General features: G+C 39.0%; 3 protein-coding genes, 1 non-coding gene and 1 pseudogene across 4 annotated transcripts; 2 read left to right on the forward strand and 3 right to left on the reverse strand.

Annotated features, from left to right (window-relative positions):
* The first annotated feature begins 1,803 nt into the window (after positions 1 to 1,803).
* LOC143628457 (kinesin-like protein KIN-14E) lies at positions 1,804 to 6,057 on the forward strand. Its single transcript, XM_077098053.1, has 15 exons — positions 1,804 to 1,907; positions 1,979 to 2,051; positions 2,141 to 2,200; positions 2,338 to 2,576; positions 2,643 to 3,052; positions 3,139 to 3,299; positions 3,386 to 3,501; positions 3,584 to 3,686; positions 3,769 to 3,921; positions 4,035 to 4,202; positions 5,025 to 5,129; positions 5,240 to 5,449; positions 5,569 to 5,657; positions 5,809 to 5,923; positions 5,992 to 6,057. The coding sequence occupies exons 1-15, from the start codon at positions 1,804 to 1,806 to the stop codon at positions 6,055 to 6,057; spliced, it is 2,172 nt and encodes a 723-aa protein (XP_076954168.1).
* Positions 6,058 to 20,230: 14,173 nt separating this feature from the next.
* On the reverse strand, positions 20,231 to 21,062 carry LOC143628419 (uncharacterized). The gene has a single exon (XM_077098025.1). It carries the CDS (start codon positions 21,057 to 21,059, stop codon positions 20,355 to 20,357), a length of 705 nt encoding a protein of 234 aa, XP_076954140.1. The 5' UTR covers positions 21,060 to 21,062; the 3' UTR covers positions 20,231 to 20,354.
* Positions 21,063 to 28,511: 7,449 nt separating this feature from the next.
* LOC143628463 (small nucleolar RNA U3) lies at positions 28,512 to 28,705 on the reverse strand (annotated as a pseudogene).
* Positions 28,706 to 34,220: 5,515 nt separating this feature from the next.
* LOC143628465 (small nucleolar RNA U3) lies at positions 34,221 to 34,433 on the reverse strand. The gene has a single exon (XR_013152751.1). It is a non-coding gene; the product is annotated as a small nucleolar RNA U3 (small nucleolar RNA).
* A 6,637-nt stretch (positions 34,434 to 41,070) lies between these two features.
* On the forward strand, positions 41,071 to 43,240 carry LOC143628420 (2-oxoglutarate-dependent dioxygenase DAO-like). The gene is made up of 3 exons (XM_077098027.1): positions 41,071 to 41,498; positions 42,513 to 42,834; positions 42,932 to 43,240. The coding sequence occupies exons 1-3, from the start codon at positions 41,161 to 41,163 to the stop codon at positions 43,208 to 43,210; spliced, it is 939 nt and encodes a 312-aa protein (XP_076954142.1). The 5' UTR covers positions 41,071 to 41,160; the 3' UTR covers positions 43,211 to 43,240.
* The last annotated feature ends 28,849 nt before the right edge of the window (positions 43,241 to 72,089 follow it).

Genomic DNA, 72,089 nt, shown 5'->3' on the forward strand with positions numbered 1-72,089 from the left:
ACTTGGAGAATACGTGACTGAACAGCTAATAAATAAAGGACACCTGGCCAGTTTGTTATAACCGTGCACATGGCCAGGGTGCAATCCATCCTATCATCGGGCGACGCATGTCCAGGTTGTTATGCCCATGCACATGGGACGTATAGCTCAACCTATCACAAGAGGACACGCGTCCAGGCAGTTATCAAAGATCTTCTGGAAGAGGACAGCTGACCCAATCATCTTCCTACATCATTCGGCTATAAATACCTTGTTAAACGGTATGAGGTATTCATTCACTCACTTGCATTCCGACTACACTTAGTCTGCTTACTTTAGTACTTTCTTCATTTACGAAGGTTACTGATTCTCACGCCGGAGGGTGGTTACAGGAAGACCCCCCCTCTTGTCCTTCCTGTAACGAGACTCACGGTGTCTGTTTTGCAGGTTCCGGTCATTGGACTTTGGGAAGCTTTACTCATATCTTAGTTGTAATTATCGTATTTTACCCCGTAGACTCATTGGATCCGGGACCCATACCCGGGGATTGGATCCGTGTTTCTTCACCGACATCTCGTAAAATCTCATATTTTGGTCAAATTTTATCAAAGTAAATCTTAACAACAGTTATATATGAATATAAATTCTGATAACCAATGGCAAAAGACGACCCCATACACTCGTGATCATAGACAATAATGGATAGTCTAAGCTCACCATCTACTGTTTCAAGAAAACTCGCCACCCGAAGTTGAGACCTTAGGCTATGTGTAGTGAATGGGTTACAAAATGGGGCGTTTTGCGCCATGTGGCACCCAGTCAGCAAATGGTGGGTTTTTGTTTTTGTGGTGTAATGGTGTTGTAACCCAATATATATATCACCCACACACCATACTAATATAATAATAATATAACCAAAGTGAAGAAATGCGACAATTAGTCCTCGCCCCCCCCCCCCCCCCCACAATTCGCCCAGGGGCGGTGCTGTCGCCCCCCATCGCCCCTTTCGCCCCTTTTTGTTGCCCACTACAGGTAGTCTTACTGTGTTGAGACCATGCAGTTGAGTTAAAGCTCGTTAGTTGTTCTGATTCATCACAAACCCAATAAAGCATGTGCATAAAAGATCAAATTAATATAAGAAAAAAGGAAAAAAGTTAATTTAAGTAACATAAAATTAATTTGATAGAATAAAAAACTTATAGGAAATAAACTACCTCCCGCGTAATTCTCGAACCCAGTAAGGTCAGTGGTTCCGCCAATATTGACTTTTAAACCGAACATAACACACCCAGCAAGAATCATCCACTGGTACATATATATATACCTTCCTTTCATATATTTCTGGATATTGTTGATCTTTTTTTAATACATCAATTTAGTGTTTTGGAATTTAGATTACATTACATGTTTTTATTTTTATTTTAATTTTAATTTTTGTGTTGATTAGATTAATAGTTCTAAATCATAAAAGTTGTAGGAAATCATGAGTTATTATCAGCCGCCACAAAGGTCCAGACACACCAGATCTTCCTCGAGTTCAGGCGACGAATACTATTCTGCCGTTACAGACGGAGGTGATTATGACAATGACCGTTCACCGCCGTAAGTGTTTCTGCCCTTTTTCTATAATCCAGGATCGTATTTGGAGAGTTCGGTTGTGTTGAGAGTGTGAAATGCATGCTTTAATAGATCATATGTTCGTTTGTTACCCATGACCTAATGGTCTAGTGGTATGGTATGATTTGCGGTTTAGATGTAAATATATAAAATGTTGGATTGTTGACTTAATTAATAATGTTGTCTTGCTTCAATAGATCGGTTACAATGTCGGGTCAAAGTGCGAGAACTAGCAATGGATATGGAACCGAAACTTACTATTCTGCTATTACCAATGGAGATGATTACGACAGTGGCGCTTCCAGTTTTAAGTGTTTCTTCCCTCATCTACGAGTCATTTGTTCGATTGTTGTCTTGATAGTGTTAGCTTGGTTTCTTGCAGTTTTCCAATGACTTTATCAAATTCAATTCCGGCTGAGCTTGCTGGTGCAATACCATTGATTGATAAATTTCAGGTGGGATTAGGTTTATGTTCAATAATAATGTAAACTTTATCTATAGTTAGATCAAGATTCTTACTTGGTTTTTATTTATCTTTATTTAGGTAGAAGGGTTTTTAAGGGCAATGCAAATTCAGATAAATTCAGCAGGGAAACACGGTTTTGTCTCAAAATGATCCGTTGGACCACAAGGTTGCGAGGAGTTCACATTTGAAGACATGCTATGTTTTCAGAAGGTAATTACTTTCTCTTTTTAAAAACCTATCTATTATTATTTTGTTTGATATTGTTTTTGTTACAGGAACCTATACCAACATCCCTGCTGAAAATAAATGGTGATTTTGTGAGTCGGGCGGTAAAGTTATTTAAAACCATTTTGAAATACATGGGAATTGATTCATCCGAAAAAGGGAATCAAGTTGGCTTAGAAGAACGGATTCAACTCGTTAGCAAGTTATACAAACAGGCTTTGAAACGTTCTGAGCTCCGAGACGAAATTTTTGCACAAATTTCGAAGCAAACCAGGAATTGTCCTGATAGGTATGTTCAATATATATTTGTATCACATGTTTCAAATTTCCAATTGATTTATGTTGTTTTATACAGGCAGTATTTAATAAGAGCATGGGAACTCATGTATATGTGTGCATCATGCATGCCGCCTAGTGAGGATATTGGTGGATATATATCAGAGTACATCCATGATGTTGTGCATAATCATAATACAGATTCTGATGTGCAAGTTCTTGCAATGAACACTCTGAATGCACTTAAATGCTCTTTGAAGACGGGCCCACGCCATACGATTCCTTGTCGTGAAGAGATTGAAGCTCTTTTGGTTGGTAAAAAGCTTACAACTACCGTGTTTTTTTTTGATGAAACGTTTGAAGAAATATCCTATGACATGGCGACAACCGTTTCTAACGCTGTTGAGGAACTTGCTGGAATAATCAAATTGTCAGCATATTCAAGCCTTAGTTTATTCAAGTATCGTAAATTACTTGAACCTGAAAATGGTATCCATTTAAATTTGTTTTTTCATTCTTAGACAAGCATTTATGTTTTGAGTTAGTAATGTAATAACATGAATTTCTGCCATCAGAGGAGTATATTGAATTAAATGGCAACACGTACATTGGAGATGTCTTAGCAGAATCCAAGTCAGCAAAGGATCAATGCAAGTTGATTTTTAGAAAGAAGTTCTTTCGTGAGTCGGATGAAGCTATTGCAGACCCAGTGTTTGTTCAATTATCATATGTTCAGGTGTGCACTTGTTTTATCTTCTGTATTCTAACAAATGGTTCTTAACTTTTATATAGAAACCTGATGTTAGTATTCTTATTTTGCAGTTGCAACATCATTATATTTTGGGGAACTATCCTGTTGCAAAGGATGATGCTGCACAGTTATCCGCATTGCAAATTTTGGTTGAAATAGGATACGTTGTTAAACCTGAAACACGCACGTTAGTTATCTATCTATTCTTCAAATTTTAATATGTATATTATTTTACGTAATTATAGTTACCAATCTTTTTTTATTTGTAGTGACTGGACTTTACTTCTTGAGCGATTTCTGCCTAGACAGATTGCTATAACTCGCGCCAAGAGAGACTGGGAGTTGGATATACTTAAACGTTATCGTTCTATTGTAATCTCACTCTTTTCTTTTATCTTATTCACTAGTAAGAGTTAATTGTTATACTGAAATATATTTGCAATGCTGACTATAGGAAAATCTAACAAAAGAAGATGCAAGGCAGCAATTTTTGAGAGTTTTAAGGATGCTTCCATACGGATATTCTGTGTTCTTTAGTGTCCGCAAGATTGATGATCCTTTTGGACTTCTACCTGAAAGTATCATATTGAGTATTAACAAGCGCGGGGTGAGTCTGAATTGTTATTTTAGTAAAGATACGATTGCCATGTATATTTATATGCATAGTTGAAATTTGATTTATGCATTTCTAATTGTTTGTCTTTGTGACTTTGTCCATAGGTTCACTTTTTCCGTCCGGTCCCCAAAGAGTATTTGCACTCGGCTGAGTTAAGAGATATAATGCAATTTGGTAGCAGCCATACTTCAATGTTTTTTAAGATGAGATTTGCGGGTGTCTTGCAAATATTTCAGTTTGAAACTAAGAGCATGTACAACGGTGTCAATGTGGCAATGTTTGAATCCAGCTGGAACTAAGCAAACTACAGAATATTAAACTTTACCGATGTAGTATATGTTTTTGATTGAAAGTTGAAACAAAGTTTGCAGTTACAAACATGAAACAAACTCCACGTGGTCACTTAATGCATGACAGCTTTCCTGACTTCTTACTATATCCACAAATTTAAGGCACCAACCAACAAATATTGTATTTAAATATTATATTAGTAAAAAACAATTTATGTATAAATTGGATGTCCCTCAATGGTCGAGTACTCACTTTACTAGTGAGAGGTAGAGGGTTCAAACCTCACTATCACCAATTTATATGGAAGATATGAGGGATGACATTGGTTTGCCAGGGTTCGAGTCCTGATCTCACCTGGTTTTACCGGCTCCTCGCTGTCGTGCCGTTTGGCGGGCGTGGGGGTCGGGTTTTATCCGGTGAATCCCTCAACAGGTGGACCGCTAGGGGCTCCGTCCGTCCGGACTAGTGGCCGGCTCGGTCTACCTTTAGCCAATGAGGGCCGCGTACGAAGTACCCGGCGTTACTTAGTTGGCCGTTCAAAAAACAGAAAACAATTTATGTAAATATAACCATTTCTATAATGCTTGTCTCCATTTATTTTATTACAAAAATCATTTGTTTATATACAAAGTACATAATTTTAGAAAAATACAAAGTAGTAACGGAAAGTTTAAAAAACTGTCTGGGTTATTCATTAAAAATATAAGAATATTATTTGTTTTATAATTCCATTCGATACATACGAAATATTTAAAAAAATATTATAAAGTAATTTGATTTATGTTAAATAATTATGAAAGTAGGTGATGATGTGGATAGTTAGGTGGAGGTTTGTTGTTGTGAAGAAGGTGTGGGTTTTTGTGAAAAATTTGGAATCTGATGTGGTGTTGATGTGGCAGTTTGTAAAAGTTTGTTATTGTGGATGCTCTAAGCAGGTTGAAAGTTATATTTTTCTTCGATTTTATTCTCTATATGTTGTTTGTGCATATTGTCCCTAGAGTTTATTTTTAAAATACAGGGTGAGGAAATATGTGTTGTCCTTCAAACACATATAAATGACGTCATGTCGTGTCGATACTCTAAACCGCGTTCTGCTGCTAATTCAGGTCCTATTAATGGTGATATTTCTAGTACTAGTAATTCAAGACCTCCCAATGTGGATGCTGGTAAGATACGAGAACATTATTTGTTAAATGCTCTTAAAGAATCTCAAGAAACTGCAAAGCAAGTAAGTAATTCTGTTTGTTTTCTTTACCTGTTCGACCAGTTAGAGATAGAGTATAGAACATAACACAATCGACCCGCTTATTATGAAAAATGGTCTTATTTTTCACTATGCTGATGCAGTTATCAGAAGAATTATATGAGAAAGAGAGAAAAGATATTATTATGCAAAAAGAAGTGAAGACATTGAAAGACACGTTAAATTCAGAAAGGCAAAACTCGGAAGAATTATCATCCAAAATTAATGAACTTACAACTTTATGTGAAGAGAAAGAATCTGCTCTTTAGGTAGCAAATTTTTACATTAAAACTAGCATTTTAACGAGATTTATTACTGTTATTTATTAATTACTTGTCTTTTAGGTTGCACTGGTCGATAAACAGGACACGGAAGGACACGGAAGCTAGACTTTCACAGCTTAGTATAGTAAAAATGGAGAACAATACCAAAAAAGAATTAATTGAAACAACTAATCAGGTCTGTAAATGATATTTATAAAGTTGATGCTATTTATTTCTTATGTTTTTAAATTAATTTGTTAATAGGTTTTACAAAACATCCAAGATCAACTTAGAACCCTTAGCTCAGAGTTGCATGCAGGAGGGCAATAGAGGGGATGACGAAGGCTGCAGTACAATACAATGGTAATGCTGTGTGGTGAATATCGTCGTTATGAAATCAGTCTTTTATTCATGAATGCAACATGTATAGAAAACTATGGCAAGAGATATTTCAGTATTTTTATTAATTGATATTTTCTGGTTCATGGAACCGATTACATATATAGAGAAAGATAAACAAGGCTATGATCCTATAATTAAAGATAGGATCATCACAAAGGAAGAAAGAGATAATTAACAAAAATAAAAGATATATTCTATATCCCCCCTCAAGATGAAGCATGTAAATTGATCATGCTAATCTTGCCAAGTAGAAAATCGAGTTGTTGTCTTGAAAGGCCCTTGGTCAACAGGTCGGCAATTTGCATCTTACTGCTTATATTCATCGGGATAATCTCCTTTGACTCTACGCGTTCACGAACAAAAAAACAGTCCATTTCAACGTGTTTCGTTCTCTCGTGATAAACATGATTGTTGGCTATATGACGAGTCGCTTGATTATCACATAACAAGGGGGTAGGCGAGGTAGTATGAACCCGTAATTCATTGAGCAACCAACGTACCCAAATAACCTCGCTCACAGTAGTAGCCATAGCACGGTATTCTGCTTCGGCTGAAGAACGAGAGACAACGGATTGCTTCTTAGTTCTCCATGAGATAGGCGTACCTCCAAGTAAGAGGAAGTACCCGGTCCATGATCTTCTTGTATATGGGCACCCTAACCAATCAAAGTCGCAATAAGCAGATAACGTTGGATCTTCCGTACGCGAAAGAAGAATACCTTGCCCCTGGGTGGCCTTCAAATAACCGAGAACACGATTAACTGCTTCCAAATGATTACTTCTCGGGTCCGTGACAAACTGACTCAGAATGTTAACAGAGTACGTGATGTCTGGTCGAGTTGCTTGTAAATATAAAAGTCGCCCTATCAGACGACGGTACTGGCTAGCATCAACCCGATCATTTTCTTCTCCTTTGTCCACCTTTAACCCTTGTTCAATCGGAGTCGAACTGGGTTTGCACCCCAACTTTCCACTATCCTCTAAAATGTCCAACGTGTATTTCCGTTGACTAAGGACTAAGCCTTCTTTGGTTCTAGCAACTTCTATCCCGAGAAAATATTTTAGAACCCCGAGATCCTTAATGCTGAAATTCTTATCAAGCTTCTTCTTAACTTCTTCAATCTTGGCTAGACAATTTCCCGTTATGATAACGTCATCCACATAGATTAGAATGACTATCATGACATCCTTGGCCTCGAAAATGAACAATGAGTGGTCTGCTTTGGATTGTTTGAAGCTCAAACTCAAAAGAAAAGTGGTGAACTTTTGATACCAATTCCTTGAAGCTTGTTTCAACCCATATAATGACTTTCTCAGACGTCAAACACGCGTCTCATTTCATTGGTGAATGTCACACCCTCAAAATCCACTAACGGAGTTTTACCATCAGAGGGTGTGAACTAACAGGATCGGAATCATTAGTTATAATCAAACACCATAAGTAAAGTTTTCAAACCACGAAACATTTAAGTGTAAATAAGTGCGGAAGCGTAAATTCATAAACCAAGTGTTGCGTCACGCAGGACGACTTAAAACCCAATTAATAACAGTTTAAAAACAAGTTTGCAAAAACGATAGAGTTCAATGTAATGCATGTTCCTATACCACGCGCCCGCCTCGGCTACCTGAGAATAACATACTAAAAGTGTCAACACGGGGTTGGTGAGTTCACAAGTTTATATAAATAAAGCGTTTGCGTTTACTTTTTACGTTTGCGTTACCAGATAATGTTAAATTAATTATATATCATAGGTAGCTAACCTATAAAACAAGTATTACTAAGTGTTCGACACCGAAGCTGACTGTTTATCAATTGCCTTGCCACCATGTCTACCACGACCATGGAAAATGTGTTAGCCAAGATTACACCCACTCGACCTCCAGTCGAGTTTAGAGTTGGGTGGGGTTTGTCAAACCCAGTAGTACTACTCAACAATGACTCGCTATTATACAAATACTGATGTTATGAAGGACTTTAGTTGGTTCGTTTGCCACTTAGCCTTTACAAGTGATATATAACTAATAACAAAATCTACAGCGTTTTGGAGTATGTTATCTCCCCCAAGTAAAAAGCATTTAAAAGAGTAAAAGGGGAACGTGAAACTCACTGGTTGCGAAGAATTCAAAAACAAGTCAACCAAGAGATGCGCGTCACAGAAAATCCTCACTAGCGTTCTAAAACAAGAATGAGATTTTCTAAGTGTTGGAACTATTATTGAGTCTCTAGACTCGGCACATAATACCTATGCATGAGATACGTTTCGTGTTTCGTTTGTGAATTGTGTGTGACTCAACAAACACATTGGTGATACGTTACATGTGTGAACAACTACTTACGTGTCAAGTATTAATATTGTACATTACTAGCAATTATTCCCCACAAGGGCAATTTAGTCAAAATCACGGCAATTATCTAACAACAAGTACGTTTCATGTAATTTCGTATAGTTCAGCAGCTAGTTTTATCAAGACAGATTTCTACTTGAAAGATTACTCTATTCAGCAGATCACAACATATCAATTAATTCACCAAAAATCGTCACAAAAGCACACATGAGTTAGGTTTCCAGAAATATTTTTATTATATTTTTATTCCATATAGTTTTCTCACAAAGACCAAAACATTACAGTAAACTCACAGCAGTCAAAATCATGCGCAACAGAATGATATTTGTTATTCTCGTTAAATGGTAATTTCAATTAATGCAAGAACAATTGGGTTAGGTTCTTAACTCAACATGTTAACTTCCAGAAGTGGAACCAACCCATTTGGTCTTGTAGTTTATGAGATATGATAATTTCAAAAAAGCCTAACAGCAGACCTCACAATTCAGACTTGCACTTCAGTTTTGTAAAATAATAAAAGTTAACTTTTACACTTCCAAAAATTACAAACTTGGACTTTATAGAAACTAGACTCAACCTAGTACACTGTAGTGTTAATAATTTCGACCAATTACCACATTAACATTCAATTACAGTCGTCTAAACATAAACTTAACAATCTGTCTAGTACCAGTTTACATCAAAACTCAACATAACAACAATCTATGAACCACCATGCATATAACACTCTAGACACAATATTTACCAACCATGCATATCAATCTCACATTACACACATAGTAGGGTTTTTCTTGAAAGTTTAAAATCAAAGAACAATGATTAACAAACAACAATAACACAACAAGTTATCAATTTCATTAGCAAATCATCATCAAGCATATAATCAAACCCTAACTCATCTAAATCATCAATTTCGTGAATTAGGGTTTTGATTAACCCATTCAATATCAAAATTAAACATATGGAATGCATAGAGTAGTTGTTAATACCTTCCTAGCACCTTAATTCTTCAACCAAAAGCTTGAAAATCCTTGTGTGTATGTGTGTGTAGTGTGACGGCAGCCAAGAAGAGAGGGAGGGGGGGGGGGGGGGGGCGATCGGGTTTGGGAGGGAGAGAGGATGTTAGGGTTTTTGTTATTAATTAATAATAATTATATTACACAATGGCCCCTCAACTTTTAGTTATTACTTTTCTAGCATAAAATAGCTTTTTGCATCTTGAGTTAATGTTCTACTCAATATTATCAAATAACACATAAGCCTAACATATAATTATCAATTACTTATTGTTTTGATGTTTGTCGTTTGTTCACTAATGGTTTGAGTCAACTCGTTTGCGTTTCGGTGCAATCCCGAAAGACTACATGTGTAGTGATTGTCAAGCGTCATTTAAAACCCTAGTTTAAATGAAATGAGATGTGCGTTATAGTTCTAGTGATCTTAAGTTTGAATTGACGGAGTTTGGATTAACGGAGTTAACCTGAAATTGACGAGTGTCACATCATTCCCATGTTGAAAGAATTTTCTTCCCGAAAATTTGAGTCAAGTCGCGATGGGTGTCTGAAAAGGCAAGAAAATTTTTCACTTTGTCATATCATCCCCTAGTAGAAAGAAATTTCGTCCCGAAATTTAATTCATACATCTGGTGATTTCTGACGGTTTGACGGCTTTCGCGGTTTTTGATGTTTGATCAACCCTTCAAAAAGGTGAGGATACTTTTTCATCATTTGGTCCTCGCGTTCCCACGTGAACTCCGGTCCACGTCTCGAGTTCCAACGAACCTTAACGATTGGAATTTTGCTGTGCTTGAGTGTTTTGGTTTCCCAATCCAAACTTCGACTGGTTCTTCGATGAAGCGTAGCTGTTCATCAACTTGCAACTCGTCCAAAGGGACTGCTTGGGTTTCATCGGAAAGGCATTTCTTCAAATTGGATACATGGAATACATTGTGTACGCTACAGAGTTCCGTTGGTAGATCCAGTCGGTACGCCACCGGACTAATGCGCTCAGTTATCCGGTAGGGGCCAACGTATCGTGGATTGAGTTTGTTTCGCTTTCCGAAGAGAACCACACCTTTCCAAGGTGAGAATTTGAGTAATACTTGGTCGTTCACTTGAAATTCAAGAGGCTTTCGGCGCTTGTCGGCGTAACTCTTTTGGCGATCTCGTGCTGCTGCCATACGGTTGCGGATTTGAACAATCTTTTCAGAGGTTTCAAGTACTAATTCTGGGCTAGTGATTTGGCTATCACCCACCTCTGCCCAGCAGAGAGGTGATCGACACTTCCATCCGTACAACGCTTCAAACGGCGCTGCTTTAATGCTTGCGTGGTAGCTGGTATTATACAAAAACTCTACCAAAGGCAAGTGAGGTTCCCAACTTTTTCCGAAATCCAACACGCATGCACGCAACATGTCCTTCAAGGTCTGAATGGTGCGCTCACTTTGCCCATCCGTCTGAGGATGGTATGCTGTGCTCATATCAAGGCGGGTGCCTAGTGCACTCTGTAGTGACTTCCAAAAGTGCGAAGTGAAACGGGAATCTCGATCAGATATGATTGAGACAGGCACTCCGTGTTTAGACACTACTTCTTTCATATAGATGCGAGTCAGTCTTTCCATTTTGTCCGATTCCTTGATTGCTAAGAAGTGTGCAGACTTAGTCAACCGGTCAACGATCACCCAGATGGTATCGCATCCCGTCGGTGTTTTGGGTAATCCCGTGATGAAATCCATGGAAATGTGCTCCCATTTCCACGTTAGAAGTTCCGGTTGCTGTAGCAGACCAGATGGTTTCTGATATTCTATTTTGACTCTTGCACAAGTCAAGCATTTGCTCACGTAGGTGGCAATGTCGGCTTTCATGTTTGGCCACCAGTAAAGTGCTTTCTGATCATGGTACATTTTATCTGAGCCAGGGTGAATGGAATATCGGGACTTGTGTGCTTCGTCCATCACTAGAGTTCTCAACTCTCCGTATCGAGGGACCCAAATCCGGTTTTCGAAATATCGGACCCCATCCGATTTGGTTTTAAGTTGCTTGTTCATGCCTCGCATGAATTCTGATGGGAGATTATCGTCTTTCAAGGCTTCGAGTTGCGCATCGCGAATCTGATCGGGTAAGTTGGCGTGGATCGTGAGTTGTAATGCTCACACTTGTCTAGGTTTATCGGTTTCTTTTCTGCTGAGAGCATCGGCCACTACATTGGCTTTGCCAGGGTGGTACTTGATGGCACAATCATAATCATTAAGCAGCTCGACCCAATGACGTTGTCGCATGTTCAGCTCCTTCTGATTGTAGATATGTTGGAGACTCTTGTGGTCGGTGTAAATGGTAAACTTGGTACCGTACAAGTAATGCCTCCATATCTTAAGAGCAAACACCACAGCTCCGAGTTCCAAGTCATGGGTCGTGTAGTTCTTCTCGTGAATCCGTAGTTGTCGAGAGGCATAGGCTATAACTTTCTCGAGTTGCATCAGCACGCAACCGAGACCTTGTATCGATGCGTCACAATGTACCTCAAAATTTCCTGTTCCCTCGGGAAGGGCTAGGATAGGGGCGCTACAGAGTTTGGTTTTCAACAGTTGGAAAGCGGATTCTTGCGCGTCACCCCAATTGTACTTAGTACCCTTGTGAGTCGAAGCGGTGAGGGGTTGAGCAATCTTTGAAAATCCCTCGATGAAACGTCGGTAGTAGCCAGCCAGTCCTAGGAATTGTCGCACCTCAGTCGGAGTCTTAGGTGCTTCCCAGTTTTTGATGGCCTCTACTTTTCCGGGATCGACGTGGATACCATTCTCATTGATCACATGTCCTAAGAAGTGAACCTCGCGAAGCCTAAATTCGCATTTCGAGAGTTTAGCGTACAGTTGTTCCTTCTTCAGCATTTCCAGGATTAACCTCAAGTGTTCTTTGTTGTCAGTCTTGTCCTTGGAGTAGACGAGGATATCATCAATGAAAACAATCACAAACTTGTCGAGGTACGCCTTGCATACTCGGTTCATGAGATCCATAAATACGGCTGGTGCGTTGGTTAAGCCAAAAGGCATAACCGAAAACTCGTAGTGACCGTACCAAGTTCTGAAGGCCGTCTTTGAAATATCCTCTTCGCGCACTCTTAATTGATGGTAACCAGATCTCAGATCGATCTTCGAGTAGTAACTCGATCCTTGAAGCTGGTCGAACAGATCATCAATTCGGGGTAAGGGATAATGGTTCTTGATCGTCACCTTGTTCAGCTCTCGGTAGTCGATGCACATGCGAAAAGTCCCATCCTTCTTTCGGACAAAGAAGACAGGGGCTCCCTATGGTGATGAGCTAGGTCGGATAAAACCTTTATCCAACAAATCTTGCAATTGAGTGGACAACTCCTGAAGCTCTGCCGGTGCGAGCCGATACGGGGCTCGTGCTATGGGTGCAGCACCGGGGGTCAATTCGATTTGGAACTCGACTTGTCGAATAGGAGGGAGTCCAGGCAAATCCTCCGGGAAGACTTCCGGAAAATCTCGCACAATCGGTATGTCTTCGATTCGCTTCTCCTCCGCTGGTTTCTCGACAATATGGGCTAAAATTGCTGGATGACCCTTTCGTAGATATTTCTGCGCCTTCATGAGGGTGATGACGCTGGTGGTCATGCCGCTCTTCTCGCCCTGGATCAAATGATCTCGCCGGAAGGGGTAGTGATGTGGACTATCTTGTCGTGACATATAATCTCCGCTCGGTTCTCGGATAGCCAGTCCTTGCCGACAACGACATCGAAACTACCAAGTGTAAAAGGTATGAGGTCGATATCAAAAGTATGACCCGACAGTTTCAACTTACATCCCGCAAGTACATGAGTTGTTTCTATAGACTTACCTTCAGCTAATTCAACAGGAAACTTAGCATCTAACGGGGTTGGAGTTAAGTCTAAGGGTTTACTAAAGGCTTTCGATACAAAACTCCTATCAGCTCCAGTGTCAAACAAAACAGAAGAAAAACAGTCGTTCACAGAAAACTTACTGGTAACCACATTCGGATCGCTGCGGGCCTGGCCCGACCCAATGACGAAAGCTCTACATTTACCAATACTTCCGCCACTGTTGCTGCCTCCATTGTTCTCATTCTGCTTCAGTTTGGGGCAATCCTTCTTGAAATGAGCCTCTTGACCACACTCGAAACACCCTTTAGTCGCCGTAGGCTGTTTAGGAGCACCCTTTACCGCTAGGTCTCCCCTACATTCCTTGGCCTGATGACCCATTTTTCCGCATCTCAGACACTTGATACGGTCGCATGAGCCAGCATGGTGATAGTTGCACTTGTTGCATTTCGGGTATTTCCCAGCATAGCCACTCGAAACCTGCCCGCCACCGTTGTTGTTATTGTTGGAACCCTGATTATTGAAGCTCCAAGTGAGTTCGGGCTTACGGTAGTGTTGTTGCTGTGAGGGGTTCGATGATGAGGACCTGGTGTTGTCAAATTTTCTCTTTCCATTACTCGGGTTGTTGTTGTTGTTGTCAGTGCTCAAGTTGTCACGGGTTTTAGAGGTTGAACCTCTAGGTGGTAACGCACCTTGTGTCACTGCCTGGTCCGTCAGTTTGTGAGCTAACTAGATCGCTTGTTGAATTGTAGCCGGTTTGGAAGACGTCACCATACCCTGAATTTGTGGTACCAGCCCATCGATATACATCTCGATTCTCTTACTCGGCGGGTCTACCATCCGTGGACACATTACTGCTAGCTCGTGGGAACGGGTGGTGTAGGCTTTAATCTCGGAACCCACCATTTTCAACGACTAAAACTCAGATTCCAACTTCGCGATTTCCTCTCTAGGACAATACTCTTCCCGCATCATAGTCTTGAACTCTTCCCAGTTCATAGCGTTCGCCAATTCCAACCCAAGAATTTGCACATTTGAGTTCCACCAAGTGAGAGCAGAATTTTCCAGTGTTCCAGCATCCTTAAAATCATAGAAAATAATAGTCTGGATGGAGACAACCCCTCCATCTAGGTGTTATCATCCTTAGATGTCATCGTCTGAGGACACCTCTGAGTGTGCCTCCGGCTCAGCCGGTTCTTCATCCGGCTCCTCTTCGGGTTCCTCCTCGGGATCTTCCTCAGGTTCTGCTGCATTCTGAGCAATTTACGTCTGTAAGATATCGCATCGCTCTAGAGCTATCTCTGTCCGGGATCTCGCCACAAGAAGTTGCTCTTGCAAATCTATCATCTCTGCTTGCATTTTTCTCATAATCTTCATCTGCTGATCATTAGTATCCCGCACTTCCTTCATAGCCGCTGTCAGGCGGGAAATTTCCTCCCTAGCCTCGGTTCCATCTCTTATCAATCCGGAAACGTTCGCTCTCGCCGAGCGCATAAAAACCGCGTCACGCTCTAAACAGGAAACAACAGCTGCGAGAACACGCTCTATAGGTTCGGTTATGGGTGGTAGGGTGTTTGGGTAAGCAGGGCGACTCGGGTGAGGTAGTGGGGGAACTTGTTCGCAATAAACCATACGCCTGATCAGACTCGGGTACCAATCCCAGCTAACGTCGTCGTCGTACATGCCTCCAGATAGGCGATACCTCTTCGGTGCAGGGGCTTCTAGTTTCGGGGCTACTCGGGGTGGCGACGAGGTAGGTAGCTGCGGTTCCTTTCCATGGGCATGAGCCATCTGGTCGGATGATGATGATGGCGGCGTCGACATCCCTACAGGTAAGTCGTGTATGTGCGCGCATGAGTGAATGAGGTAAAGAGATAAGGATAACGAAAGACTGAATAAAATATATATGCAGTGCGTAGAAATTATAACTAAAGGGTCGTTACGGTTATAGTCTAGTATGCATGCAATTTCTAGTTCGCTATAACCAATGGCTCTGATACCAATCTGTCACACCCTCAAAATCCACTAACGGAGTTTTACCGTCAGAGGGTGTGAACTAACAGGATCGGAATAATTAGTTATAATCAAACACCATAAGTAAAGTTTTCAAACCACGAAACATTTAAGTGTAAATAAGTGCGGAAGCGTAAATTCATAAACCAAGTGTTGCGTCCCGCAGGACGACTTAAAACCCAATTAATAACAGTTTAAAAACAAGTTTGCAAAAACAATAGAGTTCAATGTAATGCATGTTCCTATACCGCGCGCCCGCCTCGGCTTCCTGAGAATAACATACTAAAAGTGTCAACACGGGGTTGGTGAGTTCACAAGTTTATATAAATAAAGCGTTTGCGTTTACTTTTTACGTTTGCGTTACCAGATAATGTTAAATCAATTATATATCCATAGGTAGCTAACCTATAAAACAAGTATTACTAAGTGTTCGACACCGAAGCTGACTGTTTATCAATTGCCTTGCCACCATGTCTACCACGACCATGGAAAATGTGTTAGCCAAGATTACACCCACTCGACCTCCAGTCGAGTTTAGAGTTGGGTGGGGTTTGTCAAACCCAGTAGTACTACTCAACAATGACTCGCTATTATACAAATACTGATGTTATGAAGGACTTTAGTTGGTTCGTTTGCCACTTAGCGTTTACAAGTGATATATAACTAATAACAAAATCTACAGCGTTTTGGAGTATGTTATCTCCCCCAAGTAAAAAGCATTTAAAAGAGTAAAAGGGGAACGTGAAACTCACTGTTTGCGAAGAATTCAAAAACAAGTCAACCAAAAGATGCGCGTCACAGAAAATCCTCACTAGGGTTCTAAAACAAGAATGAGATTTTCTAAGTGTTGGAACTATTATTGAGTCTCTAGACTCGGCACATAATACCTATGCATGAGATACGTTTCGTGTTTCGTTTGTGAATTGTGTGTGACTCAACAAACACATTGGTGATACGTTACATGTGTGAACAACTACTTACGTGTCAAGTATTAATATTGTACATTACTAGCAATTATTCCCCACAAGGGCAATTTAGTCAAAATCACGGCAATTATCTAACAACAAGTACGTTTCATGTAATTTCGTATAGTTCAGCAGCTAGTTTTATCAAGACAGATTTCTACTTGAAAGATTACTCTATTCAACAGATCAAAACATATCAATTAATTCACCAAAAATCGTCACAAAAGCACACATGAGTTAGGTTTCCAGAAATATTTTTATTATATTTTTATTCCATATAGTTTTCTCACAAAGACCAAAACATTACAGTAAACTCACAGCAGTCAAAATCATGCGCAACAGAATGATATTTGTTATTCTCGTTAAATGGTAATTTCAATTAATGCAAGAACAATTGGGTTAGGTTCTTAACTCAACATGTTAACTTCCAGAAGTGGAACCAACCCATTTGGTCTTGTAGTTTATGAGATATGATAATTTCAAAAAAGCCTAACAGCAGACCTCACAATTCAAACTTGCACTTCAGTTTTGTAAAATAATAAAAGTTAACTTTTACACGTCCAAAAATTACAAACTTGGACTTTATAGAAACTAGACTCAACCTAGTACACTGTAGTGTTAATAATTTCTACCAATTACCACATTAACATTCAATTACAGTCGTCTAAACATAAACTCAACAATCTGTCTAGTACCAGTTTACATCAAAACTCAACATAACAACAATCTATGAACCACCATGCATATAACACTCTAGACACAATATTTACCAACCATGCATATCAATCTCACATTACACACATAGTAGGGTTTTTCTTGAAAGTTTAAAATCAAAGAACAATGATTAACAAACAACAATAACACAACAAGTTATCAATTTCATTAGCAAATCATCATCAAACATATAATCAAACCCTAACTCATCTAAATCATCAATTTCGTGAATTAGGGTTTTGATTAACCCATTCAATATCAAAATTAAACATATGGAATGCATAGAGTAGTTGTTAATATCTTCCTAGCACCTTATTTCTTCAACCAAAAGCTTGAAAATCCTTGTGTGTATGTGTGTGTAGTGTGACGGCAGCCAAGAAGAGAGGGGGGGGGGGGGGGGGCGATCGGGTTTGTGAGGGGGAGAGGAGGTTAGGGTTTTGTTATTAATTAATAATAATTATATTACACAATGGCCCCTCAACTTTTAGTTATTACGTTTCTAGCATAAAATAGATTTTTGCATCTTGAGTTAATGTTTTACTCAATATTATCAAATAACACATAAGCCTAACATATAATTATCAATTACTTATTGTTTTGATGTTTGTCGTTTGTTCACCAATGGTTTGAGTCAACTCGTTTGCGTTTCGGTGCAATCCCGAAAGACTACATGTGTAGTGATTGTCAAGCGTCATTTAAAACCCTAGTTTAAATGAAATGTGATGTGCGTTATAGTTCTAGTGATCTTAAGTTTGAATTGACGGAGTTTGAATTAACGGAGTTAACCTGAAATTGACGAGTGTCACAGTGAACCCTTGAGGGATCTTCATGTACACCTCCTCTTCGAGTTCAACGTGTAGAAAGGCATTATTCACGTCAAGTTGGTGAACAATCCAGTCTCTTTTGACTGCCACAGCAAGAAGCGTTCGCATCGTAACTAACTTTGCAACCGGAGCGAAAGTGTCGTGGTAGTCTATTCCTTCTTGTTGAGTAAAACCTTTCACAACAAGACGAGCTTTGTACCTTTCTACCTCACCATTTGGTTTGTACTTTATCTTGTAAACCCACCTTGAATCGATAGTCCGTTTTCCTTGGGGTAAAGTCTCTAACGTCCACGTTCCATTTCTTTCCAAGGCTTTGATTTCGCTCTTCATGGCTTCACACCACCGTGCATCCTGTGAAGCTTCTTGAAAACATCTTGCCTCATCATTTTTAGTGATTGCCGCTAAGAAAGCCTTTTGTTTAGTGGAAAAATTATTATAAGAGACAAAATTTGAGATGGGGTAACGTACAGCGGAGGAGGCTTAACTGGATGTCGGGTGTTGCACTGAAGGGGGAACATTTACGACAAAGTCCTTGAATTTTGAAGGATGCGTCCTCTTGCGAGTGGGTCTATTCTCAACGTGTACCTCTTTTTCATCATTGTTTATATTTTGCTCTTCAATAGGAATTTCATTATCAACTTCCTCATTACTGCCTTGGTCCAAGTTTACTTCAATATCAGGCCCATGTTCAATTTCATTCTCAGGCCCATGTTCAACCTCATTTTGCTCACTGTTTTGGGCCATGATTTGTGCAGTTCCATCATGATTATGATTTTGTGAACAACTCAATTGGGGTTCGGCCGATGGTTTTTGGTTCATGTAGGTGTCATCACAGAAACATTCATGCAATTTCATGGGGTTTTCATTTTCATCACCTTCCCCCCCTTGGATTTTTGTGAAGGGAAAAATCTCTTCAAGAAAGAGAACGTCCCTACTAACGATGATTTTTCTAGTTTCAAGATCAAGTATTTTGTATCCCTTCGTTCCCGGAGGGTATCCAATGAATACTCCCGGTTCCCCCTTTGTTCAAACTTGTCACCTTTTGTGTTGAAAATTTTAAAATATGAGAGACATCCAAAAACTCTAAGGTGATTGTAATCGCGTTTAATTCCAAGAACTATTTCAAAAGGTGTTTTATTTTTAAGTACTCTGAATGGTAAACAGTTGATGACATAAGCCGATGTTAAAACACACTCTCCCCAAAATTGTTTGGGGAGTTTTGCACCGAACCTCAAGGCCCGTGCCGTTTCCAAGAGGTGTCGGTGTTTTCTTTCGACGACACCGTTTTGCTGTGGGGTGTGAGGACATGTGGTTTCGAGTAACATTCCCATTTTATTATAGAATTCTACCATGTCGTTGGAAGTGAACTCTCCACCGTTATCACATCTCAACCTTTTAATGCATTTGTCAAATTGGACTTCAACCATTTTGCAAAAGTTTACAATACATTTGCTTGCATCACTTTTATGTTTAATGAGAAAAACCCACACGGCTCTACTAAAATCGTCAACTATAGTGACAAAATATTTGGCTTTAGTATAAGACGGCAACCGATACCCCCCCCCCCAAATGTCACAATGAATTAACTGAAATGGTTTAATGGTTTTAATAAAACTAGAAGGAAATGGTGTTCTGGCAAACTTGGCCATGGCACAAGAATCACAAAAATTACCAAGTTTAGTAGTAATAGTACTAAGAAAATCAACTTTAGCTAGTTTTCCCTTCGAGGCATGTGCAAGTCTCTTGTGCCATGTCTCAATAGTGGTCCCAAAAGCTTTCTTTTCTTGCATCATCTTCATTCGGTATAGTCCCCCTCCGCATCTACCCGTACCAATCAAGTTCCTCCTCTGCAATCCCAGGATGACACAAAAGTTAGGAAAGAACGAAACAACGCATTTTAGGTCGCGGCTAAGGCGGCTAACAGAGAGTAGGCTGCATTTAAAATCTGGTATGTATAGGACATTTTTCACTTTGGCTCCTCCAGGGAGAATGTATTCCCCCTTTCCCTTTACAGGGATGGATTCACCATTGGGAATGAGAACAGGACCTTCGAAGGGAGCTGCTTTCTCATTAATAAGAACATTAGGTAAATGAGTTATGTATTCGGTGCAACCCAAATCGATAATCCACTCACCTTCATCATCAGTTTTATAAGCCATATTGGCAAGAGATTTCATGGTTTAGCTATTACCCGAGCCGGAGAAATGTTTAAGAAGAGTTTGATAATTTTCATGTGTCCGACCCGGTATCGGACTAGAGTCCATTTCCACACAAACAACCTTCCCTTTAATCTTTTCTCCTTTCCTTCCGGGCCACCAATCCGGATATCCGACCAACTTGAAACACCCCTCACGTTTATGGCCATCTCTGGTGCAAAATGTGCAATGATCGGTTCCGTCTTTCACTCCCTTCGCACCACCCTTTTCTTTGCTATAATTACCATCCCTTTTCTGGAATGCCTTAAACGCAGCAGCTTCAACGTTGCCCTTGTTTTCATTCGACACAGCCCTCTACTTCTCGTCATCATGAACCATATGGTATGCGGCAGTGAGTGATGGAGTTGGTTTAGTGGCCAATATTTGAGTTCTGATCACCGTGAACTCATTATCTAATCCCATGAGAAACTCATACAAATGATCCTTCTCTCGATGTTCAAAAATCTTCTTCCCAACATCACATTCACACTTATCACATGAACATTGTGGGAAGGGTTGAACCGACTGGGCCTCATCCCACAGCGACCGAAGGTGTGTGAAATAAGCAGACACCGAGTTTTCCGCTTGACGAGTACCTGCAATTTTCTGTTTGATTTCATATGCCCTAGGGGCACTTTCTTTTCCGAACCGTTCGTCGAGATCCGACCATATCTCCGAAGCCGTGCTAGCGTATTTCACGCTATTACGGATGTTCTTTTCCATCGTCGTCGTCAGCCAACCTTTTATCATGGCATCTGCACGCATCCATGGCATATAATCCTTGGATGATTTCTCCGGTTTCTTGATCGACCCATCTACGAACTCTATTTTATTCTTAGCAAACAGGAAGTTCATCATCTCTTGCTTCCAATCTGCATAGTTGTAATCGGTTAAAACTTCATTTACGTGTAATTGTTTTGGGAGGTCGGACGGATGGAGATAGTAAGGTGACTCATGAGGAATAGACCCAACGTACCCTTCTCCATCCTTGGCTTTGCTTGAGGCGTCGTCTCCTGCCATTGCTCGATCTATCAAGAGCTAGGTAAAACCCGATCTGATACCATATAGAAAACTATGGAAAGAGATATTTCAGTATTTTTATTAATTGATATTTTCTGGTTCATGGAACCGATTACATATATAGAGAAAGATAAACAAGGCTATTATCCTATAATTAAAGATAGGATCATCACAAAGGAAGAAAGAGATAATTAACAAAAATAAAAGATATATTCTATAACATGTCTTGTTTCTTCTAGCTTATATTTGCCCTTTTATTTTCTTCTATTTTCTATGAAGACAAAGATGGATAGTAGTTCGTGTGAATGCTTAGCAAGTCTTTTCTCTAAACGTACAAACCGTCATCAAACTTGGTGGGACAATTATTTCATAAATTCTCAAGGTGGACAACCTTTTCGTTACCAGAACCACTAAAAATAAGTTTGATAGACTTCCACATCAAAATAATAATTACAAAACAAAAGGTGAAAATAAGTTGGTACATGAAATTTTCTATTATTGAATCATTAAACATATAAAGTTACCTTACAACTCTACATGGTTTTAGCACAGCAATTAGGCCAGCTTAAAAGTTGAAAGAAGCATGTATAGGTTCCCCGAATCAACAACTTACCAAATAATATTCCAAATTGTTATAATGTTTAATCCCTCTAAATCTATTGTATAAACCAATAAACATGTTTCTAACTGTAAAGTTTGGTAAAATCAACCTCAATATTGTCTTGAGGATTGAATGATATGTATATATATATAAATTGATTACACAAATTACTCCTTGATTACAGGAGATTGACTAGGAAACAATCAATTACATTAATTTAAAAATATTCTATTTTTATCATCTAATACCCTCCTTCAATCGGAATGGTGGCGGTCCAAGATATAGCATAGTACGAAAAGCTTCAAAGGATGCCCGCGGAAGACTTTTAGTGAAAATATCAGCCACCTGAAGATTGGTAGGAACAAAACGTGTATACAACTTACTAGAAGTAACAAGTTCCCGAATAAAGTGATAATCAAGGTCAATGTGTTTGGCACGTTTATGCGAGACCAGATTTTGAGTCATGAACAAAGCACTCTTATTGTCACAAAGCAGAGTAGGGCGATCCGGCGGTAAGGCATTTAACTCCTGCAGCAAATGAGTGATCCAAATAATCTCAGCAGCCGTGTTTGCCATTGCCCGGTATTCAGATTCACAACTAGATCGAGAAACAGTAGGTTGTTTCTTGGCACTCCATGACACGAGATTCCCGCCCAAAAAAATTGAATAGCCATAAGTTGAGCGTCTCGTGTCCAGACATCTTGCGCAATCAGCATCAGAGTAACCAACCAGTGAGGTTTTATGTGGATGAGTAAAAGAGAGACCAAAGGAAACGATACCTTTAACATAAAGAAGAATACGTTTAACAGCTTGAAAATGATCCACAGTAGGGGCGTGCAAGAACTGGCAGACCTGATTAACAGCGTATGAGATATCCGGTCGCGTAATAGTCAAATATTGTAGTGCCCCAACTAAAGATCGATAAAGAGTGGGATCCGTATAAGGCTCACCAGATGTAATAAAGCTCTCATGAGGTGCCAATGGAGTGCTAGCTGGTTTGGAGTCATAAAGATTAGCCCGCTTTAGAATGTCAGATGCATATTTAGATTGAGTTAAAAATATACCCGCATCCGTGTATGCCACCTCAAGACCAAGAAAGTAGTTTAGATCTCCAAGATCTTTTATGGCAAATTCATTATTAAGCCGCGAGATAAACGAGCCAATAATTCTTTCATCGTTGCCCGTAAGAATAAGATCATCCACATAAACCAAAAGGTACATAGTGCAATTTTCCTTTTTAAAGACAAATAAAGACGTGTCACCACGGCTACAAAAAAATCCATAGGAAATAAGAAAAGAGCTCAATCGTTGAAACCAAGCTCGAGGAGCTTGCTTCAGGCCATATAAGGCTTTTGAAAGTTTACACACATGATCCGGGTACTCGGGATTGATAAAGCCAGGTGGTTGTTCCATGAACACAGTTTCATTCAAATGACCATTCAAAAAAGCATTTTTAACATCAAGTTGATGCAATTTCCACTTATTTAAAACTGCTAGCGAGAGCACAATACGAACTGTGGATGCTTTAATGACCGGGCTAAATGTTTGGGAGTAATTGAGACCCGGTATTTGAGTAAATCCTTGAGCTACTAGACAGGCTTTGTAATGCTCAATAGACCCATTCGAATGATACTTGATACGGTAGACCCATTTCGACCCGACAACATTTGACGCGGAAGGTCTCGGGACTAAAGTCCATGTTTGATTGGTATGGAGAGCGTGTAATTCATCATGCATGGCGGCTAACCATTTTGGATCTTTAGCAGCACTTTTGTAACCTCTTGGCTCAACAATGGAAGACAAGGCTACATGTAAGGGATGGGAGTGAGGGAAGCTAAGTCGGCTATATGTTTTGGTTTAAAAATTCCAGATTTGGATCGAGTGGTCATTGAATGAGTGGAAGGGATAGGTATTTCTAAAGAGGTTTGTTGGGTTTCGGTTACAGGTGATATCGGTTGGGTGTGAGATGGTGTGGGGTGGGTTGTGGGTAGGATAGGCAGAGGATGGTCTGGGATTGTATTTGAGGTTGGTGAGTTGGAAGTGGTATGAGATGGGTCAGGGATTGGATTTGAGGTAGATGGGATGGTAGTATTAGGAGGAGGTTGGTCTGTAGTTGGTATAGGAGAATGGGTGAATATATTAGTGTCACATGGGCATGATATTGTGTCATGGGGTTTAGAAATGGAAACTGGAGTAGGTGGATTTGGGTTATGGGATGTTGAGCCTTTGAAGTCTTCCAAGAAGGTTGTAATATCAAGTTTAGATAAATTAGTGATATTAGGAGCACCATTAAATGGAAAATAATTCTCATTAAACCGAGCATGGCGGGTGACATAGATGTGTGATGTAGCCGGATCAAGACAACGATAACCTTTGTATTGCGAGCTATACCCGATGAAGACACATGGAATGCTTCTTGGTTCAAGTTTGTGCTTGGAATAATCTCTTAAGTAAGGAAAAACTTGACAACCAAAGGAACGAAAGTTGGCATATTGTGGGTCTTTGTGAAATAGAACTTGCAAAGGAGATTTATTTTCCAAAATCGGTGTTGGCAACCGATTAATAATATAAGTGGCGGAAGAAAATGCATCGACCCAAAAAGATGCTGGAATATAAGCATTAAATAACATGGCTAACCCGGTCTCAACGATGTGTCTGTGCTTACGTTCCGCCCGACCATTTTGTTGTGGCGTATTCGGACATGAATAACGATGAAACGTGCCATTGTCTTCAAAAAGTAACAAATTCCGTGCCTTTGTCGCTTTGAAATACTTTTATTTTTCTATCACACTGATTCTGAACAAGATTGATAAAAGCAGGAAGGACCGTATAAAAGGCCGTTTTGTTTTTAAGCGGGTAAAACCACGTAAACCTGGAATAATCATCAATAAAAACAACATAATAATGATAACCATCATTAGAAAAAATAGGGGAGGGGCCCCACAAATCACAATGCACAAGGTCTAAGGGATTCAAAGACCGTTTCAAATTAATATCAAAGGGTAGTCTTTGTCCTGTTGCAAGTTGACAAGAGTGACAAATGTTTGGTTTGGGCAAAACCGAAGAAACACATAACGCCCCCAACTTATTCAAAAGAGAAATAGTATCAAAAGCAACATGACCCAAACGGGCATGCCATAATTCAAAAGAAGCTTGACTTGAAATCGTAGCAACCAAAGCTTGAGGAACTTCCTTAAGCACGTAGAGACCATTCTCACACCTTCCTTTAGCAAGAACCCTTTTTGTTTTTCGATCCTGAATGTGAAAGAACGGTTGAGATAAAAGGACATCAACCGAATAATCGGATGTTAACTTGCTGACGGATAATAATCTCTTTGTAAGGTTGGGAATAACAAGCACATCTTTTAAATTAATAGAATCCGAAATATTATATGTACCCGTGTGCGTAATCGGGAGAGTTTTACCATTCCCAAAAATAACACGAGAATTACCTTGATAAGGGGAAGACTGATTGAAGCCATCCAAATCCGGAGCTATATGATCCGTTGCACCGGAATCAACACTCCAATCCGGGGTGTTGGTGTTAACATGGCACTAAGCATGGAACGCCCGTGCTAGAGATTCACTGGCCATGTTGTCGGGTTTATTATATTTTGCAAACTTGGATAACTCCGGACATGACGAAGCCGAATGCCCATAAGTTTTGCATAATTGACATTTTGGAGTGAATTTGGGATGTGACCTGCCCCGACCAGAATAATAACCCCCACGATAATTATTACCTCGAAAAGAAGATGACCGACCACCACGATAGTTTGAAGAAGAAGATTGTTGCGCATGAAAGGCAGCTTGTAGTCTGTGGTTGCCATGGAGGGATTGCATAAATAGTTCATGGCTCTCTGCTTGAGTTACTAGATCCCGAAACGATGGCGGTGGTCTGATGTTACGAACCAAAATAGAGAAGCTTTCAAACGAGACACCAAGACCACACAAAAACCAATGTATTTTATCCATGTCCAGGACCGGATGTCCAATAGCTGCTAGTTGGTCGCATATGAGTTTGAATTTCCGGCTGTAATCGGAGACTGTGGAAGTACCTTTCAATAGTTGTCGAAGGCTATCACGAAGAGAGTACGTCCGTTCTATTGAGGAGTTGCTGTATGCGGCTTCCAATGCTAACCATTTATCGCGAGCGCCTGAGACACCCAAGATCTCAGCGGCTGCCTCTTCTGTGAGAGAAGAATTGAGGAGGATGATAGCCCGTTGGTCGTCTTCAAGCCAAGAGTTATAGTCGGGATTGACAAGAGTTTTACCGTCGGTAGTGACGGTTTTTGGCAGCGAAACAGTGGTACCATCAATATAACCATTCAGTTTTTGGAGAGTGAATATGGGGAGCATATGATTACTCCAAAGAAGATAGTTTGTGGATGTTAATTTGATGGTAATTTGGTGCATAATAGAACCAGTGAGTTTGTCGGCCACGGTGGATGAACAGATAACAGAGGATGAAGGAGGGAAGAAGAAAGGAATTTTAGGGTTTAATTGGAGAGGATCATAGTGTTGGCTGATACCATGTAAAGTTTGGTAAAATCAACCTCAATATTGTCTTGAGGATTGAATGATATATATATATATAAATTGATTACACAAATTACTCCTTGATTACAGGAGATTAACTAGGAAACAATCAATTACATTAATTTACAAATATTCTATTTTTATCATCTAATACTAATATATATGGAAAAAATCAAAGATCATTTGCAGTTATGATAAGAGCCACCCTATTCACCACTCACAGTCACTTACGGGCTATAATGTATAAACATAGGGGTGGCAACCTTGACCCAAACCATTTCAAATGAGTCAATTTTGGTTGTTTTAAAATTTAAATGGGTTGATTTGGGTCATAGGTTTTAATTAAATGGGTCAAAATGGGTCACTTGAAATTTCACATTCTTATTTTTGGGTCAAAATGGGTTGACAAATTTAATTGCATGGGTCGATATTGGTTAGTGTCTTAGACTCTTAAGGAAAAGTAGCATGTTTGGGTTGAAACGGGTTTTAGATTGGAACGATATCGGTTTAGGTTTCGGCTCGGATCAGCTTTCGTGCCGACACAAGTTTTAGCACTGGACGGGTTGGGTTTCGGTTTCTTTCGAGTTTTCGCACTAGACGGGTCGATTAAGGTTTTTGATTCGTTTTCGTCGACATTTCGGTTTCGGTTAATTTGTCGGGTTTTTTTTTTTTTTTTTTTTTGATGAACGAGAATAACGGCGAAAATATTTTAGTTTTTTTACTTTTTTCGTTATTCGTTTATATTTTGAGTTATGACTTTTTATTTGTTTTTTTTTTATTTTTTTTAGGGATTTTGATCTTAATTGAAACCATCGAAAAATATTCAAAAAAATTAATAAAAAAATCATAAATAAAAAAATAAAACAAAGACAAAAAATGAAAAAAAACTAAAACGTTTCGTCCGTTGTCCTCGTTAAAAAAAATCGACAAATTAACCGAAACTGAAAAGTCGACAAAAACGAAACAAAAACATGCTGAAACAAGATGAAACAAAATCGTTTAAACGAGCTGTTACGCGCTGAAACGAACAGAAAAATCGCTTAAACGAGCTGTTACACGCTGAAACGAACTGAAAAATCGCTTAAACGAGCTGTTACGTGCTGAAACGAACTGAAAAATCGCTTAAACAAGCTGTTACGCGCTGAAACGAACTGAAAAATCGCTTAAGCGAGCTGTTACGCGCTGAAACGAACTGAAAAATCGTTTAAGCGAGTTGTTACGCGCTGAAACGAACTGAAAAATCGCTTAAACGAGCTGTTACGCGCTGAAATGAACTGAAAAATCGTTTAAACAAGCTGTTACGCGCTGAAACGAACTGAAAAATCGCTTAAACAAGCTGTTACGCGCTGAAACAAACTGAAAAATCGCTTAAATGAGCTGTTACGCGCTGAAACGAACTGAAAAATCGCTTAAGCGAGCTGTTACGCGCTGAAACGCACTGAAAAATCGCTTAAATGAGCTGTTACACGCTGAAATGAACTGAAAAATCGCTTAAGCGAGCTGTTACGCACTGAAACGCACTGAAAAATCACTTAAGCGAGCTGTTACGAGCTGAAACGAACTGAAAAATCGCTTAAACGAGCTGTTACGCGATGAAACGAACTGAAAAATCGTTTAAACGAGCTGTTACGCGCTGAAACGAACTGAGAAATCGCTTAAACGAGCTGTTACGCGCTGAAACGAACTGAAAAATCGCTTAAGCGAGCTGTTACGCGCTGAAACGCACTGAAAAATCGCTTAAACGAGCTGTTACGCGCTGAAACAAACTGAAAAATCGCTTAAACGAGCTGTTACGCGCTGAAACAAACTGAAAAATCGCTTAAACGAGCTGTTACGCGCTGAAACGAACTAAAAGAACTGAGAAATCGCTTAAACGAGCTGTTACGCGCTAAAACGAACTGAAAAATCGCTTAAACGAGCTGTTACGCGCTGAAACGAAGTGAAAAATCACTTAATGAGTTTTGACCCAAACCCGTTTTGACCCGTTCCAACCTTGACCCGTTCTAACCTAAACCTGTTGACCCTAACCCGTTCCGACCCGAACCAAAACAACCCTTTTTTTAAGTGACCCGTTTCGACCCTAACCCGTTCCGACCCATGACCCGTTTCGACCCAACACAACCCATTTGCTACCTCACCAATGATGAGCTCATTAAAGTTGCACTAGATCATTTGAAGTCTTAACTTGTGTCATCATAGCAAAAGATGCAGGTAGATAGAATCCTTATATACTGTTCCTAATTAGAAAGATTTAAATGTGACAATTGTAGAATCATGAACCGAAATGAAATCAAAGAAAAAAAAGAGAAATTTGTTTGTCAGACAACCGTGTATGAGCTAGCAACGATCCTCTACTGAGCCATGGCCTAGACCATAGAGCTCTGTTAATCACGCTCTAGTTACACGGTCCTGGGTTATCTCAACTAGAGATGCGTTTCTGTCTTCTTAGGAATAAGAAATTCACAAGTACAATGCTATATAACAGATCCTGTTCAAGTAAGGTCATGCCTTTTGGACTCCATGTTACATATATAAACACGCACCCGTTTGCACCTTCCAGCGATGAACAGATTTGAAAAACCATGCTCGTATTAGAAAGGAAAAAAATAGAAGTTTTATACGTTGTTTGATTTTCATTCATTGATATTTTAAGTTGACTTTCAAATTTTGGATATGTTATTGTTAAAATATGAGTCTGTAAAGATTGAAGAACATACGGAATTGCAGGTGCTTAACTTTTCATAAATTACGGTTCATAACCCAACATTCCATAAAAAAACGTACATATTGGTCAAGCATTAATGTTGTTGATCTAGGTTATAATAATTAAAAATATTTAAAGTTTAAACCCACCTGACATGTTTTAATCACATTAATAGATTAATGGACATGTTTGTTCGATCTCCGCTCAAATAGTCAAATGTGATCCTTTGGGTGCCTCACCTCAACTATTTAGATTGAGGATCATTGGTGTTTAGAGCATTATCATCCCATTCTCTATATAATTATGTGAGAGAAGTTTGCAAATTATAGGGTGAGGTTATGAGAGTGGTTGTGAGTGTAAATTATAGGGTTGCGGGAGAAATGTAGTGATTTTTATAATTTTGGGAAACATTGTTTGCCCCTATTTATTTTTTAATATTTGTTGGATTGGTTGTGAGGAGATGAGAGAGAAAACTGTAATGATAAATGTATAAAAAAATATTATTTAGTTGAACAAAGAGAGAAATGTAATGTTTTTTAGTGTATACTCATAAAAATGATAAGAAAATATTAGCAAAGACGGTCCATGTGGTTTAAATATATGGCAAGTTTGATCCAAAGATTTTAAAATTTGCGAACTTACTCCATATATTTGTAGGAGGGCTTTAACAGAAAAGTGATGTTACGTATCTTTAAAAGACATGTAATGGCACATGACATGATGTGCAAGTGTCAAGAATTATAATAAACAAAAAAGTCGATCTTGGTTGATATCAGCTTTCGTGTGTGTGTTCTTAAGCTTGATTTCCAACAATGTTTGTAATGAATTGTTGAACGTTTTCCAACGGATATATAATCGCATGCAGCCGTTAGAAACTAGTTATTGACCATTTTAACCACTCTAAGTATATAAGGCGTGGGGATTAAGGTTAGATTACCTTGCTTCTCTAGCTCTAAAAAACACAAAAGCACACAATCCTCTCCCATGTCAACCTTCAAGACTCAAATTAGAATATGAAGAAAACATCGTGTTGGATCTATAAACAAAAAGAAACCCCAAAATATTCATGAAGTTCAACTCATGGACTTATGGTATAGGGTTGGATAACACGGAAACGACTCATTACAAAAATATAGTGTGTTCCTCAAAGTCACATCCAACTTCACTTTAAAAGCCCTTAAAGCTAAAAATGAAGCCCCGTTGTCAACTAAAGCCTCCAGAGCCCGTAGCTAAGACCAAGTCGAAGACAAAGGCAACACTGGTTATCATCAAATGAAATGTGTTGTTTTTTTTTCTTTTTCTTTTTAATTTTATATGTTGTTAATATCCTTTTTATTTCAATATAGTGAGTTTAACCTAAAGTCTAGGAGTTAGTTTATTGTGTTTTATAGTTTTATTAAAAGCCGGTCGTTTTCACTGATTTTAGGTTTATTGGTTCGGTTATTAGACTAACCAATAAGACTAATGTCTTTCCACTTGCAAAAATGGTTAGGAACCATAACCGGTTACGATTTATAAATTATAACCGATATTTGAAAAATTAGTTTAAAAGTGTGGTGAAAAATGTCCCATAATGTTTTATCCAATGCCTAGTAGTTCAAGGCACATGATCGATAAACAGTTTATTATTAATTGAGAAAACCAACTCAATATCTCGTTACAAATTTCTATATTGATCATGCATTCAAAGCCTCTACCTGAGCTCTTTATTTAAAGATCTTCTAACTCTAACTTGATGACCAAAACATTATCCTATTAATTAATCATATTACAATTAGGAAACTAAACAAACTTGACTATGGATACTTTTTTCAGTTGGCCCACACGAATTGGATGGCTCACCGAATCAATTTCATTGGGATTATGACCGTCATTAAGTCACGCAAAAATCTACTTGGGCATAAATGTAATTTCCGTACTTGCATGGAACAATCTACCTATTCTAATAAAATAAAATAATTGTGACACATGTCGGTTTATGGTTAAACCTCCCACCTTTTTTCCCTCCCAAACTAAGATATTAATTGACACTAATATGTGTTCATATTCACTTTCTTTTTACATTTTACATTTATTATATTTATACATTTTTATAAAAATGAATATTAACATATTATTTTAGTATATATATTCCAAAATATTTGGTGAAATCTAAAAATTAACAACAAACCATGTTTAACCATGTTTGCTAATGGTTGAAAAGAATATATAATTTCAAATTTTATCATTAACATATTTTACAATGTATATTGTTGAAGATTATAGTATATTCTTTCAATATATTATTATTATTATTATATTATATTATTATATTACTGTTTAACTTTGATTTACTTTGTATTGCTTCATACATATGTATTTTAGAGCTGAGGGTCTCTCTAGAAGCCACCTCTTTATCCCTTTGGATAGAGGTACGATGTGCCTACATCCCACCCTCCCCAGACCCTACCTATAGCTTTGCTGTTGGTGGGACTTCACTAGGTATGATTGATCAGTTGATCATATATTGTTGAAGATTATAAAGAAAAACAAAACTCGAATATGTTTTCATTTTACAAAGTAATTTTTTTAGTTATTATTATTATTATATGTATCCAATAACTATTTAACATAATTTATCTACAAAGGAGTTATAAAAAATGGATGAGAAAGTTTTGCCTAGTTTCATAAATGATATGTATTAGTAATCAACTATATGCCAACTATACTTGAATGAAAATTAATATGTTATTGAATATTGATTAAGACTTTATTTTGAAGATCAATTAATTATAGTATTATGAAAGACTAAATTTAGATTTTAGATTGTCATAACAATAGGGTTTGTAACATAAATTTAAAATATAGTTATAAAAAGAAATGTCTTAGATATTGTTCATTTTTTAACATTGATGTGCAACAAATATTTAAATTGATGTGTAAATATACACCTGTACTATCTTAGAGTAATAAAAATTACGGTTATTGATGTGTAACAAATGTCTTAGATAAAGTTCATGTTTTGAATCAACATTGAGATAGAAGTTTTGTTAAATCAAAATTGTAAAATTATTTTGTTGATTTAGAGACTAATTTCTTTGTTTGCTTATTATTGTACTCATGATATAAGTTATAAAATATTTTATTTTTTCATTTATCTTTGTTAGTGTTTGTATGTTTTTGTATTTGATTCAAATAAGTTATGATGTCTTATAATTCATATAAAATTATCATTTATTTATAAATACAACATTTGTATTTCATTATTTATAAATACAAAAACGCCATTAAAGATATACCATATGATATTTTGGTTGGTGATTTATCCGATCCTATTTCTGATCTGATTGATTTTGTATATCTAGCATTATTGGAAAATTTTAGTGATATTTCATATTTTCAATAAAGTGTCATACTTGCACCTTTAAATGAGGTTGTCCAAAATATTAATGACAAATTTTTGTCTTTGTTTCTCGGAGAAGAAGTTAAATATCTCAGATCTGATAATATAGACAAGTCTGATAGTGTTGCACCTCGTTTCGATCTAGCATTACACTCACTGGATTTTCGAAATGGTTTAAAGATGTCTGGTATGCCTAATCATAGATTGGTTCTAAAAGTTTATGTGCCAATAATGTTACTAAGGAATATTGATCAGAAGAACGGTTTATGCAATGGAACCACATTACAAGTAATTATAGTTTGGGGATCATTTTTTTGTAGTGACTGGACTTCACTTGTTGAGCGATTTATGCCTAGACAGATTGCTATAACGCGTGCCAAGAGAGACTGGGAGTTTGATATACTTTAACCGTTATCGTTCTATGGTAATCTTCCTCTATTTTTTATATCTTATTGATTAGTATGAATTAAATAATGATACGGAAATAATTTTATAATGATAACTGTGTAGAAAAATCTATCAAAAGAAGACGCGAAGCAGCAGTGTTTGAGATTTTTAAGGATGCTTCCATATGGATATTCAGTTTCCTTTAGTGTCCTCAAGATTGATGACCCGATCGGACTTCTACCCGGAAGAATCATATTGGGTATTAACAAACGCGGGGTGAGTCTCAATTATTTTTTTTAATCAAGATATGCTTTTATTATTTTAAATGCATATGATTTATGTAGCTCTTTTTTTTTTTTTTTTGTTTCTATAGGTTCACATTTTTCGCCTGGTTCCGAAAGAATATTTGTACTCGGCTGAATTAAGAGATATAATGCAATTTGGTAGCAGCAATACTGCAGTGTTTTTTAAGATGAGAGTTGCGGGTGTCTTGCATATATTTCAGTTTGAAACCAAGCAGGTGTGAAAATCATGTATTTATCTTTCTATTTACTTATCTGTTGTTTGTGCATCCTGTGTGATTATGATATGTGTTTTTAATATAGGGGGACGAAATATGTGCTGGCCTTCAAAAACACATAAATGATGTCATGTTGTGTCGGTACTCTAAAGCGCCTTCTGCAGATAATTTAGGTCTTACTAATGGTGATAGTTCTGGTAAATCAAAATCTCTCAATGCGGATGTCGGTGAGAAACGAGCACATGATTTATTAAAAGCACTTGAAGAATGTCAAATAACTGCAACACAAGTAAGTAATTGTGCATGTTTTGTTACATGTTCAACAAGTTAGAGATGGAACATAACATAACCGCGACCCGTTTATTTTGAAAATTACTGTTTTTTTTTTTCACCGTGCTATCGCAGTTATCAGAGGAATTGCATGAGAAAGAGAGAAGAAATTATTATGCAAGAAGAAGTGAAGACATTGAAAGACATGTTAAATTCAGAAAAGCAATACTCAGAAGAATTAACATCCAAAATTAATGAACTTACAAGTTTATGTGAAGAGAAAGAATCTGCTCTTCAGGTAGCAAATTTTTACTTTAAAACTAGCATTTTAAGGAGATTTATTATTATCTTTTTAATTAATTACTCGTCTTTTAGGCTGCATTGATCGATAAACGGGATATGGAAGCTAGGCTAATTTCACATCTTAGTAAAGTAGAATTGGAGAACAATACCAAAAAGGAATTAGTAGAAACAACTACTCAGGTCTGTAAATGATATTTTTAAACTTGATATTATTTACTTTTCATGTTTTTCTTTCTTATAAATTCATCACATGATTATATTGTTAATAGGCTATACAGAACATCCAAGATGACTTACGAACCCTTAGCTCAAAGCTGGATGCAGGCGGTCAAGGGAGCGGATGGTGAAGGCTACAATACAATCCATCTTCTATTCATGAATGCAACATGTCTTGTGTTTAATCAAACTGATGCAACCATGAACCGAACCGAAATCAAAGGAAAAAAAAGAGAAATTGTCTGTCAGACAACCATGTAACCATGCCAGGTCTCATTACATGAGCTAGCAACGATACTCTACTGAGCCATGGCTTAGACCAGAGAACTCTGTTAATCACGCTCTAGTTACACGGTGCTGGGTCATCAACCAGACATAGGTTTCTGTCTTCTTAGAAATCAAGAATACAGAGGTACAAGCCTACAGAACAGATCCTGTTCAAGTAAGGTCGTGCTTTTCAAGTTCCCTGTTGCATATATAAACATACACTCATTTCCACTTTCCAGCGATGTGGGACGAAAGTAAGAACAGATTTGAAAGAGTTGTTTAATTAATGTTTGTTCACTGACATCTTAAGTTGATTTTCAAATTCTGAATCCCTTATTCTAAAATATGAGTTGTGTTTGGAGGGTGGATCAAATGTGGAGTCTGCGAAGAAGCCGATACAGAATTGCAGTTGCCTAACTTTTCATAAATTAAGATTCATAGCCTAACATTCAATCCGTAACTTTGCATACATTTCTAGACCAATGGATAAGTTTTGTTCCCTGTTCAAATAGTGAAATTGACCCTCCCCTTTGCTTAACTCCCAATGTTCTCTGTTCAATCCATCATCAAATCAACCTATTAATGTACATTTTTTTTTGTCAAGTAACCTTAATTCTCAATTTGAATTTTACACGAAAGTCACGTTGTTACAATTATAGGTTTTGAAGAAAAATTGTCAGTTTTAACTAAATTTACCTATATTATGATTTGTATATCAATCAGTTTGAATTTTGCATGAAAGTCACAATGTTTCATTTGTGGGGTTTTGAAGAAAAATGAAAAAATTTAATTAAACTTACCCAGACTGTGATTTGCCAAGTAAATTTGAATTTTTCACAGAAGTCACGATGTTACAAAATTGGCCGTCACGTGGGGGGGGGGGGGTGTAGATGGGTTAACGACCAGACTTAACGGGGTTAATAAATTTGTGTTTAATTGCAAGTGAAATGAAACTAAAAGGACGAAAATCACAAATTTGAGAGGGACGAAAAATGCAAACTTGAAACTATTGGACTAAAATCGCAGATTTAGACAAACCACATGGATGAAAACCGCAGTTCACTAAAATAATTATTATAACAAAAAAAGAGTGAAAAGACATGTCTACCCCTGACTTAACGATTAAATTTAACGGGATTAGTGATTTGGATGTAATTGGCAAGAATTAGGAAACATGGAGAGTTCATATGCAAAAAATAAATTTTTTGGACTAAATTCACATTATTTGTCAAACCAAAATATGACACTTCATCCTCAAATGAAGAATCATGTGCGTGATATGGACTCTAGACCATTCTCACCACGCAAAGGAGAACGGGGAATAAGGAGACACGGTGTTTCATTCTCATGCTTCTTTTGATTCTGTTGCCACCTAAGACTCCAGCTAGGACCATGCATGTCCATGCTTGCTTTATAAGATTCTATGTAGTGGGAGGCGTCTACGGGCGAAAATGGGCTCAACCAAACACCGGAAACCAACCGAACCTAAGTTATTTGTTTCCTTTTCCCGACCCGAACTTAAACATGTATGCCAACTACCTCATGCCCCAAAATCTCATGTCGACGTTCGGGTCTACCCAACCGAAGCCTGTGACGGTGCCGGAGATCGACTCAAACGACACGTGCCTCCGGTTCAAGCCAAAAGCCGACTCGTAAACCCAAAAAGAACAACCGGGGGAGCCGATGGCGCAACGTGATCCATACAAGCAACCACGGACCAAGGACGAGGAAGTAGCCCTCGCAAGGGCTTGGATCGTCATTTACGAGGATCCCGACGTTGGTAAGTTTTTTAATATTAAATAAGTATTAATTGTGACAAATAATTTTAATTTGTAACTAACTTTCAAGCTGTCGGGATATTTTAGAGGAAAGTATTTGAAGCTTAGCTCGCGCTAACGGGTAAATCCGAAGACTATCGGGGTAAAGAAGCGGTTCAAATCCACTGGAAGGCCATTAATTCGGAATGCCAAAAATTTATTGGGATATACAGCCACTTGCGTGGGACCGGTTGGCGTAGCGGACAAAACGACGCCGACATCCAATCTAAAGCGTTAACGACTTTCGAACATAAGGGCAAACCGAAGGGTGGATCGGGAAAGCGTTTAAGCATTTAAGTTGTTGGGAAAAACTCAGGGTATGCTCGAAATGGAATGGGGCACCCACCGCACCGGTCGCTCAACGAGCCGGCGCATCATCCCAAGCTTCAAAAAAGTCGAGACATCGTCTTCGACAAATTCGAGCACAACAAACGCACCTTCCGATGCTCGTAACTTCAACCTCGTTAACGAACACGGCGCGGTTAATTTAGATGACGCCGATGAAATACATGAGTTGGCTCGACCCCGCTGGAGAGCAAGAAAAAATAGTTAAAAAAAAGGGGGAGAATTCGTCGTCGTCACGATTCAATACGGCGGCCAGTGAAGAAGTCGAACATTTAAACGAGGTGTTCGGTCGTTTCGATACACATACCGTGGAAATGGTAAAGGACATGAAAGAATCCAACAAATATCATGAAAAGCAAGCCCAGACGTTGGAATTGCGACAAATTAAAAAAAAACTACGAATCCTTCAAAGCAGACGGGTTTCACCAAAAGGCCACATTATTGCATCGACGACATGTTGAAAAAATGCACAAATATTACGGATATTAGTTTTTTTTGTATTCCTTTTTTAATTTTAATGTATTTTTATTTAATTATTTGATTTAATGGTTTTTTATTTGTTTAGTTTATTTATAAAAAGAAAATATTAAAAAAATGTGACGTGTTAAAAAGAGGTGACATGATAAAGGATGGGCTACAACACCATTACACCATAAAAACAAAAACCTACCATTTGATGACTGGGCGCCACATGTCGCAATTCGTCCCAATTTGTATCTCTTCCACTACACATAGCCTAAAACTATGTGTAGTGGAGGAGATACAAAATGAGACGATTTGTGAGATATGACTCTCAATCACCAAATGAGAGATTTTTGTTTTATGGGTGTAGTTATATATATATATATATATATATATATATAAAGGATAGAATACGAAAATCATTTATCGTACAAGAGGTACGCGGCATTCTGGAACGTCCATTCTCAATAACCATCCTAATCCTAAAATCACAATTACGCGAGCCGCCCTCCGACAACCTCTTCTCCCATCGATTTCGTCCACCTTCACCATCTCCATTCAACGATTCTGTCCGCCATCCACCTTCGCGACCACCATCTTCTTCCGACACAACCATCAATCGTTGCTCACATGTCAGTTGATAAAATTGCCAATTGAAATTGAAATTGCTGAACTAATTGATCAATTAAACTTTGAAATTGGTCCAATTAATCATCAATTTGAAGTTTCAATTAATCAATTTTGAGTTTTACAGAAACCCAGTTGCAGACTCTCCATATTTTGTTCATATGATCAAATCAATGATCAAATTAACGATCGATTGACGATTGTTTGATGATTATGAGATTATATGAAGTGATTCTTGGGTTCGAATTCTAGGATTCGGGTCAACCCGAAAAACCTGAATAAACTTTTACTTTTAAAACCATATATATTTTTAGGTGTTATAGGCTATGTTTTATCCATTGACGTTATTAAAAATTAGTCAAGATCAACTGTTCTCATTCTACCTATTATGCATCGATTGTTCATTGTTCATCAATGTTACAATTTACAATTTATGACTAAAAGCAACTATAATTCAACACCCTAATCATGGCATACTGAAAATGACTAGTATCAAACCCGCGCGTTGCTGCGGCGATTACAATTCACAATGCGATAGTTGAGCATTTTAGTTTATTAATCATGTTGGATATTGTATAGTAGTTATGTTAGTCATGTTATTCGTATAAGAGTTTACAAATAATTATTACGTTTATTCTTGATTTTTCTTATTTGTGTTAGTTGCATTTATGTGGTGTATCATAGGCGTCGTTCATTCACGCCGATATATGATTAACTCGAAAAAATATAATAAAATAAGCACTTTTATTGACCATTATTGTTGTATTTCAAAATTGTTCTAATTTTGAATTTTAAATACGGGCATGTTCACCTAAATAATGTTACAAAGTAGGAAATTTTGATTTACATAATCTAAACTATTAACTTTTGACAAATAACAGCCTTAACTAACGAAATATCTATTGATCGGTTTCATATTTTAATATAACGATCCGTTACCAAAACAATCCTAACATCTCTGGTCTCCGGAAAAACATTTTTTACCGAAAAATTCCTTTATGATAGGAAAACTCAACCTTTTTAGGTGGTGGTGCTCAATGGTGGTGTTCAGGTGGTGGTTTTCAAATTGAGTTTCCGGCGAAAATGTTATGTTTCCACGTCAAATCCTTTTCCAGCGACCAACGACTGACGGTGTTAGGATCTTGTTATCCGCGGATGTTGGGAGCAACTATATTAAAAGATGGGACTGTCAGCTGACTTTTCATTAGTTGTGACTTTTATTTGCCGATATTCTATTGTTGAAATTATTTAAATCTAATTTTCTTAAAGAAATATATAGTTAACTTTGAATTTTAAAATATAAATGTGAATTACTCGTCAAATTATTCTCCTTTCTGCATTCTCTTTCGGGTCATAAAAGTTAAACCTTGCTCGCCTTCACATGAAACCAAAGAAATTTAAATACAATTTACCAATTAGTTTAGTATGTACTATAAGTTTTACAGTCAATATAATCTGCATATGAGCAATTACGAATTGGCTAGAACAGAACAAAATGCATAAACGAAAATCTTTTCATTTTGATTAAAAATATTTTTCGAATTTACATAGTTAACTCAAGGGGTATTTTTATCGGGTTTTGTGGAAGACAAACTCGTGGCTATTTTTTCTATTTTAAGATTGTTTTTGAAAACCCATTTTTTTTAAAAAGTTGTTATATTAATGATTTATTATAAGTTATTCAACTCCATCGTAGTTAAAAAAAAGGTATGATTACACTTTTTTTAAGAAAGTAAATCAATTAAATTATTATATAATTTGTAATACAAATAAAAAAATAAAACAATATTTTTATTTTAATGACATTAATATATATATATTAAAATGCAGATTTTGGTTGTGAGATGATTTCTACTGTTCAATAGAACTTTTATATTACTATCAATGCTTCAGGTACCATTCCTTGCTACATATTATGGGTTAAGTCACTTATCTACATTTCACATGTGAGCTTCATATTTTTGATTTTTTTTGTTTTTTTGCTTTTTATTCTTTTCTTTCTTACCTTTCCTTTTTCTAATCCAGTAATCCTCCGTTTGATCAGTTTATATAGTTTCCAAATACTTCTTACTCATCATGACTCTCTATTTGTAATTTATTACTAATTTAGGTTAATATTTGATGATTAAAAACCTCTTCTTTTCTAATTATTTTGTTCTCAGTTCATATACAGATTGTAAAAAGGTTGTTTTGATTAGAGTGTTATGTTTTTACATTGACTCGATGTAGGATTTTGATATAGAATTTGAGAGTTAACACACCTCAAAAGTCAACACGCATGCATAATTAATGTTTTCACATGCGTCCTTTTTCGATTTAACGGTTCCGTCGCAACATCCGGGTCCAAATACTAGTATTCATTTAAAAGGTACATTAACTAATTTTGAATATATTTTATTAACGTATCAAGTTTGTAGTAGAATGATACTATTATTTTTTTCTTTATATTTATCATATAAATTTTATTGTGACATACCCACGCATATGCGCATCTCCAAGAATAACACATCATTGGTTTTTTATATGGAGGTTTGGTTTGTAAAAGTAATCAAAAGTTACAAAAACATATATTCTTAAAAGACTTGTACGTCTATGCAGCTACGACTGGTACATTGTAACTACGCATTGATAATAAACTTTATATAGAAACATAGACAAAAATAAGAACTTTGTGAGGGTACGTTGCAATTTGTAAAAAATATATCTTGAAAGATACAAGACAAAAAACCAAAAAACAAAATAAAATGTTGTGGGTATGGTAAAGTAAATATCTTAAAATTGCAGGGGCATTCTGAAATTTTGAATTTAATCAGAAAAAAAATATTTATCTTAATGGACTTGTACATTGCAACAAGGACTTATGCGTTATGATGCGCATATTAAAATTCAATAAAATTTACATCGAAACGTATACAAAAATAAGCATATCGCAATTGGATGTTCGAAATTTATTAAAACTCAAAATATTTAAAAAGATAAAAGAGAAACATATAGAAAAATATATATGTAACTTGAAAGGGTGGAAAGGTAATTACTAAGGGGTAAAAACTATAAACATAATTAAAACCATTAAAGTCGTTGATGGGTCTAAATTAAAAGACCAAACCACCCTCTTAACTTCCATAAAACATGCATTAAGATTAGTACCATAAGTAAAAATATTTATACCTCTTAAAAATTAAGAGGTCCTTAACTCCTCCATTATATATAGTAGAGATTAGTTGGTCTTGTTTATTATGTTTGAACTTTGTTAAATTTTACTCTTTTTAGGATGTTCTGTCGGTTTATTTTTGTATTGTTATTGGTTTATTACATTACGAGTAAAGAAAATATGTTACATGTAAATTTAACAATTTAGTTTTTTTCCCTATAATACTTGAAGCCCGATTAACCCAATATGAAATAACCCGAACTCGAATTACCTGAACTCGAAGAAACTATGAGAGATTTGGGTTGGAATTCGGGTCTGGATTTAAAACTTTGAGACCCGAAACCCAAAAAACTAACCTGAAAAACACCCCTACTAATATCACATGGTTTAACAAGTTCCCATGGAAATAAAATTTGCTTCGACAGATAATTTTAAAATCAGTATTTGTAACACTTGAACTCCCTCCTATAAATTACAAAGTATAACCAGCTAAAATTTAGCTAACACAATATGGCCAATATCCCCGTGATCGATCTACATGATTTCCCATACCAAACATCCAAATTGATCATCGCCACCGCGTGTGAAGAGTGGGGCTGTTTTCGGCTTCTCAACCACCACGAGATCCTTCCGGTGGCGTTGATGTCCGAGATGAAGGCGGTGGTTAGATCACTCTTTGAGTTACCAATGGAGATGAAGCGAAGGAATGTCCATGCCATCCAAGGAATTGGATATGCGGCTCCGAGGATCACAAATCCAGTGCACGAATCATTCGGCTTTTACGACATGGATACCCGTCTTGCCGTGGACGATTTTTGCTCTCAACTGGATGCTACACCTCATCAAAGGTATCTATCTCTCTGTTTTGGATTTCACCATCACGAACGTTGACATCAAAGAACAATCCAACAACTTCTGTTTTTCGATACTACATACACGGGCCGTTGGATTGATTAACACGGTATTGTTTGTTATATTAATTTTTAAAGGAAAAGAAAAAAGGCCAAACATAACGAAACACATGCAAAGATGCAAATGAAAAATCCAAATTTCATTTTGTTTTTTTCTCGTTGTATAATTAACTATGTACAGTAGCTTTTTATTATACTTGATAATTTACTGAGGATTCAAATGCCTTTGTCATTCCTAAATAAAAATGTCCTTAGACCCTAACAAGTAATAGATTATATTAACTAATATAATTCAAAAAAATAATAAAAAAAATCCCAATTTATCATTCTCTTTTCATTGTGAGAATGGTCCCGGCCATGCACATGATTCTCAATTGGTGGGGTGTCACCATTTTATTGGTTAGGTTGTTTCTTTAATTTTTTTTTAATATTAATAATTAATAAAAAAAATAGAGAATTGTGATTATAACATAGGCTAGTCTTGTGGGTGAATGATGAAAGATACGGTGAGAGCGAGTGATGAAGAATCACGGATATAACACGTGACCTTATAGTCATTTTCAACCACCCATCAATATCTTCCTCTGTCACTTCTCTTCAATAGACTCACTAGCGATCGATAGTGGCATATATAGCATGTCGGAAAACCCAAAAATTGCAAACTTGGCTCTTTTTTTCAACTTTAAATACTTTAGTGAGACAACGTAGAGGGTCAAAAAACCAAGAAAGCTTCTCGCGTCAAGTACTCTGACTAACAAAAGCTATTCAGTAATCCGTTAGTGATTATTGGATTTTAGTTATAAAATTTATCCGTCATAGAAAATTTATGGGTAAATGTAGTAAAAAACTACTATGTTATTTATATAAATTAAAAGATATTTTAAGAATATATAATTACTTATGTTGTAAGTAAAATTATGGGTTTTCATGCAATGATTTGCCATGTCATAGAGATACAATCATAAGATACGTTGAAGCAGTGCATGAGCTTTTTGTGGTGATCGTAAAGAAATTAGCTGAAGGTTTAGGGGTGAAAACTGAAAATACTGGAATAGAGAATTGGCCATGCATGTTCAAGCTTAACAAATACAACTTCACCCCTGAAAGTGTTGGACTCCCAGGTATCCCAACACACACAGACTCTGCTTTCCTCACAATCCTCCAAGACGATGAAGGCGTTTGCGGTTTAGAAGTCATGAACAAGTCTGGCGAGTTTATTCCTGTCGACCCCTGGCCTGAAACTCTTATTGTTAACATCGGTGACATGGCAACAGTAAGTCTTTAAACCACTTTTTAATGTACATATATGTTTTAAGCTGATAATGAAGTAGTGATATATAAATGGTACTGTTGATTTGACGAAATTGAAGATATGGAGCAATGGAAGATTCTACAACGTGAAACATAGGGTGCAATGCAAAGAAACTAAGTTACGAGTGTCAATCGCATCGTTCCTTTTAGGACCAAAAGGGGCTGTGGAACCGTTACCAGAAGATGTGGACGACGAGCATCCCCGAAAGTACGTCCCTATCACTTACGAAGATTACAGGAAACTGAAGTTCTCGACAAATTTGCATGCGGGTGAAGCTCTTGAACTCTTGTACACACCAAGCTTAGACAAGATAGATCTAGATATGAACCGTGGTTAATTAGTTTGATCACTTATGGTTTTCAGATAACAAACATGCAATGCCAATCCACAGGTATAGTATGAAGTATGAACTATGAAGTAATATGGAAATCCATGTGCGGTTGATGAAGAATATTGGATATGTTTTAATGTTCTCTTTTGTTATACTAGATCAGTTATTGCGTAAAACATTTTCAAGCTATGAAGTGTAAGAAGTCATAAAGACGTGAACGTTTTGGGACAAATAGTATAAACGTTAATAGAAATTATCACCATAATTAGACATCTATGCAACATGTATAAATGATTTACACGTTTAGCTATTTGTAAGCCTTTGTTATTTAGGATTTTGACGATGTCTTAATCTAAACCATTTAAAAGTAAGATCAATACTTATCTATATTACATTATAATACATACTAGGTTAAAAACCCGTATGACACACGGGTTGGATAAATAATATTGTGATTTTAGATGGGTCAAGATGTATTATAAAGTCTTATAAGTTAAAAAAAAAACATTATCGGAAAATAAAAAAAATTCAGGTGTATTTATTTAGAAGTTGAAGGTTTACTTCTTTTGAATATAAAAGCCCAATTGTAGTAAAAGAAATGATGCTTATAGAAAAATTATCATCACAAAGGTAACAATGCACTAATTTCAGAAATACGAGAAGAACTCATAGCAAAAGTAGGAATCTGTAAGAATTGTCTTCACTCACTGAATAAACTTTTAAGTGTAACCCCAAAATAGCCTAAAGTACCTACAAATATGTCTAACAGCTATAAACCCCTACATGAAAGTATGAAACCATGTTAACTAAAATGACCAATATACTTACCCACAAATTCAATCACCTTGTACCACCTCAACTTGTTATGTGTTTTGGGTCAGATTTGGTTTGCTTGTCCTTGTCATCTTGTGGCCATGTATCTGCAAAAAGAATTTAGCCCTCATCTTTCTATACACAACAACAAATGACACCTGATAGCAAGAAACTTGAAGTTTCAAAAATCATAACATACAAAGAATATAAATGGCACTTGCACTCTAACTAAATTTAAACAAAAGCATACAAGTAAAGAGAGATTAGCTAACATGCTCCTGAACTCAAGTTGTGATTCTACTTCAAATAATTGATCTTATTCATCAGCGGTATCAAGAAGTCGCGCATACGAATGCTAGTGCCTATGATACTTCAAAATCTGCATAATACCATATTAATATAATGGGTTAGGCATCATCCATAAACTGAAAGATTATAGAACCAACAATAAACAATAATTTCAAGATACATATATTAAATCCGAAATCTAGAAGTAGAAAATTTCTAAATGATTTTCATATACTAATTTTACAGTTAATTTGACAAAGTTGCATGATTAGTTACTTAAAGTAACACGTTTCTTTAGTTATGTTAATGCGGAGAATGAAAAAGAAAAATAATTAGAGCTGATGTGCCAATGACTGATCTGGTCAAACTTCGAGGATAAACGTCGAACAAACATATTTAAAGTTGATAGGATTTCAATATAATTTATAACGCATATCTTTTATAACTTATAGTACTATAATAAAACTTTGATGTTTCTTAACATTCAAATTTTGAAAGAACAAATGTTGGAATTTGATACATGACATTAATAATCAGTGACTAAAAAGGTCAAACCAATATAGCTTTTGACATATTACTATCCATGCTAAACTTTTGAGGTCATAAAATACAAACGTAGCTTTAATTTTAAAGGCCTTGAAAAATTTGGTCAGCTTGAAATGCTACTTTACCAAAATGCCATTCATGGTAATACGTTGAAGTCGTTAGACAAAACATGGATAGAAACATGCATATCGAGGCGGTGATCATCATACACTGGCCATTATGTAAGGCTATTCAAGGCATTTGAAAGATCAATGACCCATTCACACTTTCCTAAAACTACATACTCAATCAAATGTAATTAATATTAATGGAAAAAAGGTATAATTTGTAGATGTTAACCAATGAATTATCTAAAACTATAAAATTGTTGGATTCCATAATGAATTTCAAAATGGGCCGATTCCATATATATTCGAAAACTTGCACAGCATCATATCAAAAAACTTAATACTCATATCAAATTATAACAGGTCCACTACACCCTTCTCTTTTCCAGTTACACTCAAAACTCTTATGCCCATATGCAAGAATTAAGAAGAATATAGATGCCATAAATTGGAAAAAAACGACTATTATTAAAGTAAGATTATTTGACATTCATTATTAAAAAAACTATCTTAAAAGGGGTTTTCATATATACTCCTCCTGAATAATTTGATTGAAAAAAAAACGACTATTATTAAAGTAAGATTATTTTTATAAACATAAACCAGTTTTTATCTCACTTGTTTGACATTCAATGAGTTGACTCTTCCTACAGACAACATAAAACAGATTCACAACCATCCAATTGTTTTATCATTTATATGAAACAAAACCCGTTTACTTAATATTATAGTTGTACCATATCATCTTGGTTTATCTGACACTAAACAATATGGTCCTAATAAAAACTCAAAACTTGTAAAAGATACAAAAGGCGAACCTGTTCATCTACATCCAAAATATCATGTCCAAGACTTGAAGAGTCTCCACACCTGAAAGAAAATACGTTGCCATGATTTTCAATTAGTTAAGAAATAAGAACTCTTTGTTTGCTTTACTTTCTATATGTGAAGTTAAAGCATGATTAATATAATTCTTTTTTATCAATAGTTTATTCTCTAAAGATTCTAGCCTTGTTTTTGTGTCATAATGTGGAAGCTTAACTATTAAGATAACTTTATTGTCTTGAAGTAAGCATGAGCATTATTTGTAAATTTTACTTAAGAATTTTTTAAAGTAAGCCTTTGTTTTATATATTTAAGGATTTAAGAGGTAAACTAATAAGACATATGCAGCTTGAATAACAAACTCCTAAACTGATAACAAAAGCAGATAGAGATAATCAATTTGCCTCTATCCAAACACTTAAAACTAAGGGTGGCAAACCCAACCCAAATGGATTGTTTTGGGTCAAGATGGATAAACTTTAAAATTAAAATGGGTTAGGATGGATCATAAAAATTCTTTAAGTGGGCTAGGATGGGTTGGAAATATACAAGTGAGCTTCATTTATAGGTTAAAATGGGTCAAAACAAAATATCCAAGTTATCCAAAATTTATCTAATTCAAAATACCCAAAGTATCACGTGCGAAACAAAACTCATCCGAAACCCAAAAAACGATCAAAACGAAACAAAAACCCCGAACCGACTAAAACGAAACAAAAACCAAAAACCAAACTGAACCGAAATAGAAAAACAACCAAAACGAAACACAAAAAACCGGAATGAAACCAAAAAACTGACCAAAACGAAACAAAAAAGCGAAATGCAACCGAAAAGCTAACCAAAACTAAACAAAAACACCGAATCGACCAAACCGAAACAAAATTGAATCGAAATAGAAAAACGAACAAAACGAAACATAAAATAAACGATATGAAACCGAAAATTTGACCAAAACGAAACAAAAAAAAAGCGAAATGCAAATAAAAAGCTGACCAAAACAAAAACACTGAACCGACCAAAACAAAACAAAAAAAACCGAAACGAAACTGAACTGAAATAGATAAACGACCAAAACAAAACAAAAAAACAAAACGAAACTGAACCGAAATAGAAAAACGACCAAAACGAAACAAAAAAAAAAACGAAATGCAACTGAAAAGCTGACCAAAACAAAATAAAAACATTGAACCGTCCAAAACGAAACAAAAAAACCGAAGCGAAACTGAACTGAGATAAAAAAACAACCGAAATAAAACTGAACTGAAATAGAAAAACGACCGAAACGAAACAAAAAAACTGAACTGAACTGAAACTGAAAAACTGACCAAAAGGAAACATAAAAAAAAACTAAATGCAATTTAAAAACCGGATCAAAACGAATCAAAAACACCGAACCGACCAAAACGAAACAAAAAAACTGAAACGAAACTCAACCGAAATAGAAAAACGACCAAAACGATACAAAAAAACCGATATGACACCGAAAAACTGACTAAAACGAAACAAAGAAAAACGAAATGTAATCAAAAAGTTTACCAAAACGAAACAAAAATATTGAAACGCAACCGACCAAAACATTGAAATCGAGCAAATACCGAAACCAACCGAAATGGAAAAAAAACAAAACCGAACCGAAAAAAACCCCGAAAAACTCGAACCTGAACCGGTATAAAACGTTTTTTTTAATGAACGAGGATGACGGGGGAACATTTTAGTTATTTTACATTTTGCGTTTTTTATTTAATTTTTGAGTTATTATTTTTTTAATAGTTTTTTTAATATTCTTTTGAGGGGTTTTTAAAACCCTTTGTATGTCAACCTTAACTTGGGTCAAGATGGGTTAACTTTACCCATCTTGACCCATATCCATCTTAACCCTCTATTTTAAAAATCCATTCTAACCCCATACCCATCCTGACTCATCACCCAAATCCAACTCAACCCACTCACATTGCCACCTCTACTTAAAACTGCTTATCTATTAATATGCAGTTTTTATAGCATTGCTAATTGGAAAAGTCTCACATCAAATTGCAGCATTTTGAAAAAACTAAGTGCACCATCTGATAATGTCGGCTCAAGAAGCATATTGGAAAAGAATGGGGCATTGTGTGTTGGATTAAATATGATTCAATTGGCTGCCAAAATATATCCTAATAAAAACCAAAACAACAAAAATGAAAATTTGTAAATCAAATAGTACATGTGTTTCCAAACAAAAGTATATAAAATGATGAATACAAATTATGACCTATGAATATAAAAACAAACAGAGAAATAAAACTCTAAAACCCTAAAACCAGATTGTTTTTAATTAAGGCCCATTGGTAATGGTTGTTAACATTAACCAAAACCTCAATAAACACGTAACACATTTTTGTCAATCAGATGTAAGAAACATCACGCATACATCATAAATACAATTGCTGATGTGGTTGTGATCTCCACCACATCACTGGAATAAGAAGCCAAATAAATAAAAATCAGAAAGCATCCAGTAATTTTCAATATTAATCATATAGTTTTTACCTAACACATATCAAAAGTCAAAACCAAAAAATTAAAAACGTTGTGTGAACGAACCTGGTTTGGAAGACTGATGGAAGAACAATTGTAGAAGAACGGACACCAAATCGCTGAGAAAAGAGCTGGGTTCCAATCGATCCGAAGAAATATTGAATGCAAAAAGGTTCAAATCGCCAAGAACCAAACACAGTCGGAATTAAATCTCCAAGAACCAAAACTGATCTAACTGTAACATCTGCCCCGATCCGACCCGACCCAGGTACCCGTTTCTCTTACCCGATCTCTCTCTTTTATGATTTAATATTTATACTTATATTTTACTTTTAATAATAATATATATTTTCCTTCCCGCCTCTTTCTCTCTCTTTCTTTCCGCCGTCCCGTCCCTCTCCTTCTCTCTTTCCGCCTTCTTTTCCCTCTTGTCGCCGTCCCGCCCTTACGCCTTGTTTCCCTCTTTTTTCTTCTAACTCTTTGCTTGTCCTTTGTTCCTTCCCGCCTAAGGTTGTCTGCGCAGCTCCACGCGCCAGACTCTTTACAAGGAAGCCTGCGTGAAGACCACCTGTTACTGCGATACGCGAGACGAACTGTCCCCGCAGCGCGCTAAGGATTTTAGTTCTTCCCGCGGCGCGCTATGGATACTGTTCTTCCCGCGACGCGCTAAGGAATATAGTTCTTCTCGCGACGCGCTTAGAATTGAAGTTCTTCCCGCGGCGCGCTTAGAAATATAATTCTTCCCGCGACGCGTTAAGGTTGGTTCTGTCTGCCTTCGCGCTCGCGCACTTTTGCCTTCGCGCTCGATGCCTTCTCACGTTTAACCCTTTGAGTTTTCTTCTGTTTAATTTAGCCGTTGCTTTTGAGTTGTCTTATCTTTTGAGCTGTTGACCTAATCTGCTTTATGTCTGAAAAGTTACTTTCGGCGCAGCATGCGCACCAACCCCATTGGTTGGCAGATAAAGTGACTGACATAATCTTTGGAGATCTGCTTTTGCCATGCTTGACCAGTACCTTTATCTGATCCGCCCATGCTTTTTACTGTTCCCTGTCAGCTTTATCTTGCCCCCTGCAGCTGCCATATCTTTCCATATCTTTTGCTTTTGGATTCTTATGCTTTTTGATATCTTTTGCTTGATCCTGTTAAAGATCTTTTCCCCTTTTCTAGGGATTATGTCTCCTAGGGTTTTCCTATAAATAATAATAATATTTTAACACTACACACACACAAAACACTTAATCTCTCCTGTTCTCTTGCTCCTTGCTCTCTCTGCCGTCTTCCTCTCTGCCTCCGTCTTCCTCCCTGTTCTGCCCTGCTTTTCCGGTAATATATATATATTATATATAATAATTTACTTATTAATTATGCTAACTTATAATCAAGACTTAAAACAAATCATTAAAACAATAATCTTATTTATAGGTTAACTTGTGCTTGTTTAAAGTTGGTTCTTGCTTTATCTTACACCGCATCGTTTATCAAGTGAGTAATCTCGTACCTAATCCCTTTTTGCTTTTAATGTTTTGGGATGTTCATGTGTTCATACAAACTTAAGAGTCTTAAACTGTTTATGAACTTTAGTCGCGCAGTATCCCATGTGTTGAGGACGTAGACTTGGCTGTTTATTTGTATGTGTGGATCATTAACCGTCTTGTCGGTCTATTCCGCAGTTCTCATGGTACCATTAGATGAACACGGGAGAACTATCGTTTATGATTTTCTCTTTTGTTTACACATGCACAGTTTGTCTTGTTTGTGAGCTCAATTGTGAGCACTGGCAGTCTTATGAATCTTAGAGTTGGTCCCGATCAGATTACACCCTTGTTGAAAACCAGACATACACATGTTGCGCGCAGATTTATTGTTATCTATGTATTGTATTAAACTTGATTTCTCACCAACACGCAAGTGTTTGACGTTTATTTTAACACATGTTCAGGTTTGCAGTAGCTGTTTTGGAGCTTGTGGACACATAGGACGTTTTTACTTTTGGACCTAGATTAAAATGTATCAAGACAAGTTATTGCTGTTCGAATATTATAATTTATAATATACTGATTTATGATGATTTATGTTATCTTATGTCTACTTTGCGCGTGCGCGAATGAATGTATTTATTAAATATTGACACCCAATAGTGTCACGAGTAATGAAACAATATGTGGCGCCCCGATGTATAATCCGCCTTTGGTCGGGGTGTTACAGATTGGTATCAGAGCTCGTTGACTTTAGGATAGGTGGTTAGACGTAACGGCCTAGAATACCTAAGAGTCCCCTCTCGCGCATGAGAGAAATCTCATGTTTGCGCGCTTATTGTTAATTACTCGTTATTTATGAATATGCTCGCGCCTGCGCAGTATATGATTTTGTTTTATTCCGCGATATTTCGATTTTTGTTGAATTTCGATTTTTATTGATTTTACTTACATATTCGTTTGTTGGATTTGAAAATCCGAAAAGTCATGGTGATACATGAATAGTTGATTTTCAATTTCCATTTACGATTATGTTCTGAGGTTGGAGACTTGAAAAGTCATGGTGATACATGAATTGTCAACCTCCAATACTCATTTTCTTGTATATTTTATATTGAAGATTGAAAAGTCATGGTGATACATGAATCGTCAATCTCCAATACTCGTTTGCTCGTATATTTTAAATTGGGAATTCGGAAAGTCATGGTGATACATGAATTGTCGATTCTCGATTCAAATTTGTTACTTTAATTAAGTCTGCATTTAAAGTCATTTATTTTACTTTAACTTTTGATAGTATCTAACTCTGCGAAACCAAGCTTTATAAGATTAAAACTTTGCGATAAAACCAAGATATTAACTAAAAATTAAAACTTTTATAGAATGCCTCCGCTATCTCGCCGATTTCAGAGAAGAGAAGCCTCGCGCATGCGTAGACAGCAACGTTCCCAGGAAATGGCCGCCGCGATAGCCCAAGCCTTGAGCCAAAACAATACCAACACCTCCAGTTACAACATTAAGTCCTTTAACGCGGGTAACCCTCCAAAGTTCACAGGTCTTGAAGGAGCCACCGTGATGCTCCAATGGCTCGAAAAGATTGAAAACACTTTCCTCCATACCCAATGCCCTCATGACAGACGAACCCTATATGCCTCCAGTGTCCTGGAATCCAGAGCGCTTACATGGTGGAATGGAGTAGCCCATGCGCGTGGCGCAGAAGCTGCTTCCAGCATACTCTGGGAGGAATTTAAGGATCTCTTGACGCGAGAATTCTGCCCTCCCAACGAAGTAAAGCGCCTGGAGGAAGAATTTTGGAACCTGAAGCAATACAGTGGAGAAGCGCGCGAGTACGCGACGCGCTTCCATGAACTAAGCCTGCTTGTCCCTCACCTTGTTACCCCTTCCCGCCGAGCCATAGAGAAATTCCTTGGGGGTCTCCCCATGGAAATCCAAGATTCTGTATGGGCCAGAAACCCAGTTACCCTCTCTGACGCCATCGAGTTGGCCGCTGTGCTCAGCGACAACCATGTCAGAGCAGGAACCCTGTTCCTGCGGGGAACTGAGAAGACCAAACTCACCAAAACTGTCCATGAACCCGCAGAAACCAAACCTGAACCCTCAAACCATAACCAGAAACGTAGGCGCAGACAAGCTTACGCGCTTACCAGCCCACCCATAGTCCAGCAACCCGCCTACCAACCTCCAGTATACGCGCCTAACCCACTGTCAGCCTACCCAACACCTCCTGTAGTCCACAACTATGCCTTAACCAATCCCGCACTCCCTGCCCCGCCACCTAAGAAACCTTACACAGGAAACCATCCCTTTTGCCCAACCTGTAGATTTCACCACCCAACCCAAACCCCGTGTCGACTTTGTAACCGATGTGGCCGTACTGGTCACACTACTGAGAACTGTAGAGTCCTTCCCGCCAATCCAATTGCGCCAACACCACCAGTCTACCCGCAGAACCCACAATCAATCTACCAAAACCCACGACCCAGATCGTGCTTTAACTGCGGTGATCCCAGTCATTTCCGGAACGCGTGCCCAAGGCTACAAGTTCAGATTACGCAAGCGAATCCGGTGAACCAGATTTCGAACCAAGTAACGCGTGTGGACGAGCTTTTAACATAACCGCGCACCAAGCGCAAGCGAATAATGACGTAGTTAATGGTACATTTTTGCTTAACGGATTTTATGCTTCCGTACTTTTTGATACTGGCGCCGATCGAAGTTTTATCTCTCGCGCCTTCGAGCAGAAGCTTGCGCGACCGCGCAACGATTTAAAAGAAGATTTTTCAGTTGAATTGGCTAACGGCGAAACTGTTTTAATTAACTCTGTGATTAAAGATTGCACGCTTAACCTTAACGAAAACGATTTTCTGATTGACCTCATCCCTATGCCTCTTGGAAGCTTTGATGTTATTATTGGTATGGACTGGCTCTCGAATAATCGCGCCGAAGTTATTTGCGCCAAGAAGATGATTCGCATACCTCGAGAAAATGGTGATCTTCATATCTACGGCGAAAAAACCCTCCCGCGGTCTTAAACTTATGTCTTGCGCCGAAGCCCAAAGGCTTATGCGGAAGAAGTGTGAATTTTGGTCGGATGAAGTACAGTTTCTTGGCCATGTTGTTAACAAGATGGGTATTCATGTCGACCCATCCAAGATTGAAGCAATCAAGAACTGGATTACGCCATCCTCTCCTTCTGAGATCCGTTCCTTTCTGGGCTTAGCTGGTTACTACCGGCGATTTATTTCGAACTTCTCAAAGATCGCTTTGCCTTTAACAGCTCTAACGCACAAAGGTAAACCATATATTTGGGGCTCGAAGCAAGAAGAAGCCTTTCTATCGCTCAAGCGATTGTTGTGTGAAGCTCCTGTTCTTGCGCTACCTGAGGGTAATGATGATTTTGTCGTGTACTGCGATGCCTCCAACCAAGGTCTCGGTTGTGTTTTTATGCAACGAGGCAAGGTTATCGCTAACGCATCAAGGCAACTCAAGGTTCATGAAAAGAATTATACAACTCACGACCTCGAACTTGGTGCAGTTGTTTTTGCCTTGAAGATCTGGAGACACTACCTTTATGGTACTAAGTGTATCCTCTACACTGACCATAAAAGCCTTCAGCATATCTTTGATCAAAAGGAACTTAACATGAGGCAACGCCGATGGAACGAACTCATCAGTGATTACGATTGTGAGATCCGGTATCATCCTGGTAAGGCTAATGTGGTAGCCGATGCGCTCAGCCGAAAACCCTGCCAACTTAACTGTATTTTGCCGCGCACGCATCTTCACTTTGCGCCGATTCAAAGCAACCTTGAATCGCGTATTCGTGACGCGCAGCGCGCATCCATCAGTAATGGTAACCTTCGCGCCGAGTTAGCGTGTGGCGCGGGAAGCGCACTTTGTCCCTAATCTGAGTGGAATTCTCTGCTATCTTAATCGCATCTGGATTCCCTTTGATGAGAATCTTCGCGCTGATATCCTGAGTGAAGCGCACAAATCTCGGTATTCTATTCATCCTGGCGCTGATAAGATGTACAAGGATTTGCGCATTACTTATTGGTGGCCCGGTATGAAAAAGGATATTGCTGTGTTCGTAGCTAAATGTCTGACTTGTTCTAAAGTGAAAGCTGAACACCAACGCCCATCTGGTTTGCTCGAACAACCAGAAATTCCTACGTGGAAATGGGAATGTGTAGCGATGGACTTTATTACCAAGTTACCTTTGACAGCAAGCAAACATGATAGCATTTGGGTAATAGTGGATCGTTTGACTAAGTCTGCTCACTTTCTGCCCATTCGTGAAAACTACCGTGTTGAGCAACTCGCGCAGCTTTATGTCAAGGAAATTGTCTGCCGCCATGGTACTCCTTTGAGCATCATATCCGATCGCGATGGCCGTTTTATATCTCGCTTTTGGAAATCTCTCCAATCTGCGCTAGGAACTCGCTTGGACATGAGTACGGCATATCATCCTCAGACTGACGGTCAGTCTGAGCGAACTATTCAGACTCTTGAGGATATGCTCCGATCTAGTGTTCTTGATTTTGGAGGTAATTGGGATTCGCACCTGCCTTTGATCGAGTTCTCTTATAATAACAGCTATCATTCCAGTATCGGTATGGCCCCATTTGAAGCACTTTACGGTCGTAAGTGCCGCTCCCCGATTTGTTGGAACGAAGTGGGAGAAGCTCAAATCACAGGACCCGAACTTGTTCAAGAGACAACCGATAAAATCGCCAAGATCCGTGATCATCTGCTGACTGCCAGAAGCCGACAGAAGAGTTACGCAGATTGTAGGCGAAAGCCTCTCGAATTTCAAGTTGGTGATCTTGTTCTCCTCAAAGTGTCGCCCTGGAAGGGTGTTGTCCGCTTTGGGAAGAAGGGTAAGCTTGCTCCTCGATATGTTGGACCATTTAAGATTCTCGCGCGTGTGGGAAAAGTTGCCTACAGACTTGACCTGCCGCTCGCGCTCAGTAATGTGCATCCAACGTTCCATGTATCCAATCTCAAGAAGTGTTTAGCTGACGAGAACCTTCACATTCCACTTGATGAAGTTCAAGTTGATGAAACTATGCATTTCGTTGAGAAGCCTGTTGAGATTATGGATCGCGAGGTAAAGCAAACCAAGCGCAGTCGTATCCCTATCGTGAAAATTCGCTGGGAGTCCAAGCGCGGAGCCGAGTTTACATGGGAAAGGGAAGATCAAATGAAGATCAAGTACCCGCACCTGTTCTCTGCGCAACCTAGTTCGAGATAAATTTCGGGACGAAATTTCTTAAAGTAGGGGAGACTGTAACATCTGCCCCGATCCGACCCGACCCAGGTACCCGTTTCTCTTACCCGATCTCTCTCTTTTATGATTTAATATTTATACTTATATTTTACTTTTAATAATAATATATATTTTCCTTCCCGCCTCTTTCTCTCTCTTTCTTTCCGCCGTCCCGTCCCTCTCCTTCTCTCTTTCCGCCTTCTTTTCCCTCTTGTCGCCGTCCCGCCCTTACGCCTTGTTTCCCTCTTTTTTCTTCTAACTCTTTGCTTGTCCTTTGTTCCTTCCCGCCTAAGGTTGTCTGCGCAGCTCCACGCGCCAGACTCTTTACAAGGAAGCCTGCGTGAAGACCACCTGTTACTGCGATACGCGAGACGAACTGTCCCCGCAGCGCGCTAAGGATTTTAGTTCTTCCCGCGGCGCGCTATGGATACTGTTCTTCCCGCGACGCGCTAAGGAATATAGTTCTTCTCGCGACGCGCTTAGAATTGAAGTTCTTCCCGCGGCGCGCTTAGAAATATAATTCTTCCCGCGACGCGTTAAGGTTGGTTCTGTCTGCCTTCGCGCTCGCGCACTTTTGCCTTCGCGCTCGATGCCTTCTCACGTTTAACCCTTTGAGTTTTCTTCTGTTTAATTTAGCCGTTGCTTTTGAGTTGTCTTATCTTTTGAGCTGTTGACCTAATCTGCTTTATGTCTGAAAAGTTACTTTCAGCGCAGCATGCGCACCAACCCCATTGGTTGGCAGATAAAGTGACTGACATAATCTTTGGAGATCTGCTTTTGCCATGCTTGACCAGTACCTTTATCTGATCCGCCCATGCTTTTTACTGTTCCCTGTCAGCTTTATCTTGCCCCCTGCAGCTGCCATATCTTTCCATATCTTTTGCTTTTGGATTCTTATGCTTTTTGATATCTTTTGCTTGATCCTGTTAAAGATCTTTTCCCCTTTTCTAGGGATTATGTCTCCTAGGGTTTTCCTATAAATAATAATAATATTTTAACACTACACACACACAAAACACTTAATCTCTCCTGTTCTCTTGCTCCTTGCTCTCTCTGCCGTCTTCCTCTCTGCCTCCGTCTTCCTCCCTGTTCTGCCCTGCTTTTCCGGTAATATATATATATTATATATAATAATTTACTTATTAATTATGCTAACTTATAATCAAGACTTAAAACAAATCATTAAAACAATAATCTTATTTATAGGTTAACTTGTGCTTGTTTAAAGTTGGTTCTTGCTTTATCTTACACCGCATCGTTTATCAAGTGAGTAATCTCGTACCTAATCCCTTTTTGCTTTTAATGTTTTGGGATGTTCATGTGTTCATACAAACTTAAGAGTCTTAAACTGTTTATGAACTTTAGTCGCGCAGTATCCCATGTGTTGAGGACGTAGACTTGGCTGTTTATTTGTATGTGTGGATCATTAACCGTCTTGTCGGTCTATTCCGCAGTTCTCATGGTACCATTAGATGAACACGGGAGAACTATCGTTTATGATTTTCTCTTTTGTTTACACATGCACAGTTTGTCTTGTTTGTGAGCTCAATTGTGAGCACTGGCAGTCTTATGAATCTTAGAGTTGGTCCCGATCAGATTACACCCTTGTTGAAAACCAGACATACACATGTTGCGCGCAGATTTATTGTTATCTATGTATTGTATTAAACTTGATTTCTCACCAACACGCAAGTGTTTGACGTTTATTTTAACACATGTTCAGGTTTGCAGTAGCTGTTTTGGAGCTTGTGGACACATAGGACGTTTTTACTTTTGGACCTAGATTAAAATGTATCAAGACAAGTTATTGCTGTTCGAATATTATAATTTATAATATACTGATTTATGATGATTTATGTTATCTTATGTCTACTTTGCGCGTGCGCGAATGAATGTATTTATTAAATATTGACACCCAATAGTGTCACGAGTAATGAAACAATATGTGGCGCCCCGATGTATAATCCGCCTTTGGTCGGGGTGTTACACTAACGACAGAGAATTTTGAGATTAGGGTTTAAAAAAAACAAAGAAAATGAAGTTATAGGATTGATGATGTGAATATAATTGAAGAGGTAGGTCCCAGCAGAGTCCAGTTGGACCCGCAAGACTCACCTTAAACAGGGACGTCTGCGCAGAGACCAACTGGATCCGCAGGACCAACCATGCTCAGAGACGTGACGTCCTTACGCGCAGTACGCAAGCTGGTCCCGCAGGAAATGCCTCCCAATGGTGAAGGACTCCGCCTGTCCCCGCAGCCTCGGATACAAGCCATTAGGGAAGGCCACCCGCGCAGCATGGCTACACGCACAAGGCACTTAGCTCTCGATCATTCAGTGTCACCTGAAGGAATGAGCCAAGCCGGGAGCAATCCCGCACAGAGGCGGGAGGGGGAATACTCCCGCCCAAATAAGCCAGTCCGTATACTGAAGGATCTTTTACTGTACCTGACGAGGTATGGGCGAAAGATCTGATCAGAGATACGACAGCTCACTGATACAGTATGGCGAGCAGCATGCTCCTGTAGTGTATCACTATTAGCCGCTGCCTACTCACCAACTACTGCCATACCACGTGCGTAGCCGTCAGTTGGTGGAACAGGAATAGTATACAGCAGGCCTGGTCACTATCAGCCGCTACCTACCCACCAACTACCAGCAGGGCACGTGCGTAGGCTACTGTTGATGAACAGGAACACTGTAGCAGCCGGCCATACCTCCTTGGAAACCTACCTTCGGCTATAAATACCCCAAATGGTATGACCATCTCATCTTATCATCATCTTACTACATTATCACCATATTATACCTGATATCTGCTCTAGCAATCTCTTAATATACTTTTATATTTAAAGAGCAATCTAGTCTGATTCTCACGCCGGAGGGTGGTCACAAGGAGGAACCCCCCCCCCCTTCTCAGTGACGAGCTCACGGTGTCTGTTTTGCAGGTTATCAGAAGAACCATCTTCCAAGGGTCTAACCCCTCGTGGGAAACATCTCTCCAACCCCCAGGTTACCAGTAATCTGTCCGGGGTCCGGTTAGTGTTTCTTCATTGGCGCCATCCGTGCATAAAGCTAGAACTACAATTTTCTCCAGTTTTTTCAAACTTCTACAAAGATGGTTAGAGAAATTCCGGTAACCACAACCCCAGCTACTAGGGGGAATACCGGCAACACAGTTTTTACGAACACTACCCCGGCTACCGAAGCCGGGGCAAGTGAAGTAAATTTTACGAACACTACCCCACTTACCAAAGCTGGGGCAAGTGCAGTAAATGATCGCCTACTGGGATCCACCGATACCCAGTTTGAGAAACGAAGACTCCCCCGCCAGACTCTCGATGAAGTTAAGGCATGGGCGGAGTCACGACAAAAGGAATTCCAGGCTGAGTTGGACGAACGCTTGCGTTCCGTGCAACAGGCCGACGAATTCGAGTACTGGGAGGATGACTCGGAGGAATCCGACTCCGACGCGAACCCTCGCCATAGGGCAAAAGGGAAGCGTAAGGAAACGGAATCCCAACCGAAAAGGCATTTTGGACAAGCCTTCAAACCAAAAAGCACAGGTGGAAGTCCACGAGACTTCTCCAAAACGTTCAGACCAAACATTGCAAATGCAGGAATGTCCAAGTTTGCAAGGGACATTGCGGAAGCAATCGCCCCAAAGAGTGCCAAACAAATGCCTAACATAGGCACATATGACGGTTTATCTGATCCAGACGATCATTTGAACAGGTTCATAGCGGGGGCAACCGTCAGCAATTGGACGGAACCCACGTGGTGCTACATGTTTCAAATGACGCTTGTTGGGGCTGCTAGAGCTTGGTTTGATCGTCTACCGGTCAACCACATCTACGACTGGGCAGACTTCCAACAGAAGTTTAGCCAACACTTCAGCCAGCAACGGAAGTATACCGAGGAGCAATGGACAATCCTCAAATGCATACGAGAGGAAGATGAATCTCTGCCAAACTTCATCACTCGCTTCAACTCAAAGAAGCTAAGTTTGGGCAATATCAGCGAAGATCTTGTTCGCGCTGCCTTCATCCAGGGCGCACATGACCCAGAGCTCATCCGCACCCTAACGGGTAAAGATGGCATGCCATCCACATGGGATGGCATCATGACAGCAGCAAAACGCTATGCGGAAACGGAGAAGCAGCTGGGTAAAGATCTCCCACAGAGCACAAATCTCTACACCCAGAGGACGAGAGAGGACAACGTCCTCACCGCCAGACTAAATAAAAAGCGAAAGCTAGGCATTTGGCAGTCAAGGGTAAACTTTGACACCTCATCCGGCTTGCAACATAGAGTGGGCGGAAGGGATAATGTACAGCCGCACCGAAACTCCAGATGGACGCCACTCACCAAAAGCGTCACTGAGATATTCGCCACTGAAGAGCTCCCGTGGCCAAAACCTCCGATAATCCGACATCGTCACGATGCTGATCGGAGCAAATACTGTGACTTTCACAAGACAAAGGGCCACAACACTGAAGAATGCATAGATGTAAAAGACATGGTCGAAGCATTTGTCAGAGATGGGACGCTCGCGCACCTCGTGGCGCAATAAAGGCTGAGCAGGCGGATGCGTGTAGAACCCCAGCTGGGGAAAACGAATAAAAATTCCAGCTTCAACATTGAGACTACATGCTGCGTAAAGAACGAGATCCCGAACCAGGTGCGTATCGGCTCGATGGCGCTCCCATCCCAACATGGAAGGGAGCTCATTTACACAGTTTGCATGTAAATCAATTCCAATTTGTAAACAAAAGGCCAAGAGCCACTTCTAATGGAAATGATTCTCTTTAAGAACATCGAAGCTGATGATTTTACATTTATACTTTTCTGAACACTAATATGCCGGTTTTCACCGCATAATTACGTGAGGTCATTGCATGGGAAGGCGGTCCTACCCGCACGAACCCAAAACGTGACAAACCTTCACGCAGGTCAGTTGAAGGGGAAAAGTTCAATTCTCCCATTGAATGAAAGTGCCGGTCTATCCGCATGAATCATGAAAGGAAATTGAATAACCACCTATCAACAACCGCGCGTCGAACGGTTAAACTATGCAACACTGGTGACGGCATTCACATTACGTAAAGTCGTTGCGTGGGAAGGCGGTCCTACCCGCACGAACCCAATAACGTGGCAAACCTTCACGCAGGTCAGTTGAAGAAAAAGTTCAATTCTCCCATTAAATGAAAGTGCCGGTCTATCCGCATGAATCATGAAAGGAAACTGAACACTAACCTATCGACAACCGCGCGTCGAATGGTCCAAAACAAAATTCTTAAAAGGATGAGGAAAACCTACACGCAGGTCAGATAAGGGTAAAGTTTTGCCATCCTACTAAGTGCAAGTGACGGTTCTACCCGCACAATCACGAAAGAGGAAGCAAAACTTCACACCTATTATCAACCACGTTCAAAGGTTAACTTATCCTCAAAAGATGAGGAAAACCTACACGCAGGTCAGATAAGGGTAAAGTTTTGCCATCCTACTAAGTGCAAGTGACGGTTCTACCCGCACAATCACGAAAGAGGAAGCAAAACTTCACACCTATTATCAACCACGTTCAAAGGTTAACTTATCCTCAAAAGATGAGGAAAACCTACACGCAGGTCAGATGAAGGTTAAAGTTTTGCCATCCTACTAAGTGCAAGTGACGGTTCTACCCGCACAATCACGAAAGAGGAAGCAAAACTTCACACCTATTATCAACCACGTTCAAAGGTTAACTTATCTTAATGCCTTAGAAATTTCGAAAAGGAAAACCTACACGCAGGTCAGATGAAGGCTAAAGTTTAGCCATCCTACCAAGTGCAAGTGACGGTTCTACCCGCACAATCACGAAGGAGGAAGCGAAACTTTAACCCATTATCAACCACGTTCAAAGGTTCTTATTCTAAACACTTGGAAAATTGCTAATTTAAACTAAGTATGCAAGTCATAAGTTTATAAAGCAAGGAACCCAAAGAAGGAAATAACAATCTTATACGCAAAAAGATTTATATTTCACAAATTAACTATTACAAGAATGGCCGGGTAACTACCCGCCCAAAAGAATAAAACTATACAAGTCTATCTTAGCAATGGGAAGGGATCTTCAGGATCAAGCTTCAGGGCCGCTTCCACTTGGACCCGCTCCGTCAGAAGAACGGGGTGGTTCGAGGAACGCTTTGAGGACAGCTAACCCATCATCAGCAGCAGCTACTTCGTCCACCTTCTCCACCACTGGATGCGGGAAGGCGGCGTATTGGTTCAATGCTTGGTCATAAATGGCTTCGGTATCCACATCGAACAAAGGGAAGTTGGAAGGCGGGACGCCTTTCTCAACAAACCCTAGACCAAGCAGGAAGCCGGCCTTTTCCCCATCCTCATGAGAAGCGTTGAGGGCTGCGGTCATAGCATCATCGTAAGAGGTCTCTGAAAAGACCCGACGCACAACCTACAAAGAACACAAGTATTAGAACCTTTTCTTACAAAAGAAAAGCGTGAAGATAAAACTAAACATACCTGAGGCAACGCTTCTCGAAGAAGCCATTGGAGGGCAGCTTGAGCTTCGTTATGGGCGCGTTCGGCTTCGCTCTTGTTAAGGTTGGCAAGTAAAACTTCCTTTGCGGCAGCCTCTTCGACGCCCTTAAGCTTCCGCTCGGTGTGGTCAAGCACCCCCCTCTGGTCCAGGATTTCCTGGAGTTTCTTGGCATCTTCCATTGCCAAGGCATCATGAGCGCGTTGGAGAGCCTCTAATTTGGCCTTGAGCTCCTCATTCTCCACACGCAAAGGCTCAGCAACGGCTTCAGCCTTGCCAGCCCTCTCGGTTGCGTTTCGCGCAGTCTCCCTGGCCAGCCGAAGCTGTTCATTCACAGCTTGGGCAGCCTTGGAGCGGGCCTCGAGTCGCGCCTGAACTTCAACCTCGAGGGCCTTGAAGGCCTTCTCCTTGTCGGCGGCAGCTGCCGCCAGCTGTTGGTTCTCCTCCCGAAGAGCACGCGCCTCAGATATGTCCTTGGCGCGAGCTGCTTTCAACTTGTCGTTTTCACGACAAAGCAGCTCGACGCGCGGCTGCATCCGGGCCTGGAGAACCCGAAGCTCATTAGTTAGCCTACCCTCCTGGTAGCTAACCATGGCTTCCCCCAACGCACCCGGAGGAGCAGCGTGGCGAGCCCAGTCCACGCACTCCACAGGTGTGCGAAGGGTTGTTCCTCGGCGTATGTTCCATCGTGGAACATACACTTCATTGGAATCCGACACTGCAAAAGAAACAAAGGCAGTAAGGAAAAGATGATAAAAAACATAAGAAAAGAAAGGAACCCTACGCACCTGTAGGGTCAATGACAGGCCGATAGCCGCCAAACCCATCACCTGAACCTAAAGGAAATCCATCCAACAGGTCAGGCAGACGGGAAGGTGGCAAAGATCGGCGGGAAGCCCTGCGCGTACCTGATGGTCCGGCCATCGGTGCCGGGTGGCGCGGGCATGGTGGCAGCCGCCGAGGTCGCCGCTGTGGTCGCCGCCGCGGTCGCCGCCTCGTAGGCAGCAGCAGTAACCGCCGGCTCTGTGAAGGATGCTGTAAAAATCGCACTCACAGCCGGCGGTGACGTCATCTCAGCTGGAACAGTCTGCTCAGAGGGAGCAACTGAACCAGCGGAAGCAGGCGCAGGCACCTGGGTCGACGCCTCAGGTAGGCTGACCAAGCCTACCGTCATTGGCGGAAGGGTACTCCTCTGCGCTTCACCCCGGAATGCGTCAACATCCACGCCTGCACAAAGAAGAAAGTGTTAGATAAATTTATGAAGTGATAAATTTACAGACATTATGATTGTACTTACGGGTTTTCTTGACCCTGAACGTACGGACGGGCGGGGAGGAACCCGATGGAGCCGGCCTCTTGGTACCGGTCACCGTCGTCTTCGTTGGTTCTCCGGAGGTAACGGTCGTAGCCTCCGGAGCAGTGGTCTTCTCACCACCGGGCTTCCCCGCCACTTCTTCACTATCTGACTCCGAGTCAGATAGAACCACTGGATCAGCTGTGGAGGCCTTCTCCTTCCCCTTCACGCCGGCAGCAGCCTTCTTCTTCCGCACCAACGGAGGAGCATCTGAGGATTCCTCAGAAGAAGACGGGTCAGGAATTCCAGCAGCGGGTACAGCATTGAGGGATTGAGGAAAGAATATCGCCTTACCTGGCCGCCGGTGGCTCAGGATCTCGTGGCCCAGCGGATAGACCTCCACAAAACGATCCGCCGTTTGCTCCAGGATGGGCAACTCGCCCTCGTCCAGAGCACGAGTACCCATCCGCGCGGGACCGTCGGTTTCCCGCGGGAACAGAAGCGACTCCAAATTATTTCCCTCTGAAAGAAAAGAAACAGTTAGAAGACAAACTTGTATCAAAAAGAAAGACAAGACATACCATAGGGAATAGAGTTCAAACCGTATTCGAGAAGGATGGGAACCTGAGACGCATCCTTCCACACCCGGCTCATCCCTAACATGACCATCCCGGACTCCGCAAACCGGTAAACCGGAGATTGGATCCGGGATATCTTCGAAAACCATTCCGCCTCCTGGTAGTTGGGGGCGTGAAGGCTCGGTATCGCTTGGCCATTCTTAAACTTCATGGCAAGGGGGATGGCGCGGGCAGAAATGTAGAAGAATTCCTGCTTCCACGCGCGAAGACTGCGCTCGGTGTCGCAAATCTTCAGACCCTTAATACGGGTCGTCAAGGTGTACCACCCCTGGATGCACCTCCAGGAAGGTCATCAGGCGGTCCACATGGGGCTCGATGCCCAAAATCCGGCACACCCACTCAAAATGGCGAATCTTGGCGATCGCCATGGGGTGCAGCTCGGTCAAATGAACACCGTGCCTCTCAAGGACACGGTAAACAAATTTAGTCAATGGAAATCTAAGATTCCCATAGACAAAAAATGCAGCATAAACCCCGATCTTGCCTCTGGGGGCATCGTACACGGTCTGGTGGGATTCAGGAAACTCAGGCTCGAGATGATCGAGCATGAACTTCCTGACAACATACCGGTACTGATCGCCGGGCAGAGCACACTGGCACTCGCCAGCAGTACCCCTGTCATCGGCTATAGCTTCAGCATCACGAGAAGACATCTTGCAGAGAGAAAAGAACGATTTCGAGAGAATGCTCGATTGAATAAAGGAGTATTCGCCGGAAATCGCCTTAAAGATGAAGAGAAGAGTTAAAAGTGTGAATTGCAAATAACCCTCTCCCCCTTTATATAGTAATCGCAATTAATGCGGTGAATTTAATGCGGAGGAGAGAAAAATCGAATGTGCAATGAAACTATGACACGTGGCAAAAAGCAAGCTGGCAACAGCTGTTGAAAGGACGTATGCCAGTAATTTCGCGGCCACGCGCCCGAAAAATCGCGCCAACGCGCCTGAAAAAGCGACTGGAATGACCATGTTCTGTCACGTCACCATAACTTCCTGCACGTCCTGACACAGTCAGAAGAAACCGTCGCACGACGTTTCAGAGGTTTGGACTGTTATCTTTTCACCAACTCTTCGAATTTCAAAATTCAAAATTCGAAAATATTAAAAAGTAAGCGGGAAAATACCCCTTACCCCTTGGCAAGCAAGTAACCGTAAGACGGATGCGGGTACAGTGTAAAGGCAAAACCCTTCACATACCTAGCACCCGCAGGGAATTGAAGCCAAATAAACCTTGGCAAACAAGTAACCGTAAGACGGCTGCGGGTACAGTGTTAAGGCAAAACCCTTCACATACCTAGCACCCGCAGGGAATTGAAGCCAAGAAAACCTTGGTGAACAAGTAACCGTAAGACGGATGCGGGTACAGTGTTAAGGCAAAACCCTTCACATACCTAGCACCCGCAGGGAATTGAAGCCAAGTACCTCGGCAACCAAGTAACTATAAGACGGGTGCGGGTACAGTGTAAAGGCAAAACCCTTCACATACCTAGCACCCGCAGGGAATTGACGCCAGGAATACCTTGGAAGTAAAGTAACCGTAAGACGAGCGCAGGTACAGTGTTAAGGCAAAACCCTTCACATACCTAGCGCTCCGCTGGGAATTGAAACCAAGAAGGATCTTCTGGGCAATGCTTGCGGAAACGGAAATAACATCCCCGCATAGCGGGAACGTCGAGAACTACGTTGTTTGAAGCTCCAAGATGGAATTGGTGGTCTTAACATAATTGATCACTATGTTCAAAACTACCAAAACCTCATGGAAAATACATACAACTGGGACTCAATGCTCCTGACTTGCGAGGAGGTTACAGACCTACCCGCATCATACCCAAAGACCAAGCAGGAAACTCGGGCATTTCTGCAAGTGACAAGGACTTCCGCGGAAAGAATCCCCATGGAAAACCTTACAAAACCCTTTTCAAAACCCTTTGCTCAAGTCCAAAAGTTCACCTCACTTTATTAAACACTCATGAGAAGAACATTGGACTGGGGGGACTTGAAGAGGTAGGTCCCAGCAGAGTCCAGTTGGACCCGCAAGACTCACCTTAAACAGGGACGTCTGCGCAGAGACCAACTGGATCCGCAGGACCAACCATACTCAGAGACGTGACGTCCTTACGCGCAGTACGCAAGCTGGTCCCGCAGGAAATGCCTCCCAATGGTGAAGGACTCCGCCTGTCCCCGCAGCCTCGGATACAAGCCATTAGGGAAGGCCACCCGCGCAGCATGGCTACACGCACAAGGCACTTAGCTCTCGATCATTCAGTGTCACCTGAAGGAATGAGCAAAGCCGGGAGCAATCCCGCACAGAGGCGGGAGGGGGAATACTCCCGCCCAAATAAGCCAGTCCGTATACTGAAGGATCTTTTACTATACCTGACGAGGTATGGGCGAAAGATCTGATCAGAGATACGACAGCTCACTGATACAGTATGGCGAGCAGCATGCTCCTGTACTGTATCACTATTAGCCGCTGCCTACTCACCAACTACTGCCATACCACGTGCGTAGCCGTCAGTTGGTGGAACAGGAATAGTATACAGCAGGCCTGGTCACTATCAGCCGCTACCTACCCACCAACTACCAGCAGGGCACGTGCGTAGGCTACTGTTGATGAACAGGAACACTGTAGCAGCCGGCCATACCTCCTTGGAAACCTACCTTCGGCTATAAATACCCCAAATGGTATGACCATCTCATCTTATCATCATCTTACTACATTATCACCATATTATACCTGATATCTGCTCTAGCAATCTCTTAATATACTTTTATATTTAAAGAGCAATCTAGTCTGATTCTCACGCCGGAGGGTGGTCACAAGGAGGAACCCCCCCCTTCTCAGTGACGAGCTCACGGTGTCTGTTTTGCAGGTTATCAGAAGAACCATCTTCCAAGGGTCTAACCCCTCGTGGGAAACATCTCTCCAACCCCCAGGTTACCAGTAATCTGTCCGGGGTCCGGTTAGTGTTTCTTCAATAATTAAAAAGATCGATCGATTGAACCTGATTTAAGCTATAATGCGAATTTGAATTGATTGTATAAGTCATCTGGATTTGAATTGATTTGTAAAAGTTACCGGTCTGTCATCTGGAAGATGAATTAATTGGTTGTTAAACCCACGTCAACGGCCAGGGAAGATTTGGAAGTTGAAAATATTTTGAATTAAATCTAATTAAGAATGAAGGAAATTTTGATTTGGTTGTTAAACCCCCGTCTGTTTGAATGGAGAAAATTTTTAATGAATTAAATTAAAAAATAATTACAATTTGGCATGTGGCATTTTCAAGAAATAGAAAACGTCTTGTTGATTTGAAACCCATTCATTTATAATAATAATAATAAGAGAGAGAAAAGGCCTATTTTCTCTTTCATAATATTTATTATTTTCTACCACTTCCACTCATACTCAATTTCTCCTCCCATCATCTAAACCTCAAGGTGCATATGCATTTGTAATTTCTATTACATAATTTATCTGTTTAATTATTCATCTAATTTGCAAATTCATGCACTGAAGGATGATTGAAGCTCGACGTGCGACGTCTCTGTTCTCGATGCTGCTTGGTTCGATTCTTCTACCTATTCTCAATATTAATAGGGTTTTGATGTTCAGTTTGATCTGGTTCAATTTGAATGATAATGATATTGGATCTTATGCTTTCACAGGATTACATTACAGAAATTAGCTTCATCGGTGTTGGCGTTAAAGCCCATAGATGATTACCTTAAAAATCTCATCTGGTACTTTTTTCATCAGTTAGGCTTTAATCAGTTTATTTGTAAGCTAGGGTTTGTTGATCTGATGGTTGTTTTCATGCTAAACTTCTATTTCAGTCTAAAAAATGTAGAATTAAAATATTCAATTGAGAAATGAATTTGTTTTTAGCTTTCATCTATCAATATGCAGTTTGAAGCACCAATTGACAGTGTTAGTGATGTGTTGATGCTAAAGAGGAGAATAGAAAGAGATGGTTGGTTCCTTGACCAATATTTATATTAAGTACTCTTAATTTAGTTTCGGTAATTTGACTCAAGTAAAAGATGTTTTTAATATTTTTCTTTATAAATTTTGTGATGACATGGCTATTGTTATTGTTTTTGTGTGCTTGAAAACTTGTTTGGTCTTGAAGCTTGAAAATTAGCTAGCTCTTAATCTTTTCTTGTGGACCAACAGCAATGATCTCTTTGTGTGTTTACTCTTCAAAAAAAGTATATCAAATAAACTTTCATACTTTTTTCAATGTTGTTACTATGTCTTTACTTTTTAATTTGGATTGTTTTTTCTGCAAATTTTTTTCTTTTACTTTATATAATAATTGAAAAGCCTTTTTTTTTCTTACAACAACGTGCGCTGTGAGGTCATTTGGAGTTGTGTGTAATGAAAAGATTGCGTAGTCGTCTTTGCGGATTGCGGTTTACTTCTCTGTGATTGTTTGTTGGTGTTTTGATTACATGTATTTTAATCACCAAATTATCCATTATCGTTTTAATTAGATGATTTGCAGGTTATCTAATATATGTTCAACATTTTCTTTTATATTTTATTTATAAAGATATATGTAATACTATATAATCTGGGATAGGAACATTTGATTAAATCTATCTTTGAGCTAATGATTTTGACTTAATTATTTCAAATTACAGTTGAAGCCTACTTAGACATGTATTCGACTATCTGACAACATACGGATGAAGTTGATTTCGATTTGGGGATTTGTAGGCATCCAAAACTTCATTGATCACTGTTGTTTTTTTTATGGTAGAAAATTGATAAACTTTTGATCGCATAGTATAAATTTTGGTTTGTAAACGACCCAAGTAAAGCCCGAGCTCGGCCCGTTTCAACTTACGAGGGTTCAAGCTCGATCTCGGCTTGTGAATTGTTTTACCAAGCTTGAGCTCGGCTTGGGCACATCTCGCTTATTATATATTAATTAATTTATATATGCATTGAATGAAGTTTACATTGGTTCGTTTTGAACCATTGTTTTAGTTTCATGATAGATGCTCGTTTTGATGATTACACAGTCCAAGCCATAAAAAAAGAGTCACTTTTGGTTTTTGTTAAAACGGGCTATAAGCAAAATGAGTTCGGGTCATTAAAAAAACGTCTCACTTTTGGTTCGGATCAAAATGGATTATAAGCAAAAAGGAGTTTTCGTCATTTTAAATAAAGCATAAATTTTGGCTTGTAAACTACCCAAGTAAAGCCCGAGCTCGGCTCATTTCAACTTAAAAGGCTGGCCTCGTTGATCAGTTATTTCATGTAATAAATGGAATTTCATGTAATGCTATGGTGATCAGTTATTTTTACTCCTTTCCGATTCCTTTTTATTATTTTTTTCTTTTTTGGATATATAGGTGTTACATACTGCTATGGTGATCTTAATAATTGGTACCGTCGCATTTCAAAAGGCGATTGGCCATTTTCAACCGCATGCCACGGTTGGCCCATTTTAGATTGTAGTGCATAAGTGCTAAAGGTAAATTATCATTATCATATTCAACTTGTCAATTTTTAAACTGCTAACACTTTTTATTTTCTTTCTATTCGGCTGCACTTTTGCTTTCAAATTTGCCATCACTACTTGTTGATAAGACATTGGATGCGAACTTATTCTATGATGCAGTCAAGGTTACTCTATCTTTACAAGTCTGGATAATTTTGGTGTGTGTTTAAATCCTAGCTAAGTTTTTACTTAATGTAGTATTGAAAACATTGTTTTAGGTATGAATACCATGCTATTTGGGTCAACCGGTCTCTCTGTCGGCAGCGCTCTCAGATTGATATATTATCGAATAGGAGTGTGCACGAAACCAAAATAACTGATTTGAAAACGAAAAAATCATAAATTTTCAAACTGAAAAATAAAGGAGTTTTGGTCATTTTAAATAAACTATAAATTTTGGTTTATAAACGACCCAAGTAAAGCCCGAGCTCGGCTCGTTTCAACTTACGAGGGTTCAAGCTCGATCTCGGCTTGTGATTATTAGAATAAACGACCCAAGTACTTAAATGCATAACTCTGCACAAAGAGATTATTAGAATAAAAAATCTATAACACAAAGAGATGATTATAATAAAAGCGGGCAAACATGTTAGATGACCATGGTTGTTGAGGCAGTGTATCAGGTGCTCAAAGTAATTTTTTTTTCTTTTAAAAAATATATAACTTGTTTAATAACAACAACTTGAGCTGCATCTGCCTGTTCAATTACTATTACATAGACGAACAAACATAACGAGTGAATTAAACGTGAACAACAATTTACTGGGATTAAAAAAATAATAAAAACCAGATTGAATTGTTGTGGGTCGAAAAAAACTAACTGAATATATAAAGGAGTGAACTAAAACAAACGTTAGACTAACAAACATAATAATCATATGTAGACATGAATCAATTAACAAACATAAAGATATGCTCAGGATCATAATTTAGGGAACAAGACGAGTTTTTGTTCATTCGTTTAACTAAATGAAAAAAAGAAATTGTTCGTGTTCGTTCGTTTGTTGATAAACAAACATAAACGAACTTTTTATCAAATAGTTCATTTAACTCTCGGCTTGTTACATAAAGTAGGCCGGCTTGGGTTGAGTTGAAAACTTTTTTGCAAATTGTGAAATATATTTATAGTTATAGATAACTTGTGTTAAATATGATTTTAAATATTTTGGCCCGTTATACATGTTCTTTTAACTTTTGTTATGACTATGTCTATCTGATCTATCAGAGATGAAAGTTAAAGCTTAAGGTGAACCGACGCCTTCATAAACATTTTATTTCATTGTGTATATTTCAGGAAGGACTCGAGTTGATGGCAAAGAAATTTTATACACAAGTGACAAGTCAGGTAAATATGCGCACCCTTGCAAATCTAGAGAATAATATTATACAAGGACTGTAAATATATTAGTGTTTAATTTTACAGGAGCCGATTATCATACGGGCAGTTACTTTCTTAGCCTATGTAAAGGAACTTGGCACTCAAAAACAGTCGAAGGATGTACATATTTTTATATTATTTGTATTTTGCAAAGTAGTGATACTTGTTCAGTTGTTTGTGATATGTAGGTGGACGATATGAGGCCTGAGTTTAAATTCGGACTTGATGCCTTAACAAGGTTTGTTTTTGAAAGGACCCGGCCCAAACAAGTCGGGTCTAAGGTTATGACCGGGCGGTTCTTGCTCGTATCACTCAACCTTTTCTAGATGCTCTTAATAACGGTACCGTGCTTATCGCATACTATTAACTTCTTCATAGCATTCACAACAGGTTGATTTTAGTTCTATTTGACTTTACTTTTTCATTATAGATGAGATGAGGTTTCAAATCTCAGTTTTATTATTTACATTTGGAAGACCACATTCAAACAAAACAAAATGAAACAAAAGGGTTAGATGTGTTTGGGCTTTTTAATCCCTCCACACCATCTAGAAAAATTATTTAAAATTGATTATGCAATCTTTTTATTATAATTTCTAAATTATTGATTTTGTTTCTTTTTTGGCAGTGTAAAAACATAGTTATTTTTTTAACCAGCCTTGGACTATTACTTTTGTTAACCTATCAGAACTCACAATGGGTTAGTAAAAATGTCAACTTAAAGAGGGTTAAAAAACAAAATGGTTCCCTACGATCAATGTTTTGTTCAAAACAAAGTGTATTAAAATTATTGTGTTATGTCATTGACATCTGTTTCAATTCTATACTATAATAAATAACTGTTTTCCTTTTACACTAACATTGATCTTTTTTAATGTAGCAGGTCGGGTGAACGTTTTAGGAGGGCATACAACTACACGGTCCCGCCGCACATCACAACCCATATACTAGATGTAGCTTGCGGGTGTCCTGTTGCTGGAGTTGAAGTTCTGTTACAAATGTACAGCAACAGGCAGCCTGGCCGGTGTTTGGTGACTCGGATAAAGACAAGTGAATTACACAAGCTTCATCAGTTATAGGTAATGATGGAAGAAGCAGTCAACTGATGGAAATTGTCAATGATTTGAGCCCTCGTATGTACCGGAAAATTCGCCCTGCTTGCGGTGCGCGCATATAATGTATATATGTGTGAACCCTCGGGTGGGCAAAAGTAAAATTGCACTAATTTTAACGTTATTTTACTAATCTCGTGAAAATAACGTTAAAAGTGGCAGAAGGTTAATCAGGCATCATGTGGTGGCGTTGATAGCCGAAAGACAATGGTACATGCACCAATCAGCCGGTGTCCCGATGATTGAGTGCTATGTGCCTTATGTCCAAGGCTTGATGCAAAACTACTATCGAGCCGGGGGTCTCATCGGAAGCAGCCTCTCTATCCCTATGGGGTAGGGGTAAGGCTGTCTACATCTTACCCTCCTCAGACCCTACCATAGCTTGGCTATTGGTGGGATATACTGAGTACGATGATGATGATGATGATGTATGTACCGGAAAATACAACCCGAACGGTTTCTTCCGATTTGTCTCGATTGTGTTTTGTGGTTAAAGAATCCCAAAAATTGGAACATTTTCATTTTCCTTTGTTGCTTTCACCTTTTTCATTC

This window comes from Bidens hawaiensis, unplaced genomic scaffold, assembly GCF_021521415.1.
Source record: "Bidens hawaiensis isolate Kalapana, Puna unplaced genomic scaffold, B.hawaiensis_p1.1 tig00004973_1, whole genome shotgun sequence".
Classification (NCBI taxonomy): Eukaryota; Viridiplantae; Streptophyta; class Magnoliopsida; order Asterales; family Asteraceae; genus Bidens; species Bidens hawaiensis.

What these genes read in the sequence shown, in the direction of transcription:
- LOC143628457 (XM_077098053.1), top strand. Translation starts at nt 1,804, where the DNA reads ATGTCGGGTCAAAGTGCGAGAACTAGCAATGGATATGGAACCGAAACT. An exon ending in TGAGTATTAACAAGCGCGGG is followed by an intron (nt 3,922 to 4,034) that starts GTGAGTCTGAAT and finishes CTTTGTCCATAG; the next exon opens with GTTCACTTTTTCCGTCCGGT. An exon ending in TAATTGAAACAACTAATCAG is followed by an intron (nt 5,924 to 5,991) that starts GTCTGTAAATGA and finishes ATTTGTTAATAG; the next exon opens with GTTTTACAAAACATCCAAGA.
- LOC143628419 (XM_077098025.1), bottom strand. Translation starts at nt 21,059, where the DNA reads ATGGCAGGAGACGACGCCTCAAGCAAAGCCAAGGATGGAGAAGGGTAC.
- LOC143628420 (XM_077098027.1), top strand. Translation starts at nt 41,161, where the DNA reads ATGGCCAATATCCCCGTGATCGATCTACATGATTTCCCATACCAAACA. An exon ending in GATGCTACACCTCATCAAAG is followed by an intron (nt 41,499 to 42,512) that starts GTATCTATCTCT and finishes GCCATGTCATAG; the next exon opens with AGATACAATCATAAGATACG. An exon ending in ACATCGGTGACATGGCAACA is followed by an intron (nt 42,835 to 42,931) that starts GTAAGTCTTTAA and finishes ACGAAATTGAAG; the next exon opens with ATATGGAGCAATGGAAGATT.